We start from the raw sequence: 72,089 nt of genomic DNA on the forward strand, positions 1-72,089 counted from the left end.
CCTTGGCTGTGAAGTTCCTAAATTAGGATTGTGAGATGTTCTGCTTTTTATGAAGGCAAGAAGGAAATGGGTAAGTACCTTTTTGAAGGGCTTGCCCTTTGGTGCAGACTTGGTGTGTCTGGCTTGTGAGAAACACTGCAGGAGACCCAATTATTTAACATGCAAGCAACAGTTTGCCCAATGTTGTGTAACGCTTCTATGTGTACCTGTCCAGAATGCCTAACAAACTAAAGTACCCTGAGGGGAATGGCTGAGAAGGCTACTGTTAAGCAGGTATGCAGCTGATGAGAATGGCATGCTGCAACTCCATGCTTGTCAGCAGTTACATTTTGTTATTTTTTTCTAGACCAAAACCTTCCTGCCATCTATCACAAATTTTGTTTTTTGTAATGATTCTTCTGTGCTTGCTTCCCATCCTCACAAGTCTGCCAGCAGCTCTGATTAAAGGCCAGGGTCCGAAGTGCTGTGCAAGATTTGAACGCCAGCTCTGAGTGAGTGACCTGCTCTCCTCTCCATGGCTGGGGATTCATGGGGGAATGTTTCCAGATAAATGCCATCTCCGGCATACCCATGATTTAAGTCCCGTGCTTCTGAGATGCAGCCTTGGAACTATTCTTCACCTGCGCTTTGTAGAGGTGAATTCAAAACTATGCATTTGAGTCAACTGGTTTTATATAACCAAGGGTGATAGTTGGATCTTATCAAATCAGTTTTGAAACCAGCAGCGGGAGGAAAAAATTAAATGCCTCAGTCTACGCTCATATTGCTATGCGTGGAGAATAGCTGGAAATGCCCTTCACACTCTTGGCTGGCATTGTTCGCTTAACCTCACTTTCTATGTCTCATGCAATATGCAGTGATCCGGCATTTAGTTCCGTGGCTGTGAATTGAACTCTGTACAAATATTCTGGATGATCCGAGGAACAAATCTGTAGAGGTGGTCGAATTCATCCACAAAGAATGAGTGCTCTTTATCAGGGTCCGTTGCAATGGTTTCCAGCTCATCTTGGGCAGCCCAAGCAATTCCAATTGAATAAGCTATAACTCCTGCAGTGAGAAACATGCATAATGAGTGGATGCCTTATTTCAAAACAACACTGCACACACACTCATTTTTCTGGTAGTCCATAATATGCAAAAACTGCTCATTGCTGGTTGAAAAGTATCATGGGCTGATTTTCTTCCCCAGTGACTTTAGCTTATTACCATCAGCCTGCTTTCCAATGCTTAGCACAGCTCATACACCCCTACACCAAAACTTCTACCTTCGGAGGGAACCATATGAGAACTGATTCTTACATGGAATGATGGTAACTAAAACAACTACAGGAACTGCAAGAAAATGGAAGTGAAAAGAAGAATAATAACCATCTCACATCTTGTTTTAGTCATTTAAGTTGAGTAAATGCAAAGTATGAGCAAACATGTTTCATGAAGCATTCCAAGTCCCATCTAGAAATGGATTCTGCTTTAGGAGCTATACAATTCACAGCGAGGCAGAACAAGCACTTAGAAATCTCTGCTGTTCTGTACCTATTTATAGCACACACTTGCCATCACCCCCTGCCAACCCACTAGAGGCAATATGGGGGCTCGGAAACTGGGAAATTTGGAGCTGTATCCCGTTCAGGCACTTTTCCAGCAGCTGCTCCCACAGCTCACCTCCCTCCTGCAGCTGCTTCCACACAACCTCGTGTCTCCTCTGGAGGTTGAATCCCCCAGAACACATCTGGGGGGTGGGTGGACTGCAGTGGGGAGAACAAAGGGTAGGAGGAAGTTGGTTCATGCCATGTTTTCAATGTATTTTATCATGTTGTAAGCCGCCCCGAGGTTTCGGCAAGGGGCGGCATAGAAATGTTATAATAATAATAATAATGTCGAATTTAGCCCTAAATGTGCAAATGTGCGACAAAATGTTTCCCTTCACTGAGCTTAGTCTTCTCTTGGCAATACACCAGCCCTGCAAGCTGTGAGGTGACATTACCTAAAGAGATGTGTACTCAATTTGAATGCATGCTCAAGATTTATACAGCGATTTACCATTTTGATGAGCTGCTGTAGCCGCCCCTCGGACATCATCGTACGATCTGCCATCGGTAATCAGAATCATTAGCTTCCTCTTGTTGGGTTTGGACTTGCTGAAGAGCTGTTCAAAGGCATAGTTGATGGCTGCACCAGTGCTGGTTCCTCCGCTCCAATAGTTGATTCTCTTGATAGCATTCAAGACGTCCTGCTTGGTGTTGTGCTTGTCAAAGCCAAACTCCAGCCTCTGTTCATAGGTATACTGCACAGCTCCAATACGAGTGTCTGTATCAGAAATCTCAAATTCCTTGCTAATGTTGGCTACAAACTGGAGGATGGTGCGGAAGTTGCCGGTGCCAACACTGCTGGATCCATCAATGACAAACCCAATGTCTGCTGCATTTAGGCAGGTCTTGCTACATGCTAGGCGATCGGAGTCACAAACGCGCTTCACTAAAGGCTGCACTACTTTGTGTAAGCTAAACCAGCTGGGAACATTGATTGAATAGTATCCATTGGTCCTGCATACAGCCTGAAAGAGATGTGAACAACAGCAAAAAGGGGGTTGCAGGGCAGTTTATGAGGACATCACCATGTGATTAGCAATCCCTGGTTTTATCTTATCAAAATTCAGTTCATATGTTTGTAGCTGCCAATGAGCCATCCTGCATTAAAGGAGCAGAAAACAGGGTTGGGCAGTGCCTATCGCTTTAACATATAGGGAAACTTGAGTTTTCGAGTGTGGTTGTTCTCTCAGTAACATCAGCCTTGCTGCCACTACTCTGCATCTTACCTGTCCCACTGCAGCTTGATGAGCTGATAGTTTAATGTTAGACTAGTCTTCCCTAAACTGGTATTCTACAGATATTTTGGACTGCAACTCCCAGTATATCTGGCCATTGCTCATACTGGTTGGAGCTGATGGGAGGTGAATCCCAAAACAAAGATTGGGGAGGCCGATGATAAACCATGGTCTTTACATGCTTTACTAGACTAACCATCATATTACAAAACTGGGATTTGAATGGAATCTTTTGAATATATTAAAATTATTGCAAAGATTTCTGCTTTCCTTCCATGTAGCTGTTTCTGCTTTCTCAGATGCTCCTACCATAGGTCACTGTTGTGTATGAACTTGGACTTCTTCCCTTGTTCTACTTTTTCAACCTGGCAAGTGCACAGAGACTCACTGTGGCACTGCCCCATTCAGAATTCAATAAAACCAAGGCTATCAGTCAGTCAAACTCAGGCTGGAGCCTACCCAGCTTGGAGGTATTTAGGATCTTTGAAGCTCGTAAAAATGTGTTTCATGGCAGAGACACAGTGGAAAGTGCACAAAATTATCGGAACAAGTGTCCAGGGCAAAATAATGTTGTTTTCTGAAGGACAGTTACCAGTCCACATTGCTTCCTGAAATGAGGCTACTTTGCCAGGCTTCCAGGAATTCCGACCAACACCACTCAGTTGAAAAGGAATTCTGTAAGGGGCAACAACCAATATGATGTGCCTTAGGAGTGAAAGTTCCAGCTGAAATGCATCCAGAGCTTTCATGTGTGTTGGAGGCAACAGCACATGGTGTTCAGCAAACACCATGTAACACTATACACCTCGATTTAAGCTTTGAAGTAGTTTGATTGCTTGAGCTGTGCTATTTCCCCTTTTATGCTCTTTGGTGTTTTACTTCCAGTGAAGGACTCAGGGCCAAGCAAGGTATGTTTATGATGTTGACTGCCCTTCCTTAGTGAACTTTTCCCCCAAAATAGCAGGCATGGATGAGGGGACCAAGGTGTGCAAACAGGACCTTGACGCTTTGCTCCTGCTGCAGTTGCCACTGGATTCTCCTCCACCGACTGTTTGCCATAGCAGGAAAACATTGATGTCAGTAAAGAATACTGGAAGGCCACAATGTTCCCGGGGGCTGGGTTCATAAAACTGTATAGTGGTGAATCTCAGAACTGACTGTACTAGCAATATTGAAATTGACTGAGAGATCACCATACCTTGTAAACACAGGCAATGCCTGGAACAGGACAGCACTCATTTTGTGTATTTTGTCACACAGAGACGTTCCACTTCTCCACTGACTATTCCATACATGGAGAAAGGAGAGAGGCTCAGATGTGACCTTGCCACCATATAAAGACATCCACAGTTGCAACACCTATATCCCGCTTCTATTCTGATGTATTTGCCTCACCTTGTCCACAAAGTTTGCTTCAATTACATTCTGCTTCTCATTTTCATCGGGTCCCTCAATGGTGAGAAAGAAAATGTTGATGCCGGATTCTCTCGCAAGCCTGGAGGCCTCTTCCACCCTGTCGGTGGGCCACCCATCCACCATCACGACAGCAACATTCGGTGCACTGCCTCGGTTCCCGTTGGAATCCTCGAAGAAGATTTTGTTCACAAAGGACAGTGCTCGCCCTGTCAGAGAAGGGGGAAAGGGGGAAATTGTAACTCCAATTGGCCTTGTAAAAGGTGAAAACATTAAATGTTAAGACAATGGAAATATGCAATCCCATCAAAACCATGTGCCTCAAATGGTTTCCTCACACTCAAATATTCCTGACTGTGTATGAGGTTGCGTATTCAAGAGAGATTTTGTTATGGAAACTACTTGGCATGTGTATCTTTGCTCAGTTGGATGAATCTCTCTCTACTCGTTATATTACATGTTTGAGAATCTGAAAGGGTGAGGAAGCATTTTCTGTAACACCCAACTATTAATGTGGAACGCCTTCCCAAGAGATCCTCCTGGTGTTTTCCCTGCATGCATTCAGATGCTCAGCTAAGATCTTCCTCTTCCAGTAGGCATTTAACCTTTCATCCATTGCTTTGCTTAATACACTCATTACTGGCTCTTTAATATTTTAATATTTTTGTTCTAGTATTGTGGGTCAGGGTCGTAAACCATCCAGGAAGGCTTTCTCAGTTTGGTGGTATAAGCATTTAATAAAGAAAGGATTCAGGTATTTAGAATTTATCTCTTGTTTGAAACTCCATGCTGATCACTCATAGTCTCAACCACTATGACTAGTCTTATGATGTGAAATAGAAGCATGCACCCCCAAATCAGGGTGATTTTTCAGATATTAAGGAAGTAATCCAATATATATTTAGACAGGAAAAATCCCCACAATTTCCAGCATTCTGTAGACAGGATTGCACCCTAATTTCTGCTTTTCTTGAAAATAAATGCATTTTCCAGGATGGGAGTAGAAGAACCAAAATGAGTGAAGATGGCTTGTGGACTTGACTGAATCTGCCTAGAATCTTGTGTGTATTACCATGCCCTCTCATCTGGTTCTGCATCATGTAGGATACATACCAACATTGGATAATCCTCCTTTCTGGACTATTTTCTCAATGGCATTTTTCAGATTCTTCGAGTTTGTATGGGACTTCAAGTTAAATTCGACAAAAGGATCATCACTATATTTGTAGAAAAAGCAGTTTCTTACAAAATGCAGTATTAATGGCAGCATATCCAATAATGGCAATTTTTTGGCATGGGAAATTTACATGTACAATTTTCCAAACAGGCAACAATTGGAATAAATAATTATTGCATGCCACACAAAAATATGTGAATAAACACAACATCTGCTTGTGTTTTTTCCTATAGTTTTTACTTTTCACAGTTATACATTTGAACATTGCGTTTTTACAGGCATGGAACTCATTTGCAAAGTTTGTTTTCTCACCAGGAAATGCAGAGCTAATAATTAACTGATCATTCATTTCCTTCCTCCTAGAGGCTGCATATTATCCATGCTTCTTTGCTAATAATAGGGCAGCAAAGATTCTCTTTGATCCTTTCCCATAAGGACAGACCTGATATATACAGGTCTGTAGGGATCTCCACAGAGAGGCTTAGGTCTGGATCCTTCTCCGACTGGCCTTATGTGTGGATGCACCATAGCCTGCCTTCTTCTTTTCCCAAAAGGAGGCCGTGTGCTTGTTCCATATGCTCAGCTTGATGTGACAGGGATGGCCAGATGCATATTGGGAGTACCAATCTGCTTTCATCATGAGAAAGAGTTGGCACAAGTGGAATCTGCCACAGAACGTTGCATGTAGCGTGTTTCTGCACCGGATTCCAGTCAGCCACGCCTTCTTTGAGAAGCCTCCGTTCCACCTCCACCCTGGTTTGAATCCCCACCCCCACCCCATGGTCCGCAGTCCATGCTCAGTAAGCACTGTCAGTTCTCATTCGACTATTTTGCAGGGCCCCTCCACCCCCGCCTTTTTGCACCTCGGCAAACCATGCCTATTAATGCCTCCCTTTTCTGCGCTGAATAGGAGTTTTAGCTGCATAAGAATCTGTCCCAAATGAGTTAGTTGTGAGCACTGGCCATAGAGTTGTCCATAGAGGGATGCACTGACCCAGAGCTTTTGTGCACATTGTATCTGTAGACTGCCTTCCATGGTGCAAATCAAGACAACTCACCATCCTGTCAGCAAGGACTGAAATTTGAGCCTCATAATGCATGTGCGCCTGTGTTTCTTGCCTGTGATTTAGATGTAGCCAAGGTAACGTGTTGGGTCATCGACATATATTCTGCCCTGCTGGCACATTTTCCCCTAAGCTGCTGGTGCAGCAGGTGGCTTAGTAATTCTCCGGTGGTGTGAGAGTGCAGTCCCATGGGTTGCATCCTCAATGATCGTAAGCCCGCAAACCCGGAAGCTTATGGCCATCCTATGCAGGGTGGGAGTAAGCAGCAGAGGTGATCTTCACCTCCCCATCCCCTGCCCTTCATTGGTTGCTAGACGGGCTTTTGGCTGGAGTGCTTCAGAATGCGAGGGAGTCTGGAAAGGCCTCAAGAGAACACATATTCTGGCCTCTCCAGTTCCCTCCACTTGCTCCCAAATGCCAATTTCTTCATCTTTGAGTTGCGGTCCTTTCCATCACCACCTGTGAGGGGAAAGGGCCTCAAAACTCTGATTTGGGGTATCTGAAACGTCCTATTGCCCCTCAGTCAGATGCGCTCTACGGGTTGCAGGAATGCTGCATTTCCCCGAATTCCTGCTCTATTTTATGACCAGTGCTCTTTAGGTGGAGATCAGTTGTGGCATTGCTACATATGCAGATGTGGAGACAGGTGTTAGACAATCTGGTTGTTAGAAAACCAAACCTAGTTCTCACCCATACTGAACCATGCCCATGAGAGGCCCAGCCGTGCCAACATCGAGGGCCTGAGCTACATCCCTGAGGAACTGTTTCTGGATCTGAAAGCGGCGCTTGCCAATGCTCCAGCTCCCATCTATCAGGAAGGCTAAATCAACCTTGCAATCTGGGGAAAAAAGAATAGAAGATCTTTGGCCCTCTTTATCTTGAGTGCACAGTATATGTCTACTACACCTGACTAGTCCAGGCCTATCAGAGCATCCACTAGGCCATTCTCCCAAGGACATAGCCAGCTCCTTGCCACAGATATCTAACCTGGGAAGCAGAAGATCCTGCATTCTGCCTAATTTGATTCGGAGGAAGTGCAGGTAATACAAGTGAAACTGGGCTTCATAATCCAAGCTGATTCTTACTTCCATAGCCTGGATAAGCAACTTTGGACCCTTCCACTAATTGTACAGAAATTGTACAACTTTGATCATCTCAAAGTTGTACAGTCCTTTGAAAGAAAAGTGCAGCTCAGCTGATAACTGCTGGGGTCCACACGTGCATTGAGACCATTGTCCTACAGATGCTTACCTGGGAATAAGTCCAGTAGGCCTGATACTAAGTCACACGATTAATGCCTGCTCGTGATTTGATGACTATGAGTTTGAACCAGCCTTGCAGGGAGTGAAAGTCCACTTACTGGGTGCTCTTGGAGGGAGGCAGCTAAGGCAGAAATGCCCTCTGTCTCTACTAACATTTGGGGTGCAACACGTTCCATGGAATGTCAGGCTAACCCTCCTGTAGCATCACAGCTGGAAGAGCCTCAGTCTAGGAACAGTTTTTATCATATTAAGTGTCTTTTTCTTTCCAATGTACTTACTGTACATTGTCAGTGTATTCTCTATAAAAGGAGTGGGAATTTTTGGTGATCTGTGGATCAATTTCCTGGGTCAACCCACAGCAAAAGCCATATTTCTGCCACTCCACTATTCCCAGTGGTGCGCGCTCGCTCGCTCTCTCTCTCTCTCTCTCTCTCTCTCTCTCTCTCTCTCTCTCTATATATATATATATATATATATATATATAAACCCACAAAATTTAAAGGCAAACTACTTGGAAAATTAAAAGGGACACATTTAGCTTGAAAATAAACCACTTTTGGCACTAAGCAGTATGCCACCAAATTTCAGTGACTAAGACACCAGGATTTTGGCCACTACACCACCAAGTTTCAGCAGTGTGGGGGGCAAGAGGGGGTGCACTTCTGTGTTATATTAAGTGAATCATGCATTCTTACCTGTATAGGTTTGTAATGTCATTTATTATGTCCAGGAGAAAATAATCAAGCTGGAATTGTTATACTGCCAGACATGGAATTAAGTCAAACAATTATTATTTCTTTTGTGGTTTCCTGATTGGTCCCTTGAGTCAGGATATTTAAAAACTTGTTCATTGTCTCCCCAATCATCTTACTATTTTAACTCACAGAACTTTAGACAAATGCCCACAGTGAAAACCACTCCCCCCTTTTTAAAGAAGCAAACTTATTCTTAGTGACTTAAAAGTAGTCCCTTCCAGTATAAACAACCTATTCTTATTCCATTGCACGATGGTGAAAAAATACTCATTTACCTGAAAAGGATCAACATTTGGCTAAGCCTAAATCGCAATTAATGTTTTTTGTTCTCCACGGTGGTTTTCACATGATTTCTCTTCGAAGCTATTCCCACTGCGATATACGGTATATGGCAATAAAGGTATATTCAACTGAAGAAAGACCCAGCTTGTAAAGATTTCTCACCCCCTGCTCACTTCCCTCTCTCAAACTGATGGGCAGCCTTGTTTGCATATTGTGTTCTAGCTCACTGCCTCGAAGCAGGATTTGTAGGACGTACTTGGACTGTTTTCCCTCCCAGCATCTACAGGACGGGGTCCAGAAACATAACTGAATAAAAACCATGATTGTCCACTGGGGCAATTATTTGTGGCAAATTGAAAAACAACAACAACAAACAGGTGAGCATCAGATCAGGGATACCCCAAGATATTTTGCTGCTGGAGGGAAAGGACAAGATGTGCCTCATACTACTTCATAAGCCAGCTGGACTGGCAAAGGAAACTTTCTTCAGCTCTTGTGGTGGGATAGTGTCCATTACAGCAGGCCAAGACGGGTTGTTTCCTCCAGTGGAAGAGAAGAGTCGGGCGTTCAAGGGAACCCCATCTTTGAAGACTGCTGCCCTAAGAGGCATGTTTGGCGGGAATGTGAAAGGGAGCTTTCTTGCTTCTCCCTCGTTCTCTTTTAGTGTCCTTCCATTGGCAACCTTTTTATTCAAGCAGACCTTTGGCTCGTAGACAGATCTGTTGAACTGCATGTTTGTATCTTGTGATGGTAAGGTCTGTAACTCTGTTCTAATGGATTTGTTTCATTATTATTTTAATCAAGCTTTATTTGTGGTAGGAAACCACACTGAGTGTCATCTTTCTAGTTGGGTATATGTCAAATGAACAACACAATAGATAATCAGTCAGTAGGCTGCCTCCATGCCTCCCCCTCCCCCCATATCTACTACCTGAAATTATCACCTTGCTGAATCCCATGATATGGCTGGTTTTGCAGGAGATTATATTTCTCTCTTTTTTGGAGGACATTTCGTACACTGGTGCAAAGTTTCAAAGGTGGTTCATAAATGTTGACCAGTAGTAGTCACAATCCAAGATGATATTGATAGTACTTGTAGCAAGAAATGTGTATGCACACATGTACACACGCACAAGAACCAGAAGCTGTAGCTAATCCTGGTTTCCTGGTAAGTTTGTTTGGAAGACACATTTACTACTGCCACAATTTATATTTAGGTGTAGGTTTGAAATGTTGCAAGTTACCCCTGTAAGCAGTGAAGCAGTATTTTGATTCACCTACTTGGATTTCCCTGGGAAACTGGCTCCAAAGGTTTTGGGACCAAGTCTTCCTTGGAGCTGAAACCTGGAATGAGCGAGAATATAGCACTTACTAAATACAAAGGACACAAATTAATGCAAACATATATAAAAATTCCTACAAATTTTAAAAGTAAATCAATTATCTGTCTTTTAACTATGAATTAATTCAACAATTAAATGGCAAGAACCTTATATATGAACAAAACCCAATGCAAGTGTTTTTAATACTGAAGAAAGTAGAATGCCATAAAAGCAATGTCTGTTAGTCAGAAAGTCCAATTTTAAGAAGTTATTTATATTTCCTATTGCAGTAGTATATCAGAACCAAAGTAACCAATGCATTAATATTTTTATTCACTATTAATATTTTTTCTCTTCAATTAAGCAGCCCTCCTCAATTCATCACTTCTTTTTTCCAAACAGATTTTGCAATCCTATATTCACTTATCTGGAAGTAAGCCATGAACACAACAAGATGTGTTTTGGTCAGATATGTAGGAGATTGTATTGTCATAATACAATATGGCAAGACAAGATCTTCTAGCACCAATTACATACCACGAATAACTATCACAGATTTTATACTAATTGGTTATGAGCTTTATGACCTATAAAAGATGAACTGAAATCTTTACTGAAACTGCAAATTCATATACTGATCAAAGTTCACAGGCTACCTACTGATCGTGAGATGATTCCTTGTGATTAGGGAAATATGGGAAAAGGAAGATCTTGGCTCCATCATATTGCATTTCCAAATATCCCTGTAGAGCAGGGGGCGGGGTGGCTGCACTTGACTGCATGCCACATAATGCCACAAGGCTCTGCTCTGAACACTGGACTGTTTATGCTTCGCCTGGGGACCACCCCGGGCTTGTTCAGACAACATGGCTGGCGTATTCTGGGTGATGTAACCCCCAATGAGCTGCGGCACATGCTAGGTGCATGTGGCCACTTGTCTGAACATGCAACCCCAGTCAGGGGTCCATATGAAAAGCTGTAGCTGCAAACACCTAGTACATTCCACACCTTACCGTGAGTTAAATAAAGCAAGATGAACCATGTTATGCAAACGAGGTCACTGTATCTCTCATGTTAGAACAATAATTGCAATTTTAATCCTGAATATAATCCATGCTATATTCACCTTTTAAAAAATAATACTTATATAAGGCTGAGAATTAGATGATTTTTGAAAACTGATTTGGTATTGTTTTGAAACTTTATTTCTACAGTAGCTATAATGTAAATTGTTTTGTGAAAGCATCTTGCTTTAAAAAGGGGAAAACTTACACTGACTAATTAACTAAGGAATTAAGAATGGGAAGACCACCCAGCATGTAATGCTCAGAGCTAACTGAAAAGGCAGATTGAATAGTGAGTGAATCCTGTCCCACCAGGTTCCCAGGCCTGATTTAAGACTGCATTCTCAGTCATGGGAATATTAGCTCACTGTCTTGGTACTTTACTGCAGGCTAATTAAGCTTTTTCACCAATGGATTGTCACAGCTGTCCAGGCTCATTAAATCGCCATAAAGGCAATAGTTGTGTCAAACAAACTGTAAATAATTCTCCTTGAAGTGATCATCTGTATGCACTGAGCTTCATCACTGGACTAAGCTTTTTCTGCTTTGTGGTCCCTTGGAAAATATTTCTCCTTTTTCCCACCACCTGAGCTGGATATGTCCTGAAATCAATAATTTTGTCTACAAATCTGTTTTGAAGGTTTGTAGCATTTCCTTTCTATGAAGGCCAATCTCTTAACATCCTTGTAATGGTGCTGAAATCTAATTTGGAAATCTAGCCCTTTTGGCTGTTCTGACTGTCACCTGATTATTTGTGTGTTTCAGTCCTAAAACAGTTTAATTCCAGGTATTCCATGTTGTCTACCTTGTTTTATTTTATGTGTCTGGAATTATACTTGTGACAGTTCACTGACTCATAGGAGCCAAAGGGACACGGTGCTTTGTCACACATGGCCACCTTGTTGTCTACAAGCTTTAGACTTGTGGTTTCTACTTCATTTTACACTAGATTCTCTAATTTCTCTGAGTTCTACTAACTTGAGTCAGGTGCAAAACAGTGATTGAGAAAAACAGCTTAAGGAACAGGTTGCTTCTGAGCCTGTGCTTAGCTCAGGAATTTGTTTTCATTGTCAGAGTTGGAATTCACACAGAAATCTTATTTACATATCTATTCCTGTCCCCTGCATCACCAAATCCCTACAAGTTATCTTAATTTCAACCGCCTGATTTAGAAGTGAAATGGAACTATCATTAAACCACTTGGAGTTAGTAATACTTGCTGAACTTCCAGAAATCTCTCAGTAGACTCTGATTTTCTGCCCACATCTGTTCTACAAGATTCTTAGCACTGACAGGACTCTAATACTGGTTAGCGCACAAGTGGTTGAATAAAACACACTATATCTAGGAATTGAAGTGTTTGGCAAACTTTACTAAGTCAAAAATGAATAGTACCCCAGCTAAGCTAAGCAAATCAAGCTATGCTTCTAACAGAATGAAACCACCAGAAATACAAAAAAATATTGAATATGCTAACCGTTTTATACACAAGAAGTCTAGGCTAAACAGCAACGTATTTGGGCTCATCTGTCTGCTAGAAAACATTTCCCCTCTTTGTGAGCTATGTTTGTATCCAAATATCTCAGATGCATCCAGAGATGTTAATTATCACTGGATACAATCCCATGTTTCAGCTATTAGTTCACAACCTGTTTTTATATGAATCCTGACCAACTCAGCTTTCTAGAAAAGATCTCTACTTATGCTAAGAATGGATCTAAATATGAAAGCAAGCTGCCACTTCTAGTGTTGCTTAGCAGGGGGACTTTAGTCCAAAATGGAAGTTTCTTTTCCTAGTTCTCATTTTTTCCTAGAGGCTACAAATTGGTATATCATGCCAAGATCACAACATTTCCAGGCAATTCTTATGCTTATACTGCATGAGTTTCCTGCATGTGTAAATTTGGCTTCATAATATCTCCCTAAGGGGTTGGTCCTAGAAGGTTATTTACCTGTGTCAAAAAGGCTTGATCCAGGTTTCCACAAGTCTGTTTCCATAGCTTTCACACACAAGAAGCAAAAATAGTAATTAATTTAAATTGCAAAACTATCTGAAGTTAGCAGAACAGACGGTACCTTTCAAGAAGTGACCTGTTGTAGACTACATTACATGCATTAACTTGGTGATAAGACAAACAATATAACCAGCTCACATATAAGCAACTCTGTCTTAAGAAGAATGGAAGATGTATCCTATGCCAGACACAAACAATTCTCAAGACCTGTTGTAAACTTTTTGGGGGGGAGTTGGGTTAGCGGAGGTTCCCTACACATTGGGTGGGTTCACGTGATCCTTCCCATACATGACAGTCATAAGCAGCATAATTGCCCATGTCAGCGGGTTGTGACATCTGGACCTGGCGAGTGTGGCTGGGCTAGTTTCCAACCTGCCTTGAAATCCACAGAGCTGCAGCTGCACCACATGGCCACCCCTGCATTCCCTTGATCTGGAAAGATTTGGCCTTAGGGCTGTATCCTGGTTTCATTAAAAGAAGCTGCATTTGGAACTGAAGTATAAGCGCACAGGGTGAATTCAGGAATAAGGCACTGAGCAAAGTGATGACTGATGTCACTTATTTGCTTACATGTTTGAAAGATGACTAATGAAAAATTATGAGTTGCCTCACTGTAGTTAGCCAGGTCCTGATGCAAATTATGAATGGAAAGTGCATCAGATTGTAGGGGTCAGGGGAGGGGGACCAGTGAGGACACTATTTCAAGAAGTATGCAGGATGTTTGGAGCAAACTTTGCAGGTATATATTCTGAACTGTCTGCACACAAAAGAGGAATAAGCTGCAAATGTCATCATTTGTCTGTCATTTGAATGTCTGTCATTTCAGCAGATTAAATGTTGTACAATTAGGGGTTTGCCCTCTTGATAAACAGCATTGTTTCTCCATCTACCTCCGCATCATCTAATCCAGGATCCGCTGCTCCTCAGTGGCACCCTGCCCCAACCCCACTGAAAAACAGTTTTAAATAAACATCCTTGCAAGGCATTAGTTTTATTGAGTGCTAGGAAGCTAGAGTTGACCATTAGGCAGTGGTGTGGGTGGGTGTGTTTCTGTAGAGTTCATCAGCTCTGATTTAGCTATGTAGATTGGTGCCACACAGTCTCAAAAGAAGCAGCGTAACTCATTCTTTTTCTTCCAGATTGTAAATTGTCAGAAGATAGTGGATACTGGTGTCCTAGAGGTAGTGCTAATGCATTACACAAATAGAAACTGATGCTGTGAAACGTGACTAATACTTGCTAGGGCAATGGGAAAAATGGTGATCTGCCTGGTCACAGATACTGTGGGCCACATACCTTGATTGGCAGGGCTGATGGCAGGTTTCCGGAATGTAGCAACTGGCTCCTGACGCTGAAGACCTATGTGTTTTGTCAAAAGGGTTCACTTTAATACGTATGGGAGTAGTGCTAAGTTCACGATATATCTGAAACGATCTTTCTTTTAAAGCAGCTAAACTCAAGAGTTGCACTTGAACACAGAAAGAGGCAGAAAGGGTGGGTGGGGGGCGGAGAGCATGAAAAACTTGCTACTTAACTACAAAGAGAATTTGTATATTTCCAGTAAGGAGCAGGTCCTCTCCATCTCTTGCCTCAAAGATGCCAGGCCTGAATTCCATGTAGCTCAGTGCAATACATATACTGCATTTCTTTCTTACTGGCAACTGGGCAAACAGAGAAGAGACTGGCAATCCTGTGCCCCTGCCATCAAGAGCAGGAGGCCTTAGGGAAATGGGTGCTTATGGTGGAAATGCTCATCCCAGTTTTGTCTCTCGTAAACTGTTTTGCAGGTTTTGAACTGTTTGAGTAGAGCGGACTGTGGGACAAAATAACATAGATTTACACCATGGGGAGATAGTTATAACATAAACATGGTGATAGTTCTCTCTTACCACTTTCAGCTATATTGCTTAGCACCAGCTGAGGACAAAAACTGATTTTAGGAAAATCAGTTCTTTTTTTACAATGGAAGCTTTTTCTATTCCATTTTTTTTTCTTTTGAGTTCTAGCTCCAAAAAAGCAAGCTGAAGTCATTTATGATACCTCAAGATGGTTCAATTTCAGAACTCCAGTGCAAGATTTGTACTCCAGTGAGATTATGTTTGCAGTGAGATTGTGTTTGATTGTGTCAGTCAACTACAGTCTCTAGGCTTTGGTTCTCTCTCTCTCTTTCTCTCTTATATTGATTGTGACTTTCAGCTCAAGAAAAATACTTCAGGTTTAAGTAGTTTAAAGTTTTCAGCAACTGGAAGCTAATAACTTTGGGGAAAATTAGCAGATAACAAAAAATAGCAAAATCTGAATGCAAAATACAGTGCAATTTTACCAACTATATCTCTTTTCAGATTCCATGGATTTCAACAAGTATTGCAATTGCTTCTATAGAAAACACTGGGAATTAAGACAACTTTGGCTTAGTTGGGCTCAATACTTTTCATACATATTTCCCAGGATGTAAATAATAACTAACTTACTTCCAAGTAGCTGCTTAAAATCAGGTTATGGGTTTAAATTCAGCAATCTAATTTATTACAGTAAAAACAAAGCAGTCTTTACCTGTATTAGGTCGAGGGATATTTCTGTTACTTGCATAGCTGGAAGTCCCTCTAAATGCTTTAAAAACATTTAACTTATCAGTACATAATCCTGAATATAATTTTAATTAGAAATCATTTTAATTTGCATTTGTTTAAGTTAGGACATACCTTGATTTTGGGTTCTTCCTTGTACAGACTGAACTTGCCCTAAAATATGCATTCAAATGGAATATATTACTTGCAATTTTCAAATTTATTATTATTAAGCATTTCTTGAAAAGTAAGATTAATTGAATTACTGTTGAAATTCAAAGCACCTGTCCTAATACTTAGAATTTGCTTTTTTTAAAAAAAAGGTGTAGGCTTTTTAAAAATCAGCACTGCTTTTAAAGTTTAGAACACTGTAGTTATAACAGGGTTGCGCAGAGATTCAGGGCCTAGAAGCACACTACATATTTAAACTGGTTTAACAGTCATTGCTTCTTCCCAGGGAATACTGGAAATTGTACTTCTATGAGTTGAGCATCCTCAGAAAGGTTTCCAGGAGAAGGGGCAAAGCGCTGCAGCAACTCAATTTGTGTGTAAAGTGTCCACCACTGCAAGACACTTGTGCACTTTTCTGGTTTGTGCTCTTTGTTGCTTAGCATCACTTTCCCTGACTCTTGGAAATCTATACAGAGCAGAAGAGGAGCCTCAAAGCTGAAGAACACCAGTGCAAAAGTGTTATATTCAAGAAGCATCATGAATCCAACAAACGATTTGGAGTCAGAGATTAAGCAAGCAAGCGAATGAAACACAGACACAGTACAGCTGTCTTAAGCATATCATAACACATATTTTATGGCATCACTGCCCTTAACAACACATTGACAACTTTACATACTCCATGCTTGCTCTGCCCCGTGCAGCCTCTTGCAATATGGGAAGAATAATGGTGAACTTTATCTGCATACATTCAGGAAGAAAGTGAGTGAATTGTCTGTTGCGTTCATCAGGGCACTTCGCATAACAACCAACCCACTGTGGCTTACTGCCAGGGTAGGTTGTTATGTTTCTTGTTCAATACTTCTCGGCCTTCGCCCATCAAAGCACAGGCTTTTAAGATGCTTTTCGTGCCGGCATCAGTGGTTCAAGCTTGCACATGTTTTCCAGGGATGGGGAGGCTAAGCAACAAAAAGCCAAAGTAAATAAGGAGTGCATCTTCCCGTGTGTTTCAGGAGTTGGCTGGGATAATCCCTACTAGCAATACGTCCACTCCACTTTCCAGATGGGCAAGGATCCTGTCTTCTCCCCTCCCCTCCTCTCACTTCAGCTGCAACTCACTGCTTCACTTTAACTGAAAGTGCATTCAGCCCAAAGGCCCACACCAGGTGGAACAGGAGAGGAAGTTGGGGATTTGCATTATCACAGCCAGTGAGCGAGCCTCTCATTGTATGACACATTTAATTCATGAGGCAGATGCTCCTGTAGGCTCCCAGCCAGTGGGCAGAACAGGCCTGCCAGCCTCACTGCCTCTTCCAGCCAACACTGTGCCATTTGCATGGCAACCCCTCTTCGTCTCAATCTATCTTGATGGAATCCCTCTCGCAGGTTTGATTTACTGAGCTCCCCTGGCTGGGCTTTGCCCAGCTGTGTTGCAAGCAACTGGAGAGTAGAGCTGGATGAGGCAGGTGTGCGTAACCCTTTACCCTGTAAACTTGCTGCCCTGGTGGTCTGGATTTTTAATCAAGAATGTTTAAACTACAGTTCCTAGAAATCTTTAAATGATTTTGTGACTCTTACATCTAATCCTATGTATACCTGCTTGGAAGAAAGTTCCACAGAATTCAATGGGAATTGCTGTCCCTGAGCTATGGAGAGAATGGCAGTCTTACATGTATGGAAGAGCAATCTTATGTGCGTTTACTTAGAAGTAAGTCCTTCTGTATTCAATGGGCTTATTTTCAGCTAAGTGTGTATCAGACCTCCACTGTAAAATGATAGAAACTCAAAATAATGTTAACATAGTTATGTACTCAGTGGTAACAACTCTGACACCCCATTAAAAAAATTTTTTTTAGAGATCCAACATTTATAGAGCTCCAAAACAGCCTCTCTCAAATAACAAACATATGTAGTGCGAGACTACTGAAAGAGTGCTCATATACACATAAGAATTTCCAAAGTTTTATTTTTAACAATTTCCATGCCAACAGACAGTGCATATAAAGCCAGAGGAAGTTTGAAATAGGTTTTAATTCTGAAGGGGAACTGTAAAAAATGTTTTAATACTTACATTTACTTCCCACGTGTCCTAAAAGGAGCTGAAGGCTACATACAAGTTTTCCACATTGTTATCTTTTATACATCCTTTAGGTGGCACTATGCTATAGTGGAATAGCACAATTCTACAAGGAGGAAAATACTTTCCCCTTCAGAAATAATACTCCAGCTCTAAATAACTCCAGGATATTGTTCTTCAAAAACGGAAACAAAACTGGTGGATGCCAATGTCGTCCCACAAATAATCATGAGTCAGGATTTACAAGCACATAATACATGTCTTGTGTAGGAAACCTCTAAGAGTCCCTTCTCCTTATCAGTGCATGATTAATAGAGTGTGTGATGAGTAGAGAAGCAAATGGAGAAGCATTGTATTCATCCTGACTTTTTTTTTCCCTAAGGCAGATTTTTTTTCCCTAAGGAACCTAAGGCAGATTACATAGCTCCTTGGGGTTATCCCCACAACAGCCCTGTGAGGTAGGCTGGACTGCGAGTGAGTGAGTGGCCCAAAGTCACCCAGTGAGCTTCATGGCTGAGCTGGGACTAGACCAGACCAGTATACCATACATGCCTCTATATAATAGGGACAATTGAGATTAACTACTTCTTTCTCCGTGAAAAGGCACGATCTGTTTAAAGAGATTCCTACAGTAGTGATCCTAAGCATGTGTGTTAGCCTATGGATTGCAACAGGATTTGCTTTCAGATAAATATGCGTAGGACTGCAGCCTTGGTATACCGGTCTCTGTACTTACTTGATGCTACAGCCGCCACTGATGAGTAAGCAGGATGGACATTGCTGGAACCTAAGAGCAAACAAGAGAATCCCTTACTGTAACATATGTAAAAAAGATATGCACACAAATATTGCTGAGGGATTAGGAAGGGATCCTGTCTAAAACCTGCCTGAAGTTGGACAAATGGCCTGACTCCATGGGCTGGTTCACATGACACGACAACCTTCTGCAACTTAATGTTTGCCTGTGGGAGCTGTTGTCTTGTACCAGACACCTACAGGTGCCATCTTTGCATGACACTTGTGGGTACCCCACTTGTTACAGCTTGTGGTGTCATGCATGCCCAGCTGGCTTGGCTTGTTTAAGGGACAGACCTCCCACAAATAATCCGTGGGTGGTTTGGGGGTTAATTCATAGCTTGTTTTAGTCTGTTGTGTCATGTGAGTCAAGGCAACGCAGAGCAGCTTCCCCTGTTCCTAGCTTGACTTGCACCCTCTGGAGTCATAAAGTGGAGCCTACCTATCCATGGCTCTACCAGAAGGGTTGTGGGGTGTTGATGCACACATGGCTTTGCCTCCATAGGTGTCCCTAGTCAGGTGGTGCTCCAAGGGAGTGGAGGTGGCTTGGGAACAGTGGCTGGGGCAGGCCTGGCTCCCCCCTGGTGCTTTGGGTACCACTGCAGAGGAGGCTTGGTGGGGCATTCCTGAGATTGTGCTGGTGAAAGCTTTGCCTGATGGTTGCACTTGAAGCCTGTTCAAAGGGGCTTGGAGTGTCAGCAACACATAAAACAACCACAGCTGTAAAGCACAGGCCCTTCCTTGCAACTCACCTATGTCCTTGACCTTGTGGATTGCAGCCTGTGGCTTTGTAGCTGCAACGGTTGTCATTTTGATGGTGGTGGAAGTGGTGCTAGTCGGGGCTGGTGTTGCCTTTGGGGTTGTGCTGACAGACTCTGTAGTGAGGATCAAGGGCTTTGGTGTAGCTTGTGTAGCGTGTGATGGTGCTGCTGCAGTCACCTGAGATTCCTTCCGTACTGAACCACCTATATTTAGTATTTTAAAATAATGTATTAGTATAAAGGAACATGAGGTACATATTGAAAACTATGGTATGGGTCAGACTAATAGATGACTATACAAGCACCTTGGGGTACATGGCCAAACCCCCTCCCCTCCGCTTATATTCTTGGAAAGTAAAAATAAATAGTGGCCTAGAACTGATAAGCCATAGACTGATAGAATTGAAACAGTGATAGACATGCACAAGAAGCCTTGGCTGGAGCTGAGAAAAGCACCCACTCTTCCCAAAGGGCCAAGTCCTCTGCCTTCTCCACAATTATCTCCAAATGGAGTTTGGATTGGATCAGAGAGCACAAGGAAGATCCCTCCAGGGGGCTTCTAGGAGGCTCCATAAGGCCTGGGGTTCTATACTGAATGGAACTCTGACACCAGAACTTCCCTGGGTTCTGCAGTGGCTACAACCCCAAAGCTACTCTTGAGGGTTAATTTACCATCTGAAATGACATGGGATGGAGAGATTCAGTGGTGCTGCCCTGTGTAAGCAGAAGTGCTTCTCCTGTTGCACAAGACATCACTAGGTCCAAGCCAAGATAGCTTGGTCAAAACAAGACAGCTTTAGGATTCAGGTACTTCCAATTGAAAAGCATGTTTTATTTCATAATGGGAAAGCTCATTTAAACAGAAATTATATCTGGGACAATACTAAAATAATCACGTTAGTCATGGGACAAGAGGGAAATACCATTTACCTACCATAGATCTGCACAGTTTTAGCAGGACAGCCAGTTTAAAGAGAATTAGGATTCAAAGTCTAAGCATGAAATCTGCATCACTTCCAGTTCAGGCATAAAAATTGAGAATGTGGATGCCACAAGTTCAGTCACTGGCATCAACAATGTAAAAGAAGCAGGACATGGGAGCTTGTATGTGTAATGTGGCTTTCTCTCTCTCTTCTCTCAGCTGCAGCCCACTGAGCAATGGGAAAATCTGAGAACATTTTCCAGTTCTCCAGAGTAGATTTTAAAGAGGTGGCTGTGGGGAAAACATGCTCTGCTAATTTAATGGATGGAACTGCTTCCATCAGTGAAGCAACACCTTGGGCACAACCCACTGTTCTTGGGCTACCTCCACCTTGTTAGAAACATTATGGGATAAACACATCCCAAGGGACTTCATGCAGGGACTTTGATGGCTCAGAGAGGGTTTGAACAAGGGCCTTCTAGTGCAATACTCTAAACATAACACCACACTTTAGATCGGGGTGCAGAACCTCAGTCCTGTGGTGATGTCCCTCCAAGTTTTTCCACGTGGTCACACCTTCTTTCCCCTCAACCGCCAAAAGTTTGCTGGGTGCCTGGCTTGTGTGCAGTGTTTTCTCCATTCTAAATGGTGGAGACCCTTCATAAAGCTTATTTATGGGCAGTAACAGCACCAAGCTAAAATCTGCTAGTATTTGTGGCTCTGGACTTTTTGTCTTCAGTCCCACCCATCCCTGAAGTCAATCTCTGAGAGATTCCCCAGCGTGGAACGCAGCCATCAGGATGAAAGACATCTTTGCTAGATGGACTCATACATGTAGGGACACTCTCTCTATCCAAGGAGAGGCTGGATAGAAGCACTTCCTCCCTGGACATTTACTTAAGTCTTTTCAGGGCCACCTGAACACCTGGAATGTGGCTAGGGAAAGGTTTTAAGCCCAGTAATGTTTGAAGACACACATGTACACACACGTGCTAGCCTATTTTACAATGCCTCACCCATGACTGAGAGCATAACATGCCTGATCCAAGCATAAAGACAGTGCAGTGGCCAGGAAGATGGTGCATTGTGGATCAGCAATGGTACCATTATTGGTACTTCTTATGGCATGCAGGGGGCTGTTTCTGTGTATGGATCTCCGTTGCTGAATATTGCAGCTGGAAGAGGCCTGGAAGGCCATCAGGTCCAACCTCTGCTCAGTGCAGGATTCAAGTCTCCCACCCAGATTCTAACCCAACCTGACCCTGCTCAGCTTCCAAGATTAGACAAGCGCAGGAGGAAGCATTGCATGATACTTTGCTCAGCATTGTGGAAGGATACCACACAATGTACACTCTACAGCAAACAACCACACCCCATCACTTACCTTTAACAGGTGTGCTTTTGGAAGATGAATATTCAAGAGTTGATGGGTACTGCACACCTTTTTTGGGTTTGCCTTCTATGGAAATGCAACAGAAAAAAAGCCTAGTCAGAAAGTATCTGAGCTTTTCTATGTAAGGCATTTATCGTGCACTAACTTCCTTATTCACTGATGTATATGGGAGCTTTAGGTGTCCTGGTGATCCTCCAGTTTCACTTCTGTGTTCTCCCAGTTTTTTGGAACGGGAAAAAGGGGCATTAGTTCTGAAAATGCTCTCTGTACTTGTGTATTTGTGCTATTCTGCTATAGCTCATGGTCACCTAGAGGTTATGCAGTAGAAAAGCAGGAATGAAAAGCTTTTTTGTAGAGCTCAGATCAAAATTCTGTGGAAAAACTGAAAGTAGATACAGCAATAAACAGTTCCTTGTATAGACAACAGATTATCTTGCAAGAAAAGCATGGATGTATTTTAAGCCAATTAGAAATGAAGATTTAATATGGATTGAGAGTAAGGTGTTTAGCATATTGAAGTGTTCTTAAATCAGCCTTTAGATGATCTAAGCTTTGCACTTAACCAGTTCCTTGGCTTTCAACTATCCCCTGCTAGACCTATAACTCAGGCTATTCTGTGGCACATAAGAACCTGGTGGTTGGTACTTTTAAAAATTATTATTCATATTTGCAAATTTCCTTCTCCTTCCTTTAAGGAGAATCATCTTCTTGACATGGCACGCTCTTTCCTGAGGTTTTGTTGTAAGGATGATACTCCAAAACCTATTCCATTGCCCTAACCAAGGTTTAAGACCTAAACAGAATGCACAAATAGACAGACTCATATGAAACTGTAGCTCCCTGAGTTAAATGTGAATGCTACATTCTTTATGAAGTGGGGAATATTAATCTGACAGTCAAATTTAACTTCCATATGCCATTTGCTGTCAAGTCATCTCTGACTTATGGTGACCCTATAAATGAAAGTTCTCCAAAATGGCTTACCCATGGCAATCCTACCTTGCTCCTGTGAGTTCAAGACCGTGGCTTCCTTTATGGAGTCAAGCCATCACATATTTTGTCCATATGCCATAACACACATATATAGGATTTCTTTACTGTTATCATTGTAATTTATGAGTTTTAAAAATGAAATGGCAGTCAATAAAAATTATATCTATGTATAACCGTATATAGGGAATTCTGACAGTTATAATCTAGTGCAACCACAAACTTTTCATTGTGCCATACCATATGTTACTACTGTTGACTTTTTCTGCTTCTAATACATTTTAAATAAATATTTTTAGAATCTGTAAATTAGTCTTAACAACAGTGTTTATAAAAACCAGCACATTTTTCTTCTCATGGTAAGAAAATTTGGTATAAAATGTTAATTATATGCCCTATGCCTGCTTATCATCTCTGAGCTTGTGCATTTCGGATATGAACACCACATTCTATATCAGTAGATTCCAAGATCCAGTTTTCATATGCACTATTTCCAAGTAAGGAACCTCCAACTTGTACTTCAGATTCCCCTCTTCTGATGACAAAGTTTGCATTCTCTGCTGAACTTCATTTTGTCACTTTCATTCCAGTTCTCCATTCTGTCAAATGGAAGTTGCTACTTATTCATCCTGGTTTTGCATCATCTACAAATAATTTGAACTAAAGTTGTTGTTGTTGTTTAGGTGTAGTTGCATGATTACATTAATTGCATTTAAATAAAGATAGGTTAACAAGTGCAAATTAAAAGATCTGACTTTCACTGGAACACATATTTTCCACTTAAATTGATTTTTTACTTGCTCTATAATACCTTTTCATCTTAACAAGAGTGCACAGCCATCTTAATAATTTAAAATATACAGAAAAGGGCATTTTAGCACACATTTAAAAACCGATTAAAGAAACATGCCCCTGTTCTGTTCTATTTTAAAAGTAGGATTTTTGATTTCTTTAAAATAAGAGGAAGAAGAACTAAGCAGAAAACAATGATTTAATGATGACATAAATTAAAAGAGCAAAGAATGGCAATTCCAGAGTAAACACATCTAATGTGGAAGCTGCTGTGCTTTCCTTCACTGTATTGTTATAAAATGACACAACTCTGTAGAGCAGTGTATCATTTGAGCTATTAGGTTGTGTTATCACGTTGGAGATACTGGCCACAATCCAAGACAGAGTTCAGTTTATGTTAAGCTCCTTGATTTCAATAGTATTTGCAACTCTGAAATGGCTGATACAGTTGTAAAGCCCAGTGATCGGCCAAGGCTAAGCATGCTAATTCATTAAACAAAGGAGAAAGAAAGCATAGTAGATTGGATCTGCTTGCGTTGTTCTCCATGCAGTATCTAAAGCAATATCCTTGTGGTTTTCATTTCAGCAAGGAAAATGAAATGCATTAATTAGGATAAAGTGCGAAAACAGAAAGCTTAAAAAAGCGAACAAAACCAATTGGTAGTCTTGTTATATTTGGATCAAAAATCTGAATGCTTTCAATGTTGTATGAAAAAACTGAGCAGATTACAGATTGGATGTCTGTAGTTTCTGTAATTTCCCCAAAACTTCAAGAGACCCAGAACAAACTATGCTATTTTCTTAACCCGCTAGCAGGACGCCGTCATTGATTTGAATGGAGTCATTCATTTACACATAAGCAGGATCATTTCAATACTCTGAAAAGTGAGTACCAGCCAATTTGCATACCTCCTAGCGTGCTCATCATTTGCAGCTTGCCTGTTGTCCTTCATTCTCGCATGGTTGTACTTTTTTCCCTTACGGGTCTTTGTATGTTCAGCCAAGCTGGCACATCCCAACCCCCTTAATGGTGGGTTAAGTGGGGAAACATTTTTTTGTTCTCTATTCTGCAGTGCCACTATTGGCTTGTAGACAATGAGCTCACTTGTAATAGAGCAACTCTTGTGTTCAAACTTAACTTGCCTTCCTGTAAGATGTCATTCACAGATGACTTACTGCAATTTCTGTATTTGCAATTTCTTCTACTTTCAACTTCTTCTTGTATGATTGCCTAATTAAGACATTGGCAAATGTATATACAATGGTGAATTCATTAAAAACTAATGAAGCGATTGCAATCCAACAATCCAAGGGAAGGCAATTGTGCATCTGCTTTTTGAATGTGATTTGTTAATCAGAAGGCTCATTTGTTATTCTCCCTTAGTCCAGCTCAGTTTTGCTAAAGTTTGGAAATGCCCATTATTTTCCTCATTAAATTCTTTTCACATATAACAGAATGCAAAAGCCGGATTTTTGACATGCTTTTCTTATACTAGGCATAATTTGAAAGGGAAAAACCCCCTATTTTGGAGTCATATGCATTGTCTGATAATCTCTTAGAGCTTTGTAAAAGAAGAAAATGTGGCACTACCAAAAATGAACGGATTAGGCATTACCTGAAACAATGAAGGACTCCCTCCACCGTGGTAAAGACAATGATCGGATTCCATTAGTGAAACTACCCTTGTAACCAGATTGTCCGGCAACTTTTTGAACCAGGATTTTTCCTCCAGATCTGTCTATTGTACCACTGCAAAACATGTATTTATTATTTTGAAGTATCCATAGTCTCCCCAGAGATCTGAGCAGCCTTTGAATTGTGAGCCCAACCCACAATGATATAAACTTCTAGGATGATTACAGGGAATTGGATGCCTCATACATATAATCTCTTTCTAGGCCTACCTTATCTCAGCACAGGACTTATTCTAACTGAAGAGCAGGTGGCTTTCTGAAACAGGTTTCCCTCAATCTTCAGTCCACAGAACTGAGCTTTCTCTTGCTCATTAACCCCACAGTGTAGCACCAACTCAATTAACAAGGAATGTTATAATTCTGGGACTGAGGATAATGTTAGTGTTGGAATGTATTCAGTCTGAACTCTAGCTTTGTACCATATGCAGATGTTTAATATATAGCCTGTATAATAAAACGATCGTGCAGTTCTTTAACTGAGATGGGCAACTCCTTCCCCTGGCCCTGGCCGAAAGTAATGGCTGACAGAGGTGGGACCTACTACCATGAGTTCCATTCCCCCAGAAAGAGTATGCAGCAAGAACCCTGGTATCTGCATAATTTCTCCCAGTCCAGTATCCAGGGGTATCCTTTCCCCATGATGCTGCTGCTTCTTGTCTGAAAAGGTCTCCTTACTTCAAGAGCTGCCTGTCTCCACATCTCAGGATGTGGCCCAGAAGTGAAAGGAAAGGGCGCTCACATCACGGATGCTTCCTTGTCTCACTGCTTCCTCTTAAAATTTCAATCAGCTCTCATACTCATTTACTCATGAATACAAAGAGCAGTTCTTGGAAATATGAGAATGGTTGGCTTGCATATAGATAATTTCATCAGTGTCATGGCCATGAAACTTGTGGGGAAGATCTATACTTTCAGTAACTTATCAGGAACAAAATGCAACTCTCCACAAATTGCACGGCAGTTTAATAGAAAAAGTAGAAAGCGTTTGTTCAGGATCCCATGCCTACTTCCACAGTGCCCCATTCCCCAGTCCTGCCCTCCCCGCCTCTTGCACATAAGCTGCCTTTATTACATGCCTCGCTTTGCCCTGGAAGGCTATTACTGCAAGGAAGGTGCACTGTGCCAAGGGCTACTCCTTGGGCTAACTCTCAAGAGCAGCAGTGTTAAAGGAATTTGAAGATTATTAACCTTGGGTTGAAGCAAAAGAATTCTTTCCTCATTTCCTCTGAATTTTTAACATCTTTCCCTTTGGTTCTGCACCCTCTCTTAGATTAAAGGCCAAGCCTGCTGACCTGTGAATTGCAGCACCGCATATGCTGGAGAAAGACGCATAGATATCAGTGCCATAGACTCGGTATTTGACATCTTGACATCCTGAGGGACACATGGCAATGAATTCTGGATTTATGATCTTCGCAGCTTTGACGTCACACTCGATCTGAGGTACATCTGTGAACACAAAGTCTAGCATTACTTTTAATATTGATGTCCTTATAGGAGAGTAGCCATGCAATTAACACAAATGTGTTATGAGTTGGCTGCCTATGCCGATGCATTTGTGCCATTATTTTTAGTCCGAAGAAGTATGCAATGTTTAGGTACAGGAGACGCAAAACCCAGCATTCATTTTATGTGTTCCCTGTTTGTTCTCTGACAGCAAGAAGATGCCTACAGTGCATTTAATTCTATTCACTATTACTCCAGCCCATCAGTTTGCTGAAATTGCAGGAGAATCCACCAAATACTCTGAGAGGTCTTCACATGTGGCCCACATGTGGAGCATTCTGTATTCTTGGAAAGGCCATGGATCACTGGGCTGTTGTTTGCAGTACATGGGAAAATGAGCATCGGAGGTCACTCAGAGGTAAATCCCTGAATTGGGGAATGGATTCATCTCTTCTCTCCAGAATGTGTATAAACAAATGCAGTGAAAGTCCATTTCAGAAACGGCAGTTGGCAGTTGCTGAGCTTTCTTTTGACCTGTTGATAACCTACTGTTTATCAGGTATGCTGTTTGGGGTAATTGACTTTTAAATCAATGGAGAATGGACTATTGCTGATTGAATATCTCACACAGTAATGGGAAGTAGTATCCTGAGGGAGGAATTCGGGTGATGATCCCTGAGATGAGAATTGGGATGTTACAGGAAAGTCTTTATATTTGTACGCAGCATCTGCAAGTGTAGTTTCTATTGTCTGTTTTCTTAACAACATTTCTATAAATACAAAGCAGAATGTAAAGATACAGTTGACCTTCAATAGGGCCCAACATTCCCATTTTAGATCAATTGTGTGCATTGTTTTGTTCACTCACATAATTTTGGCTTTTTGTTTTTCTTGGTGGCTTCTTTAGTTGCAGATGTGCCAGCCAGCAACAAAGCTGAAACAAAGTAAGCAGGAAAATATGAAGAAGTTTGGAGTATGAAAAAGCAAACGGAGGGCAGCAGCATTCTGTATAAAATTGAGGAGGTGTGGACTTGTGAGTTTTCTGGCATTCTTGGTGCAATACCAGGCATGTTTATTCAGAAGTAATCACCACTAAGTTCAAATGGGCTTACTCTAAGGCAAGTGTGTAAAGGATTGCAGTCTCATGCTATCTGTAACTGTCAGTTTTCCTGCCTTTGTTTCTGCAAGATTTATATCCTAATTTTAGATTATATACCTTTGGCAATACAATGACACATCTGTCTCAACAGAATGCCATAACCTGCCTTGAATCTATGGGATAGGGCAGGTTATATACAAACAAATGCACCAAGAAATAAATATCATTCAGTTCACTGAATTACTTACCAAAGACTACTGGAAAAGTTGCTGCTGCTTTCATGATGAAAGAAATGAAGTCCTGGAATTTTAATGGGATTCACTGTAAAAATTAGAAATCCAATAGATTCACACTTACTTTTAAAAGATCACTTGCTAATGATATTGATAAAGTAGATTGTGTACGTACAGCTTTGGACACATTAGATATACTGTGGTGACTATAGCAGATGAAATACTAGCTCTCTGAATTACTTTCTCAGCCACTGAAATACCAGCTACATGTACCAGCTACATGTATCTTCAAACATTATGTTGTAAGCCGCCCCGAGGCTTCGGCGAATGGGCGGCATAAAACTGTTTTAATAAATAAATAAATAAATAAACATGCATGTTCATCTCAGATCAAGAGAGCCAGTGTGGTGCAGTGGTTAAGAGCATGGGACTGGGACTCGGACGACATGGGTTCTAGTCCCCGCTCAGCCATGGAGCCAACTGGGTGACTTTGGGCCAGTCACAGACTCTCAGCCCAACCTACCTCACAGGGTTGTTGTTGTGGGGATAAGATGGAGGAGGAGAATGGTGTAAGCTGCCTTGAGCCCTTTGTAGGAAAAAGGCAGGATATAAATCGATAAATAAATAAATAAATAAATAAATAAATAAATAAATAACATTACACACATCTTCATCTATTACTTCATCTTTTACTATTACTGTGCTACTTCATCTGTGTTACTACTATTACTGTGTTATTAACACAGGTGTTACTTGTTCAGCCTGTGCAGTACGGAAATTTCAGGGGCTGAGTTATAGATACAGATACAGATATGACATCTGAGTGAGTGTGACACAGTGCTTAGAGTGATGGCTGAGGATCTGCAAGCTCCAGGTTCTAGTTCCCACTCAGCCTTGACGCTCACTGGGTCAGTCACTCACTCTCAGCACAACCTATCTCACGGGGTGGTTGTTGTTGTGAGGATAAAACAGAGCTATGTAATCTGCGTTGGGTTCCTCATAAGGGGAAAAATGCTGGGATGTAAATGCAATGCAATCATCATCATCATGGCTTGTATTGTTTCTTGTCTTCTGGGATTTTAGGAGTAGATTCCACCATTATATATTTACAACAATCCTGTCAAGTAGCTTATATTGAGAGCTATTGGAATATAAAACAAAGGAGGCAGACCATCGGTCTATCTAGCACACGGAGGGTGTTTCCAAGTGAGATTTTTTCCATGCTCATCACCTGCTCATTTATAGAATTTTTATGGAGGATTCAGATGTTGCCTTTCTGCATTTCTATACCACCCATCTTTTTCCACAGCTTCCCTATTATTTCCTAAATTCTAAGCTGCCTAGGAAGACCTCAGCAATTATAGGCAGCCTATAAATACATGTATAAATAAATAAATAAATAAAATAACTGACTCATGCATGACAGTCTGATATCAACGCTGCCCGGTACAGATGGAAATCTCATGTCATTGCCCTTTATCTCAACCACAGTGTTTTTCCATGCAATCTGTTCTCAAAACCATCTGCAAGTCATTGGTACACGAAAGAACAAGTGTCAGACATATTTAAAGCCCAAGTTTGAAGGGTGAAAGGAACTTCTTGTCTGAACCAATGAGAGTTTAGGCTTCAAGAAAAGTTTGTTTCCAAAATAGGAGGTTGGAATAATCTTGAAGATGAACTGGAAAAAGGCCAGAACAGGAGAGCTGAAAATAATATCAGAAACAAGATGGAAATAGAGCCAAGTCAGCTGAGCAATTTAACACGGTTGCAAATATGAAAGAGACCCTGCTTTCTAATTCCTCAGCTTTGCTTGGCTCTGCTTCCAGGTTTGCCTTCTCTTTCTTCCCTCTTTTCCTATCAACTTTTCTCTCCAATGCTCCTGCTGTCCTTTCCTATTTTCAATAGTCTCCCTCTTTTGAAAATGCAATGTTTCTCCAAAATTAAAAAATGGCCAGGTTAAGTATGCTTGTTTTAGTTTGTTCTCATTAAAAAGCTGTAGCTGTTATTCATTTCAGATCTGATATGAGAAATTTCATGTCTAAGCCAGATGAAAAGATTTGGAAAAGACATGGATCGTATATCTATAATGTTTCACTTTGAGGGTGCAACAACATTTGTATAAAGCAGACATTTTGTTATTGTATTATAATGCACTAAGGGTTCCATCCTATACATGTTTAGGCAGAAAAATTCCCAGCATTCCCTATCCAGCCATGTGCCTTAAATTATACTCTATTTGCTTAGGACAGAGCTGCACAAATTTGGAGACTCAAATCAAGCCCTCCTTTATACAAATTTGGCCCTTCAGGGTCCCGTCCCCCCACCCCCCCCACCACCAATGGCTAAACCCCTTTTCTTGGGCACCATTAATTTTTTCTCTCTATTCTATAGGCTGAAATGCATCTCTACTTGATGACTCCAAACCTGTTCAAACATAGGGCAGTGGTCGCTTTGAACACTGTTCAGAGAACAAAAGCTGCAACACTGAAGTAACAAGATCAGTTATAAATGCAATTTCATAAAATAAAAACCCTACCCTTTATTTCAAAGAACAATGTTGGGAAAAGTTGGACATTTTAAGAAAAACAATTGCTTCAAGTTACCGAATGCCATCCTTTTAAATTATAGCATTATTGGCTGCCTGACCCTTATAAATGCCCTTTGATGGAACTGTAGGATGAAAAGAATTGTTTAATCACAGATCCTCATAAACAGTTTGGGCACGGCTAATCTTATGGTTTTAAATGGAAGTGCTAGTTTTCAGTATTTGATTTCCGCTTGTGGATTACATGTACGACCACAAATTCTTTATGAGCATTATGTGATTTTCCTGGGCAGTATAAGCAGTTTATTGTCACTAATCCTTTGCAGAAGTCAGCATGTACATTTTTTCCCTACAGGAAGGTTATGTGAACATTTCACCCCTCTTTTAACAGACTGGTGTTATAGTTGCTGCAGTAATAACATAACGAACAGTAGGAGACTATGACCATTTGACAAAATAGTTTGAGGAAGTGGCTTATGGGAAACACTATTAGCTTTGCATACAGGCTTTGAGTAAAATATAGCTCTGTGTGGGACACAGAGAATGCCTGAAATAGGAATTGGTGAACTGGATGTGAATTGGCTCACATTTTAACTAGAGCAGGCCAGCACAACTAGTGACCAGGTCAACCAAACACAGCTGACTGCCCATGCATTGCGGGCTGTCCGATGCTCGATAATTACTATTTTTGCAGGTTTTGGCAGGCTTCCAGACATGGTGAATGTGCCGCATTACATTCAATGGGTCACAAGCCATGTGATCCTGACTTAAATATTGTCATAAATATCAAGTTGCCACATATCCACAGACGTTTTGTTGCAGGCAGCAAAAATGAGGTTTATCAAAGAGCATACGGAAACTCAGCAAGGCTCATCTAGTCCAATATTCTGTTCATGCAGCGGCCAACTGGCTTCCTGTGGGAAACCCACAGCCAGGATGAGTGCAACAGCACCCTTCCGCCCAGGTTCCCCAGTCACCAATGTATACTGACATACAGATTGTGACAGTGGAAGTATCTAGCCATGGAAAACCTTATTCTCCATGACTTTGTCCAATCCCCAGTTAAAACTGTCCAAACCGATGGCTATCATGGCATCCCCTGGAAGTGGATTCCATAGTTTCACTATGTGATATGTGAAGAAGCGCTTCCTTTTGCTGTCTGGCATCTCCCAGCAATCAGATTCAGGTTCTAGTATGAGAGAGGGAGAAAAAGCTCTTTCTGTCCTCTTTCTCCACACCACTCATACTTGGATACCCGCCACCATGTCCTTCCCAGCTAAGCTAAACAATCCCAGATGTTGCAGTCCTTCCTCAAAGGGATGCGTTGCAGCCCCTTGAACATTTTAGTTTACTTTTTCTGCACTTTTTCCAATGCTACTATATTCCCTTTTAGGTGCAATGATCAGAACTGTACATGGTATTTCAAGTGCAGACACACAATAAATTTGTGTAAGGGGAGTATGATCACTGTTTTAATCTCAATTCCTTTTCTAATTATGCCTAAAATAGAGTTGGCCTTTTCCGCAGCAGGTGTACTCTGGGTTGATACTTTCACAGAACTATCCTTCACAATTCCTTTATGCCTCTCAACGTTTATGCCCACTCCCTACTCTCCAGTGACAGCACAGAAGCAGCTTGCAGCTGCTTTACTTAATTTCACTAGTACTACACATATCTGTTTTTTTCAGATATTTAAGAATAAGTGGAATATCTTATAACTGTCTTTTCATTTTTTGAATGAGCCAAGGTTTAGCATCTGCCCCCCACCCCAATTTTAGGAAGGACCAAAGTAGTTGTTCATGTTCAGTTTTTCATCTTTATTTTTTAATTTTTGTCTGCTAGAAACTGTCCCCTAATAATCAGTTAACTAAAATGTAAATGGATTAATTTAATTGTTAGACTAATTTTTTCCTAGTAAAACATATATAAATTGACATATAATTTCAGAGTTCTAAGAAATTCTTTTCCTCTTTCCACACATCTTTACCATGTTCATAATCTCAAGTCAAGGCAACAAAAGTAAACCTAGTTCAGACCTCATGGCCAGCCATTGTTCACCTACTGAACACCTTGTCCTCTCCCTTTGTGTGTTCTGATTCTTTTTCTTGCTTCCTAGTCTCTGATAACTACATTGTACATTATGTCCAAATCAGGCAAGCTATGGTTACTTAAGTCATGGTTAACCTCTAAACGAAAATTGGAAACTATCTCAAATGGTGGTTTCCAGTTCTGGTTTGCACTGCAAGGAAACTGCTTGATCGCAACTGTAATTTGCTGATTCAAACCTCATGGCAAACTATATTTATCATGAACTGGGAAGTGAAGGATGGAAGCTGAGTACATAAGGCAAGGAAAGAGGAAATGTGCAATCTGAGCTACAGCACCAAATGGCCAAAAATATTTTGGGAGTGATGGCTAAAGTGCAGTGACACCAGATCCTTAATGTGTAGAGTAATCCCAGCTTGTACTTCAGTTGGCGAACTGTATTCCACACTTAGTTTTTATTTTTATAGCCAGGTATATTTTATCATAAGGTGCATATAGTGTTTTTCTGGAAAACAAACTAAAAAACTTGCAGGAGAGCAATTGCCGAATCAGTCCCCCGTCTTGTTTTGCTCCTCATGAATCAAATAGACTTTCCATCTTTTGAAATTATTTTTAACACATGATGTGTTTATCCATCTATCCTTCACTTTACAACTCCCTGCTACCATCAGAAACATTTTGAAAAAGTCTGCACAGCTGTTCTAGGGAACTGGGAAACTTCCAGCCAATTCATAGACTCCACAGGCAGACTTCCTCACTGAAGCTGTGCCATTCAAAAAACCTGCCAAACCACTTTGTTTTGGAGTTCTGTTCTGAACAAAAGGACATGTGTCTATTTCCCAGTGTTAAAAAGTTAAATTCCCCTTCACTTGGGATGCTTCCAGATGGGCTACTCCATACTGCTGCCAGTTAGAAGGCACAGTGTTGCTATTTTGCCTTTTTTCCTTAATTGATTTTTTATGATAAGAAAAAAGATGGAAGACGTGATCGGAAGACATGGGAGACTTACCAGTAGATGACTATAAAGGGATTAATAAATGGAAGACATTGAGATAAGGAATTAAATGCAAACTGTTCCCAGTACCAGCCCAGGCATTAAGGGTGCCCACGGATGATGGGCTTGTTAGGCTTAATTTCTGTGAGAAATCTGTAGGGCCTCGGTGATGAAAGGAGATTTCTAACTACCAGGCAACCTGAGTTTTTTGCCTCATCTTTGAGATAACTAAGTACCATGCATATCATTGTTTACTTACTTTACAGTAAGGGATTCTCTTGATTGCTCTTAGGATCTAGCAATGTCCATCCTGCTTACGCATCAGCGGCAGCTGTAGCATCAAGTAGGTACAGAGACAGGTGCACCAAGGCTACAGTCTTAGGCATATTTGTCATGTCAGAAGAAATTCTATGACTAAAGGGACATCTGTAAGTTTTGATTTGATTCGTTTATGGATAAACTGCATTCGTATTTCATCACTATATTGACCTGAATCTAAGGTGAGTTGCCACAACTAGACCAGAGCCCTGGGGTTCAACCAATGACCACAGCATCCTGACATCTGTAAATTTTGTGAATGAGGCAGTGTCTGGAAGCAACTAAACCATTTTGAAAGTCTTTTCAGTCTTCTTATAGAGTGGAATAAAAATCACTGTGTAAATAAAAAATAAAACAATTTGAATGAAAAGCTCATATTGGCTAAATTGGCTCTCAAATGCTTTCTGTACTGAATTATCAAGCTTCTTCCAGTTACAGGTTGCAGGTTAAAAGGTATGTGTTGAAAGTTACAGACTATTTGGCAAGTTATTTCTACTGATTGGAGCTCTCTCTCTCTCTTTAGCTTTCCCATTACTTCAGAGTGGCCTCCTTACAAGAACAGAAGTGATTTAATCCTTCAAGGGCGCAAGCATGTGCAGGTTCCAAGAGAAAAGGGTCCCACAGCTCCCAGCGTTCCCAAGAGTACACCAGACAGCATGCAAAGGCTACAGCTGTTCATACACTTATCTGGGAGTAGGGTCCCTTGAACTCAATGGATCTTACATTTGAGTAGACATTCATAGGAGGGCACTCTTAGTGATCTACCTAATACAAATTTGATTAATTGATTGATTAGTTAATTAATTAAAATCTCTCTCTCTCTCTCTCTCTCTGTGACTGTGTGCGTACTATTACAGCTGAAGAGACTCCTTCTTTTAGCAGATGAAATAAGTTATTTGGGTCAAGATGTGACTTCCCGTCAACTGGCATCTCCAACAGCCTGATCCTACACATTTTCTTTAGATTCTGTATAGGACATGGAATAATTTGCTCAAGTTGTGATAAAGGCTAGATATCAGGAAAAGTTTCTTCACTGTCAGTGCAATACCACTGTGGAACCAGTTGCCTAGAGAGGTCATGGGCTGTCCCACACTAGAGACATTCAAGGTGAAACTTCCCCCTTATCTGAGTGGGATGGTGTAACATGGTATCTTGCAACAGCAGGGGGGTGGACCCAATGGCCTTCCTGGTCCCTTCCAACTTTACTGTTCTATGATTCTATGATTTTTCCAGTTACAGATTGCATTATAATAGCTAGGGTGATATCCCAGTTCTGCCAGAGTGAGCAGAGAAATCCTGATCTGTGGATTTGAGCAGCTCCTTGTCTTTCCTGGGAAGGTAGACAATTATTTAGACAGAGGATAGTGGGTCACTGCTTCTGAGGCATGTAGGAAGAGAGGACAAGCAGCAGGCTTAATCCTGGGTGTGGGCTTGGGTCTCTTTGCTGGCACAAGGGTGTAAGCCAACCTCCTACATTGGCTATGGGCCTGCACCTGATCTTAGTGCCGCAGTGTCGATGATCAGGCAAAATCTCCCCTGGCACCTTGGAGACTCCTTGGTTGATTTGGCATGTGTTTTGCAGGCTCTGGAAGCCAAGAAGTGGCTGGGATTGTTGATTTTGTTACAGCTTGTCCAGAGAAGGTGGCTTAGTGTGTCAAATTGCATAGCCTGTGAAACTGGAATGGCAAAAGAAAATACAACACCATTCGAGAAAGGTGTGAAGCTTTGCAATTGAATGTTGAGTTGCAAACTTTGAAAGTATGCAGCTGTTGAATGATTAGTTGGTCCATAAAAAGGTATAATTTGCCTACTGTAGAGGTCACATTCTTTGGGACCTGCATAGATATAAACACCCTAATTACTTCACTCTGCAGATCTTAGTCCTACACATGTGCTTCCAATGCAGAGCAACACAGTTTCCAGAGGTAGTTCCATCTGCAAACAAAAGCTGAGCCAATGCCTGGATATGAGACCACTCGGGAACTTTATATGCACAACCATGAGTTATTTAAAAGGAACCAAATGGGGACATATGTGCACAGCAAAGCTATATACTAGTGCATAAAGCTTCAATGGGTGCTAAATAAGGAAAAAGATGCCCATCACTACCCTTTCAGAAGCACCAGTGAGTAATGGGGAAGGACTAGGCCTGTATTTCCTGGCCACTCCTCAAAGGGCTCCATCTTCCCTCTCCAAGCCATATTCAAGAGGCAGGAGAAGTGAAACATCCACAGCCCAGTATTCCGAGCAAAATGGATTGTGAGGTGCAAAATGGCCAATTTTTGAAACACAGGATTCCTAACATTTTGTATCTCATTCATTTCAGCTTCCCAGTTTGTGTAAAAGTAGCCAAACTGGATTAAGTTGGGGTTTCCAGCTTTGGTGCCATTCAACACAGCTAGGTTGGGGAAGGTTAGCCTCTTGGATTTCATTCAAATATGTGTATATGTGTGTATACACATCCTGAACATCTGACACTGATTTGAAAGCTCCTGATCATAACACATAGCAAAATCTAAATGTCGGAAATGTGACATCTCCTTAGGACGATTAATTCCTCCTCCAGCCCCTTGAGGCATCCAGCTTCTCTCCTAACAACCTGTGGGATGTTTATATTTCATTCAGTCATCGCTCACACACCTCCACTTGTGTACACATCACAGAAACTTGCGTGCTTCTAATCCTGTTTGCCTGAGTAGTCAGGGGAAATTCAGATAATCTCAGGTGGGCTGTGGTGCATTGAAAATGCATTGTCCTGTGGACTTTAAGACTGTATGTATTTAGTTGGCAAAATCCTCCTTCGAGCTTGTGAACTATTTTCTGTTACTTTTTTGGGTGTATACAGCACCTGTCAAGTGTGAAAATAGCTCTGTAGGCCTTTGTGATAGCTTGTTCTGCTTCCCATTTTGCCAAGAGCTTTTGAGGCTGAAAGGACCATTTGCCTCAGGCCACACAATGGCTGTAGGTTTGCCAAAGACTGAAATCAGGGAGATGCCAGTATGTCTGTGACCACCGCTAAACACCTTGGGAAGTGAAGATGGGTCAGAGTGACAACTGCAATATACGGTTGCAATTCCCACCCACACCCATTCTGACAGATGGAAGGCCATGAGAGCAATCAAATGGAAAAGGGCCCAATGACATCATGGCAGAAGTAGGCCTTGAACCCAGAATTTCCACATGTGTGATAACTCCTTTCCGTGGGCAGGAAATGCAGGCTTTCAACCCAAAATGGCATTAGATTTCTCCATAGTAATGAAATAAAGAAAACATGCTATGTAAATATTGTATTGCATTTCTCACAACATAGGATCTGCTGAACAATGACAACTTTCTTCTAAAGGCACATATTTTTCTAGGAGGAAAGAATGCATTGCAAGGCTCTGGTTCCCCGGAAAACACCTCAGGCTTGAGGTACGAATTTTTCCTACTTGTCTGCACAGAGCTTGTCAGCCTTCTTTAGGGGTGAGCTTAAGAGCAGAATTACATGCATGACTGTTCGCACACGAGACCTGTTCCGTATGGCAGACCAACGGGGTTACTATTTCTGTGAGGAAAAATGATCGGTGGCTGCTTCACGTGTTTTGTGCTGAATTTGGATCTGTCAGTACAGCATAATCTTCCCAGTAACCAGGGTGAAGGGATGATTGTTGCCCATACTTGCTCCCTAGACTGACAGCTAGATGGATGAACACAAACGGCAGGAGACTCCAGTCTAGGATCTGCCTGGGGCTTTCTGGGCCCCAAGCCGCAGCTGGTGGCTGGAGGAGGGCTGTGGAGATGCTAGGAAACAGCACACTGCTCTTTCAGATCCAGCTCTGTCTTTCCGAATGCTGAGGGCCTCTGGGATGGTACCAGGGGTGGGGTGGGGGGTGGTTGCTGGCATGAGATAAAGGCAAGGAAGAGACCCTTTGTTTGTATCTCTCTCATGCCACTGCTCTGTGTTTTCCTCCCTTTTTTCTGAATGCAGCAAGTAATCTGAGCCTAGGTTGACAGAAAGGAGGGGGGGCTAGATAGCTCAGGGGTCCCCAGTGTTCCCCCCTTCTTAATAGAAGTACTTATGAAGTTCTTTTCCAGTAATTATGCATAGCTTCCACAAAAGCAAGATGATGTCTATATGCTACCCATTCAAGTATTGCAAGGTCCTCAATCAGTTGCGTTGCAGGAGGTATTTATCCTTCCAATGCTGTAACATCAGTATTTTAGTTGTTAAAAGGACCTGGAGAATCCATTTACTCTGATCTTTTATTAATTCCCATGAAGCAGGTAATATCAGTGAATATTGTTCCCAATTGATCTGCATAATAACCTTGTGAAGCAACCAACATATATGTTTACAATAAACATTTCTTATATTGCATTGACAGCAATCAGCTGAATTAGACAATCCTGTATTAAAGGGATATTGCATGTTCAACAGACATGAAACAAAAAGTTTTACTGAGCCAAGTGCATCTGAAGGCCCACAGAAGCAATAGGTGGAAGCCCACTTAGCAATCCACTGATTAGGCCAGGAGTTTCCAATTTTCTGGAGCCCAGGGACACATCTGAGAATTCAGGAAATGGCTGTGGGCACCACCACAGAGATCAGTGGAGAAAGCCCAATGGCAGCAAGTTTCTCAAATGATCAAATTTGTCCATGGAGCCCAGAAGGCTGGGCATCCCTGAGAAGCCCTCCTTAAATACTGGAAGACATGTTGCATGAAAGAGCTATGGTTCCATTGCAAGGCGAGAGGCTAGGTGGAGTAATCTTGGGTTAGATAAGGGACTATTTCAATTGAATTTAATTTAATTGACGGTAAAAGAAGTTGAATAATGAAAAGTACTGATTTCTTCCTCGCTGGGGGTCTTCAAGCATAGTCTGTTGGGGATGCTCTGTTGGTCCTAGTGGCTTATAAGGGTCCCTACAACTCACAGGGCTTCAAATTAAGTAATTACACTGCCTCATTCACAGAATTTTATGGGAGGACAGACAAGGATGCAATGTAATGTAATGTTCATGCTCACTAGGTTGTCCAATTCATTCTTGAAGCTTGGCTTGCCTTATTCACACCCCCAAATGCCAGCCTTTTTTCTAATCAGAAAAAAATGTGTATTTTTAAAACTGCATTGAAAAAGCACTCTCTATACCCTAAAGCATGAAAATGCAGGTGTCGGGAGCAGGGAGATGCACGTTTTCGGGAATGCACCTTTATGCAACTGTGCATGTTTAATGTGCATACTAATTCAAAAAGTTCCAACATTTCCTGTGAACTGTGCTCCTGAAATTGTTCAGAGTCCTCTTAACCTGACATCTAAATGTATATCATGAAGATACCAGGCAGATTGTCCTTGGAGGGACATTCCACAGACAATGGGGTCCCTGTTGAGAAAAGTCTGACCTTGGTAGCTGCCAACCGAACCATTGTGGGCAGTGGCACCTACAGAATCATTTTTATCATCATGATGTTGCATTTATATCCCACCATTCTTCCCCTAAGAAGGGGGCTTACAAGGTTCTCTCCCTCTCTGTTCTGTCTGCACAACTATAACCTTGTGAGAAAGGTTAAGGCTGAGAAGCAGTGACTGGCCCAAAGGCACGCGGTGGACTCCATGGCTTAGTGGGGACTAGAACCCGGATCTCCTGAGTGCTGGTCCAGCACACTTAATCACTACATCACACTGACCCGCAGAGAAGGGCCTTGGAAGATGACCTAAACAGTCCTCTGCCACAACAGTGACTTCAAATTCTCCCGGCTGCACAAGGAAGGGGCAACCCAGTTCAAATAATAGCAGGAGGTTCATAGATCTGTCATGTCAGAAGATGCCATCTGGTGTCAAAAAGAATCCACAGACGATCAAATGTTTTGTAAATTTAAATTAAAACATTTGCCTTGACTACTGAACAGTCTGTAGAATGGCTGTCTGGGGACATTTGACACATAAATGAGGGCATATCCATTTCTAGTGCTCATACTTAAACCAACGGGCATGGTTTTGTTTGGTCTATTTTACATCCCCCCCTTCAGACTTTTTGACAGCTTTCTAGCCTCCAGGAATAACATTCCCTTCCCTGCATTTGGCATTACTTCCAGCTGGCCAATGTTGTTATTGCATTCAGCTGAGTGAGATTATTTGGTTAATTTTTGTACAGCACAAATGAACACACAGGTGCTATAGGAAAAGTTATTGCTTCCTTCTGTGTGGAAGAACTAATGCTATCAAATACTGAATAGAATAAATTTATACAGGGTAAATAACCGAGCCTGGAAATAAATATCTCCTTTGGAACAGTGCTCCTCTAGGTTGCAGGTCTACTAGAAAGCACTGAAACTATGTCTTTGGGGAAAGTGCAGCAAATAAAATTTTGTCCACCTTCATGTTTGGAAAAAGGTCCTTTAGGAGTGTAAGGAAGTGATGCATACAAAATCTTTCTCAAACAGAGCATTGGGTCCAATCTATCTCTCCTGGTAGCATCCCTGAGAGCCATATATAGTTGTCACCATACTGGCAAATAAGTAAGTTGGCAGGGAGCTGGCCAAACCAAAACAAAAATCCCCATGGCTTCACAGCACTTTCCATAATGCCTAAAGAATGATGCTTCTCTTAGTCTAAGAACTGTGAGGCAGCAAAGTGTAAGGGAGCATCGACTGCTCAATATTTTGATTTTAGCAGAAAGATGATATGATAGATGGCAGTGTTTAAAAAAATAAATACATATTTTACATTACTAGCTTATCAGACTAATTAGATGCTAAATCACCCAAACCCATGGAATGCATAGTCTTAGGTTTGCCAGGAACAGTACATGAACACACTCTCCCAGCTATTGCTCCCACAAACACCACATTTTTTTCCAGAGGAATTTGTGTGGGAATAGTATGTATTGGCTTGCACTCATTATATTCAGCAATGTGCAAAATGTGCTCCAGAGAGGACAGTGCTATCATTGCAAATCTTGATAGGTAACCATATAAAGATTATGACCTTGTTCTATGAGGTTTCAAAAACGTGCAATATGATTTATTATACAGGATTATAAATTACATTGAATAAACATGAAATAAAAATAAGATTGAAGTTGAATGGTGATTCCACCAAAGATCTAGAGGACCAATTCTAATGTCTTATTATTAATTATTAATTTATTATTATTAATGTCACAGTCTTATTAGACTGTGGCTGCCTTGTGGGCTTGACATACTGAAAAGTGGACTATGGAGTTAATGAATTAAGAATACACAGATAAATCTTTGTGTAGGCTTCTGTGCCACTGACCATGATGTGCTGGCATCATTTCCCTCCTCATTCCTGTTCCTGAATCTAGGCCTTTGGGTAAGATCCTACATAGGTAAGATTTTAGGTGTATACTAGTATGCTGATGATAGTAAACTCTGCCTCTAATTTTAATCTGGTTGATTAAAATTCGATGTTTACTCAACATCTGGTGAGAGGGCTATTTGCTTATTGTTTATTCATAAGATTCATTAGCTAGTAGTTTTCACGGCAACATACAATACAAACAATGCGCTCCCCAGAGCGGTCTGCCTGGCGCCGTTGTTATTTGTTTTTCGGCGCCAGGCTAAGACCTTTTTATTTAAAACTTACTTTAATTGTTAAATTGTTTGTATTTATAGGATTTTAAATTTTTAGCCGAAAAGCACCGGGGGTTTTAAAATAATTTTTTATTGTTATATTGTTATTTATTTATGTATTTTGTTTCTGTTGTGAGCCGCCCTGAGGCTTTGTTGCGATGGGGGCAGCATAAAAATGTTTTAAATCATCAATCAATAAATAAAATCCATATGATTCCAGCTGGGGGTAAAACAGAAACAGCAAACAATTAAAAGGAGCACAGGCTAAAACAGGCATCACAAGAAATCTAAACTCCACAAAATCACAACAGGCATATACAAGGGAATAAAAAGAGGCATTTTTGCCTGGTGACAAAAGGACAACAACGTAGGCACCAGGCAGGCTTCTCTCAGGAGGGTATTTCAGAACTAGGTGGGTCACCACAGAAAAGGTCTGCTCCCATGGAAGGCCGGTGACTCTTGTGTCATGGAGCAGCTCAACCATTCCATCCTCCATTTTGAGCTTTAATGGTGCTGCACTCCATGTCCAGATAGGTTCACCATCATGGAGAGCTCCTGCAAAGCTCAAAATAAAAGCTACAATGGATGCAGTCCTCCTCTGACATAGGGGTCACCAGCTTCCACTCCCAAGTAGCCATTCGCCATAGCTTAGCAGGTGAAGGCACACGTTAAAATGTGACTTTGGCCAATCGAAACATTCTGATATGAACTCTGTGTTTAGGTAGGAACATAGGAGAAGAGGTACAAGTTAACCTGCTGAGTTCAGCCAATAAAGGCTGCAGGACCATTACCAGAAGCTTTCCCTTTTCCTAACTCTATGGTTCCTAACTCTATGGTTGTCTTCTTAACAGTATCACCCATGTGCACAGAAAGGCATTTTCTATGGCTGTTCCATGGTGTCAACTTTTAGGCTTCTTTAGATGTAAGTGAAGGCTCTGGAATGTGGCATTTGGAGACCTGTATGGCCCTTTTATCCATTTATTTTTTAAAAATACAATAGTTAGAAGCAGTGTATTTAGGGATACCTGTGAAACTGTACATTGTTCAAGAGTAGTGTCCCAGAATCCTCATGATTTTGCACCAGATTCTATGGTTGGCAGATGCTTTCTTGACCAAGCCCCACCAAATAGTGTTTGTGAAGGAGACATTCCAGGTGCCTTCTCCCCTATATGAATTTGTATATTTCTATTTTCCTGCATCCTAAAACCCCCAATTATAGATGACCACGTACACATGCAGCTTTTCCATCAGCTTAGAAGAGAAGGGCAGATGGACAGTGAATGTTCAGTGGATTCTGCTCAAGAAACACTAGGGTGACTATTTATGGATGGCCTCCCAAAATTGCATAAAATCTGTGTATGCTAATTTATATGTATGAATGCACATTATTTTTTAGAATGAGGCAAGTCTGATATTTTACTAGATAGGGTCCTTATTTGCTACAGAAGACTAGTGTATTTTTGCACTTCCATTTCTGCCACAGCAGTTTGTAATGGAACATATAGGAATATCTAGAAAGGCGAAGAGGAAACCACTAGGGAGAAAAATACTCATGTGAAGGACGCTCTGATGTCTGCAATCAAAGCAGAAGCTCAGCAAAATCCAGGATATTTCCTTCATGTAGAGAAACTCTTGGACTGGACAGCCCTTCCAGTACAGCAAGAATGGGAAACATGTGGTGCCCAAGATGTTGTTGGACTACCATAATCACTGGGCACTGGTCTTTTTGCCATGGCTGATGGGAGTTGGAACCCAATAACATCTAGAACACCTTGTGTTCCCCACCCCTGTAATGAAGAATATAAGAACTTCTCTAGAAGATGAATCGAGGTGGATGCATCTTGTCTTTAGTGCACATCATTCATATCAGTGGAAGATGACCTATGAATGAATGAAGAGTGAATGAAGAGATCCTGTAGCAAGTGGGGTAGCCTCTTAAGTATTGTTGCATTTGGGTTGGGAACTCAGGTTGTAATCCTTGGCATGAGGATCAAGGTTTGTTCCAGTTTACATGGTTAAATCTAAAGAGTGGCATGAATGGTGTGAGTAATGAATACTTGGTTTACACATAGACATCAGACCTGGCTACAAACTATAGAGGGCATTTTATACATAAGGATTAAACATACCCACCCTTTTTACTTTTAATAATCCTAAATATAATTGAACTGATTTCCAGGATAGTCATAAAGTGAGTCGCACTCCAATGGAGCAAAGCTTAGGAAACCAAGGTTCAATTTGGATGCCAGGAAATACTTCCTGACAGGACCCTGAGTGTACGGAATGGGCTTCCACGGGAGGTGGTTGAGGTCCCATTGGTGAGGGTGTTCAAGGATAGGCTAGACATGCCGGTTAAAGCCAGGGGTCAGACTAGATGGACCGGGAGGATCCTTCTGACTCACTCTGTTTCTATGTTTCTATGAGCCCCTGTATCATAGCCATATTTATATGGTAGGATAGATCCTACTTATCTGGATGTGAAAAACAGAGCAAAAGAGCAGTCTGAAAACATATCAGACCAGCCTTCACCATGGCATCCATGCTGGCTGGGGCATGATGAGTGTTGTAGTCCAACATATTTGGAAGACCTCTGGTTGGGGAAGGCTGTATTAGAATGCATATTAAAACATTGGCCACATGGGTTCACTTGAAAGACTATATCCTTATAGCTTGTCTTTCTGTGAAATAATGATGAAAATATAGCTTTGAACATATGTGCAACTCCTTTTTCAATAACCATAGCAAAGTTCTATACACTTGCAGTTAGAGTTGAGTATGAAAATACATTGGCAGATAAGAATTCATGCTGCAGCATATATAGTGTACTAAAGAGAAAACTTGTTGCCCAACTTTCCTTCCAAAAAGTGGGAGAAGACAATTGTCTCACCTGCTTCTTGAGAATTTTTGACAAAGTTCTTCCAAATACCTGGCACAAGAGTCTGAGCTGCAGCAGAAACTGGGTGCAATAAGTTACTACTCAGTCACTGGTCAGTATTTACCTCAGGGTTGGGATGGTGGTGGTTCCAAATCTAATTTGAACCTGCAGCAGTGAGGAAGCAGCTCAAGGAATCAAGTATATAGCACCTCACAAAGATGGCCTCAGATATTCTGCTGCCTGAGGTGAAGGACAAGAATGGGGTCCCTCTCATTGCATATGCATAGCACTGCTATCCTGGGACTGAAATCAGCCATTCCCACCCTGCATCCCAAGAGTAGCACACCATCGTTTCTCCTCTCCCTGCTCAGCATGGCAGACATCTATCCAAAACCATGAAGTACGATCAACGCATATCAAATTCCTTTGTGGGAGATGTGCCTGGCTCCCTGTAGATCCACCTCCCAATAACACTTATGTACAAGGGCCAGAGGTATTCATCCAGTTTGAGGCAATGCAATCCATCCCTTCCATGAACAAAGTAATTATTAATTACTACTAGTGCATTGCATTGCCCACCATTTCCCCTCTTGTGGGAAACCCAAGGCAGCTTCCACAGCTCCATTTTATCCTCACAACAACACCCCCTCCCCCAAGGTAGGTAGAGCTGAGAGTGAGTGATTGGCCCAAAGTGGCCCAGTGATTTTCCTGGCCAAGTGGGGACCAGACTCCAGATCTTTCGAGGCTCTTGTCCAACATGCTTAACCACTGGCTGTCACCTACACATTTACATGTATTGCATATATACATGTAAATGTACAATAAATGAGATTATATTTATATCCAATATTTCTACATCACAGAACTCCAGATGGTGTACCTGGGATTCCCAGATGTTCTCTCAGCAGACACTGGCCAGGCCTAGACTTGCTTAGTGTCAGCAGAATTGCTCAACATCTGGCTTGAGATTATGGCCTTGCTCCACAAGCAAGGCATTCCTATTAGTTGGGTGCTGCTTTTCAAAACTCTGCATAGGTGTTTTAAGGTGTTTGCCTTGCCTCATAATTCCCTGGGGATTGAAGAAATTCCAAGACTTTCTAGCAAATTTGTTGCTCTTCCAAAGAAAAAATCACACCTTCACTTGAAAGAGGGCCAGAACTATCTTTCAAACCCAGCCTTCCCTGACCTGGTGTGTCAAAATATGCTGGACTACAACTCCCATCAACCACGGTCTTTAAACTTGGCCTTTAAAAGGAAAGTTACCTTATGCCCTATGAGGTGACTTTGAATCTACCCTACAATGCAAAATAAATCAATCCAGTTTAGCCAGCTGGTAGCAAATTTTTCCAAGGTAAAACCTTTATTCAGGTGAAACTGGAAGGCAAGAATACAATAAAAATGAAGAAAACAAAAACTCAGCTACTTTAAATAGATCCTAACCCTAACCTGATCGAAGTCCTGGTTATTCAAGGAAGGCTGATGTTTTAGTGTACAACCAGATTTTATAAGCATTTGCACTTTGTAAAAATCCCATGCATGATGATATATTTATCTCATAATTTCCTGATGTCCCTCAGCTTCAGCCCATCTTCAGCTTCAGGTCTTATTTAATTATGTTGCTAGTGACGTTTCCTTTATTTTTTATTTTTTTTAAAGAACAAGAGGAGCAGATGTTTTTATTTTTTATTTTTTACTTTTTATTACCCAATTCTCACCCTCTGCCAAGCAATTTATCAGATCAGATTAAAAAGAAAGGAAAAACAAGTCTCTTCAAAATCTGGTAGCAATCTGCATGCAGAAAATAGCTCTACATTATGAAGTAGTTGTTTTTCACAATTTGCATAATAAGCCTTACCTATCTTCCCTTTCATCTTACTGTGGGCTGAGTCTTGAATGACCTTCTAGTTTGTTTAAATAAGAACTGCAGGAACTTATTCTATGTTCTAAATTCAAACACACCATTTTGTTTTATTTTTACCATGCTAAATGCAAGCTGTCTGATTAAGTTTGCTGTAAAATTCCACTTGAAAATCTTGTGACTGAATTCCTTTTGCTGCAGTTTGACATGCTAATGCATGATGGCATTTTAGTTGCTTTCTGATGTGCCACTTGGGGACTGTTTTAGTTTTCCAATTAATGCAGAAAGAAAGAAAGAAAGAAAGAAAGAAAGAAAGAAAGAAAGAAAGAAAGACAGACAGACAGACAGACAGACAGACAGACAGACAGACAGACTGACTGACTGACTGACTGACTGACTGACTGACTTTCCCCTAGGGACACCAACCCACTGCAAATCAGTAATTCTTTTATTGCTCCTAAAGTTCTTCAATAAGATCACCCAACTTTTCAGAAAGTTTTCTTTCTCCCCCTGAAATTTTGCTTGGAGCAATAAGTACATGTTGCTACTGGTCTGACACAAATCACATTGTAGAGACTTTTCAAGAATTCAGTCTCTCTGGGAGAAGGTGTGCTGCTGTGACAGGCTTGATTTTGCTAGTCAAAGTCTTCCTAGCATAGCTGCCATTCAACACAAAGGAGTATGGAGAGGGCGGGAGAACAAGGAAAGGTAGAGAGAGAGAGAAAGAGAGAGAGAGAGAGAGATTCCACTGCAGCTCATACCTAAACCACTCTCCCCACACATGCAAAGTTACATAATGTAACTGGTGAGACAACTGGATATATTTCCAAAACAGGAAAAATACATCAGTCACAATGGTGTTCTAATACTTGTATAATTCATATTTAGCAAGCCTTTTTATTAAGAGCAGAGAGAAAGAAGGGAAAATGAAACTCATACCTTAGAAGATGAATATACATTTTCAAGTACTACACACATTAAATTCCTACTGCCATGTGGATAGAAAAGAATTGGGACAGTCAAATAATATTTATTAAAGTTTTATGGACACTGTTCATATGTGTATGTGTTTTTATACTCTGGGCACATCAGTACTACATCAGTTAAATGGGAATTATAAAACAATTCCATTTTGTAGCCTTATGTCACTTGCTAACATGCAAAACCCTGAATTATTCAATAAATGCAATTATCTTTTTTCTCCCTTTGAACATTCAATCTATAAAAGAATTATAGGGAAACAATCATTATTACCTTGCTGGAGATGTGCAATTGTCTAAATTCCGTTTCTGCAATCAGTATGTCTGGGTCACTTTTTCCGATATTTTCTGCACCGCAAACTTCAAACAGTATTAGTCTAAAGAATCGGAAACAAGCAAGAAATGGAGTCCAGTGCACCTTTTCTCCTTCTCATCAAACATTCCCATCAACCTCCCAGGAGTTTGAAAGACACATTAAAATCTCTCTCTCTCTCTCTCTCTCTCTCTCTCTCTCTCTCTCTCTCTCTCTCTCTCTCTCTCTCTCTCTCTCTCTTCAACAACACAGAGCTCCTTACATTGATGTAGTTGCTGAATTAGGCAGTGCTCTTTTAAATTTCTTCTCCCTCCCACTTTTCCCCCTAGCGGGGATTTTTTTTTTAAATATTGTGGGAACTAAATTGGCATGTAACATTTTACCAGGAGTGTTAAAATGTAAGAAAAGCCAAGACTTGTTTGGATGCATTTTGGTTCTAATCAGTGTTGTGTGTGGATGCACATGTGTGTGCATTTATTTTCATGCTGCTGAAGCTGTTGCTTGAGAATTGATTTGATAGGAAAGGGATTAGAAATAGCAAATTGTGATTCTAACTACATATTGACTTGAATCTAATCATCATGATAAGGCAAAGAAAAGAAAGAAGATGCAAACAAGAGGTGCCAAAGAGGAGAATTGTTTCTCACCAGCAAAATAGTCTTTGTTCTTTGAACAGCTAATAGAACCAATTTTATGGTTATTTTCTATTTGTGTTGTATTCTGCTCACAGACGAAGCTCTTCATCTGCAGTCTTGGAGAGCAATTCGTGCAGTTCTTTCTGCACGTGGGCAGAGTGGGGTGTAGGGATGGAGGCAGAGCTCCAAGTCCCAGATCCAAGATCTGGGTCAGAGCACTGTTTCTGACCTCACAGCGGGGGATCCAAAAACTCTTATGGCCCTGGCAGCAAAAACTCAGAGTTTTCATACCTAAAAATAACGATTGAAAATGCAGCCATCAGGGTATGCATGATGAATCTAAAATAGATCACTTCTACAAGAGCTGAAACAAAACCTGAGAAATAAAAAATTTTAAAGAAAGGCTTGTCATGCTCTGAACGAAAAAAGTTTGGGGTGACTGATTAACCAATTCTAGCCCACTTATCAGGTTTGTTTTTGTCATGGTAAATTCACTAGGGCAAGACTGTAAGTTCTGTATCCAACTGAGTGGATACAGGATTGTATCCTTAGTTATTTCTAACTAACAAGTGGCTTGCAGCCCTTAGCTGACAGAAACAACTCTCTGTAATGAGAACTAGGCACAGCATGTGCTAGACATAGTGAGGGCCCACAACAAAATGTTTTTGAGCAGGCTGAGAAGAGAATGGCATTTGCCAAGTGTTTTAAGAATGCCAGTACCAGATCTTCCACATGTCTTTCCTTTGCCATACATGCATCCAGGTTAGATCCAGTCTGCTGTGAAGAATTGTCAAGTTGGAGGAGTTCTTCTCAGCAATCTGGCCATGTTACCTCCAGAGCTAGAATGTCTCCAACAGATAGTTATCCAGCCTCTGCTTGCAGCCTTCCAGCAAGGAAGAATATGCAATTATTCTAGGTAATGAAAGGTTCCTCTCATCAAAACATTTCCTCTAATGGTCAAAGGTCTTCCTTATGAAGGAGATGATTACTTTTTACTTTGGATTGCTTCGTTCCTCAGGGCTGTTATGAGGTTTTCTGTATGAGGCATTTATCTGAACTCCCGATTCCTCACTAACAGTACTTTGCAGCCTTTTCTGTGCATTTTTAGTAGTTTTTAAAATCAGGCAACATCCAGTATTTTGCAGAAAGGTGGACTGAAACACTAGTGTAGCTGCACAATTCCATGATGCCACAGTGCCACCTAGGGGTTATATACTAGAACATATAGAACAGGAAAGAAAGAACAACTCTGGAAGCGTGCATGTAGTGGATATGATCTTAATCCCGCAAAGAATCCATAAACAGAAGCTGGTGAAGTGACAGGTTAAAAGCCTCATCTAGAAAAGCCTTAGATTTCTTTTCATTGTAGGCTCAGATTTTAAAACAACACATCAAGAAATCGTTAAAAATGCACACAAATATCCCTACACAGTCCAATGAGATGGATGCAGTGCACAATACAAAGATGATGATGATGATGATGATGATGATGATGATGATGGGATTTTATGTGTCTTAACATATGCCGAGCGTCACTGAAGCTTGGTATGGGGGATTTCTTCTCACTGCTGCTCCATATAAGAAAACTGCACTTCCACTGGGCAGCCACACCTATAGAGTTTCTTGTTTGTATCAAATGTTGCTATTTCTGGGCAAAAGGAACTCTCTTCCACTGTTGCTCTGAGTTCCACAAGCTGACTCTTTCCTACTGCCATGCGTTCTGTTAGGACTTCCTAGCAGCTGGCATCAGAGACCAAGGCATGAGCTGGGCACCAGCACGAGAGACAAGTGGGGAAATTAAAAACCTAACTTAATAAAGGGATATTTTGTACATAATTTACTGTGGGTTTCTCAAAAGGCAAATGAGTGAGTTTTTAAAAGAGACTTGAGAAACAGTTCCTGTTACAAAGTTCCAAGGACTTCTTTTACCTCAGGCCAAATTCCGAAAACTTGCAACCAGGTCCAGCTTTGGTCCTGCCCATGTATGTTTATGCCTCCTGCTAAGGCTGGGCAGAAGACAAGCTGCATGTCTTCTCCCCACTCCGCTTTGCACTCCTGCCCTCCACTGGCGGCTTACCACAGTGGGAAAGAGCCTGTGGCTGGACTGGGCAGCATGGCTGCTTCTGAAAGCTGTAGATGGAAAGCTATATGAATGCCGTCTGGGCTGCGGCACAAAAACAAGGAGTCTTGTGGCACCGTAAAGGTTTACAGTGAGGAAACAACGCATTTCCTTGGGATTAGGAAACAGCTGCAAATGGGCCAAGTCAGGACAACTCTCTCTTCTCTGATTGCCAAACAGATGTTTGCAGAAGAAATTATCTAGGAGCCTATGGCAAATGTGATCAGAATCAACTGCTCCTGAGAAGGAAAAGTAAAAGAATAGATGGGATGACTAATATCAAAATGTATCTTTACTAATATAAAAAAAGAAACATCGAGGAAAGCTTTGAATAGCCTTCCCATCTGGACTACATTTCCCATCAGCCCCAGCTGGCTTGATAGGGGATCAAGGATGTTGGAAGCTGTACTGTCTAACACTGGGCAGTGCAGGCTGCTGTTTGATGAGGTGGTTTCCTTTGAAGATACCTGGAAGGAAAGTGCTAACTAGCATGGGGTATACAAGGAAGTTACTCGTAGTTGCAAAGTCATGTCCAACCCACCGCAACCCCATAGACAACATTCCTCCAGGCCTTCCTGTCCTCCACCATCCCCTCGAGTCCACTTAAGCTCACACCGACTGCTTCAGTGACTCCATCTAGCCGCCTCATCCTCTGCTGTCCCCTTCTTCTTTTGCCCTCAATTGATCCCAGCATTAGGGTCTTCTCCAGGGAGTCCTTCCTTCGCAACAGGTGGCCAAAGTATTTGAGTTTCAATTTCAGTATCTGGCCTTCTAAAGAGCAGTCAGGGTTGATCTTCTCTTGGACTGACCGGTTTGATTACCTTGCTGTCCAAGGGACTCGCAGGAGTCTCCTCCAGCACCACAATTCAAAGGCTTCAATTCTTTGGGCTCAGCCTTCCTTATGGTCCAGTTTTCACAGCCATACATTGCAACTGGGAATACAAGGAAGGGAGGGCTCCAAAAATGAATCAGGGTGGATGCACCCTCAGAGGATTTGAAGTTCTGGAACAAGGATTAAGGGCAGAGTCCTTATGGCCAGCCATAAGAAAAGGTGGAATCCCTGCTCCACAAGGGGGAATCCATTTTGGGCCTTGTCCGTTCAGCTGCCATGGTCGTTTCTGCATTGGCTGAGGCCCCAAAGATGGGAGACTGTCTTTGGGACAGGTGCTGAAAGGGTGTTGCAGGGGCAGGGAGGGAAAGAGCAAGGCACCCCCAACATCTACCTAATCTGGGCAATGCCTCAACCCGTCCTCCTCATGAGGAATGGGAAAACATTTAGACAGTCTTACATGTTTTTCAGGGCTCACTCCTGCAAGTTTGGAAAGTTATGGGCACCCATATAGGAGTGTTCCCTAAGCTGAAAGACTATGCTAATAGGCTTCAGTTTATTTCAGTGCAGAACACCAACAGGATATAAAGAGACCATCTAATTTAAGGATAGAAGATTGGAGCACTGGATATTGGAGAGTACACACTAGCCTGCTGGTTTATTTGCCATGTTTTGTGAGACTGCCTTTGCCTAGGTGGTGCTTTCCTTTGTACTGTATTTAGAACTCAAAATGCCCACAAATTCCACGTTATATCTTAACTACCATGAACAGCAGAAGTGCAGATTTAAATGGTGCCCATTAAGTTTGGAGTCAGGAAATGCCACAGGGCTGGGTTTGGGGTGGTGTGCATATGTGTGCGTGTGCGTGTGTGTGTGTGTGTGCATGCACATATGAGGAGGTTTGTGTTTATTATATGCCACAAGCATCTTGTTAAACTCTTTGGACCTTAAATGAGGGTGCCCGCTTCAGAGGCCAGGCTGAGTGCTGCCTGCAAAACTGAAGGTCTGGAAAAAAAGCCCCTTTTTAAGGATGGTTTTTTTTTCCAAAAAAAAAAAAAAAAAGAAAAATTGAACAGCTTTGCATTGCGGAATATTTCTTTAAGAATTTAAGACACAGTATTTATATATAGTTACCTAGATTTTATCCTCCCTAACATTATTTCTAAACACTTGTAATAATAATACTTTTATAGAAAGTATAGAAAGGCTCAAGATGTAAAATATATGGATATGAAGAAGCCATGGGGAAAATGGATATCATAGTAAGGGATAAAATGTGCATTCCTGAAAGTTTGGGTTTTCTGGGCTTAGTTAGATGCTGCAGCTTTCAATTAATGCAATTTTAATCTAAAACTAACACATGGAAGAAAACAGCGTAAGTTATCTTGCCACTGTCATCAGAGGGACTGACAGAATGTGGGTCATCCCACCTATATCCACCCCCCCTTTTTAAATTAACATTGTGGCTTGGGTCTATAGAACTCTTTGCCACTGTTTTAAATAAAGTTCTCAATTAGACTTTAGCACTAGGGAATGCTGTCTCAGCTATAAAACCTTTAAACTGTTGCCACTAGACTAAACCTACTCAACTAAAAGAAACTTATAGCCCAATTGTATGGCCTCCCAACTTCATCCTGGTAACTATAGGACTATAGAGTCTGAACATGGAGGATCTCCAATCCTCGTTTCCAAACCTCAAGTTCTGCCCTGCTCCAGATGTGGAAAGAATCAGACTGGATCCCTCTTGCAAGGTGGCAACAGGTCCTTGGAAGGGGGAAAGGGTGTTTTGAGGGCAGAAGGAGAGGAGGCTGGTGAGGTGGAGTTGGGCTGGATGGCTGGAAATGGCTCTTCAGATAAAACTCAGGGCATGAAGACATATTGGATGCAGGTAGGGTTCCAAGTTTGGGAATCAACAGTTATCTGCCACAGTGGCTATTGGGTTGCTTCTAGCCTGGTTCCCACTGTGTAGGCATGGGACAGACATGGCCATGAAAGACCACCTTTCCAAATGGACAAAAAGTAAGGTGTTCATGAAGAACATTTACACAAGTGAGTAAAATGTCACTCTTCAAATAATAAGCTAAAGGTCCTTAAAGGTTCTTAAACTGAGTCTTTCCCATGAAATAAAATCTCAACCTATTTTCTTTGGATCAGATTTCCCTAAGCTTCACCCCACAAACACAAACAGGCTTAGGAATTTGCCTCAGCTTTCTTTAAATAGGAACAAATACAATATGCCAGTCTTCCTCCACCTCCAGTTCTTCCTGCTTCTTCTGGCTTCAAATGTTTCAGGGACTATTTGTTGATGTTCCTCTGGTATGGCATTAAATACAAAACTGAAATATGTTGGGTTGCTCATAAAATTATCATGGTTTGGTATGCTAAATATAAAGCCATAGCTTCTTCAGACAGTTATCACAAATTAACTACATTTAATTTTAAACTTTTAAAATGTTTAAAATGATAATTTTATAAGCAAACCAAGTTATACAGTACACAGGAGGGGGGCTATTAAACTGAATCTAGACAAGGCTGAGATGCCATTAGTAGATGGCTCCTCTGATGAGATGGAGGGTGCTCAACACGATCTGAATGGGGTTGCAGTCCTTCTGAAGGAGCAAGTTTGTATCTTGGGGGTTCTCCTTGATCCGTCTTTGTCATCTGAACCTCAGGTGGCCCCAGTGGCACAGAGGATGTTCTGCCAGCTTCAGCCGGTGGCCCGACTATGCACCTATCAGGACAGAGACAGCCTGGTTCCAGTAATCTACATTCTCTAAATTAGATCACTACAGTGCACTCTACATGGGGCTGTCTTCAAAGACTGTTCAGAAACTTTAGCTTGTGGAAAAGGTCACAGCCAGATTGATAACAGGGACCAGAAGATTTGAACATCTAATAAAGGCCCAATTCTGGCCCTCTTGCAATGGCTGCCTAAATGCTTCTGAGCCCAATTCAATGCACGAGTTTTAACCTATAAAGCCCTACATGTCTTGGGATCACAATACCTGATGAAATGACTTGCCTGAGCTTTAGTAAAGGGTTCTTCTGACCATCTGAAGAACCATTTTCTAATCTAACAAGATCCTGCAGTCTGAGAGCCAGTGTGCTGTAGTGGTTAAGAGCATGGGACTGGGACTCAGATGATCTGGGTTCTAGTCCCCACTCAGCCATGGAGCCGACTGGGTGACTTTGGGCCAGTCACAGACTCTCAGCCCAGCCTACCTCACAGGGTTGTTGTTGTGGGGATAAGATGGAGGAGGAGATGTAAGCTGCCTTGAGCCCTTTGTAGGAAAAAGGCAGGATATAAATTGAATAATAAATAAAATAAATAAATAATCTGGAAGCTTCCTTTGGCCACAAACTTCAAGGCAACAAGGAGCAGGGCCTCCTCAGTGGTGTCTCCCTGTACTGGAATGAGTTCTCCACTGAGGCCTGCCAGGTGCTACATTGCCATCTTTCCAGCATCAGGTAAAATAACTCTCTGCTCCAGGCATTAAATGCCGTTCAATGGGTTGTGCCAGCTGTTTTAATTAGCTCTAGTTTTATTTACATTATTTTAGATGTTTAAATGATATTAAATTTTGAAACATTAGACCATTCTAGTAAAATTCTGTTTACTGGAATGCTATATTGTGTTTTCTTGTATCTGTATCTGCAGTTTGTTTTGTATGTATCACTTCCAAGCAATTTTTATAAACCACCCTGAGAGCTTTGACTATTGGGCATTATAGAAATTAAATAAATATATACACAGGGCATTTTTTGTCATAGAACGCATCGGAACAGTGTTCTGGCACCTTTTTTTAATGGATTTTAAGAAGTGATTTTTTGGCGTAGCAGATCAGCAGCAAACATCATTAACATAATGCCTGTAGGCTGCTATTATGTCTGCTATCTGCTATCTGATAGTGAGAGATAGCTGCTTGGGAGGCTGCTTGGCTTGGGATTGGTGTGTGTGCTTACTGCCGGGGGCGGGGGGGGGGGGGGACGTGGGTTCCTGCCCCTTTTTTTTTTTTTTTTACAAAAAAAGCACTGTATATACGTAAACATAATATTGGGAAGATAAAGGCTGTTCTATTTTCCCAAGGTGCGCTTTCCCCACCTGGAGCCATCTGGAAGTTTTGGAATACAGTATCTAACATTTGTGGCCTGCTGCTTGAAGCTGATGGAACCTTTGGAGTCCAAAGCAGATGGAGCACCAAACTACAGAAAGCTGCCCCAAAATGGGAAGGTGACTTCAGAGCTGTACCCAGTGCTACCTCCGGGGCTTCCCATTTCCATTTTTTCCCCTGAACCTTCCCCACAAAATACAACTCTGTTCCCTGCTCCACGGCTTCAAAATTTACAGAAATTGTGCATTTCTAGTGGCATGTGGGGCTTCTCTACTTGCATCAGTGATTGAGACGTACTTCTTAATCTATTGAGAACGTTTTTAGTTTGTTTTAATTCTAACTGTTAAACAATACCAGATTACATTTGATATTGCAGGTTGGGGCTGCAGTCCTGTATATCACTCTAAATCAGGATGTGGATTCCTCTCAAGGGTGTCAAATCAAATGCAAATAAAGTTCCTTATAAGAAAGCAAAGAAAGAAGCAACAAAAGGGGGAAATGGGAACCAAAACAGGCTCTGATGACTAAACTCTTGCCAGGATCCTTGGTGCACGCTTGTGTGTGTCTTTTGTGGGATTATTGGCACTATTGCTCCTTCTACAACTGCTCCCCGGTTCAAAAGCATTTTGCAATTCAGCTTGGGGTCAGGGCCGTCTTAACAGCATGATGGGCCCTGGGCAAAGCAGTGTACTGGGGCCCCTACGACAACTATAACTACTGTTAATTTTGGACGTTTTCCAATTTTCCAAGGGTTAACATACACAGATTAGTATGGGGCCCACGGGCAAGTGCCCATCAGGACCTGCCTGGGGTGTAGGAAGGGACAGAACCCTGGCTGAGATTTAACAACCACAAGCCCAAAAGGTCACTGGGGGACAAAGAGGCGAGCAGTGTGCCCTCTGACCAGCAGAGGGAGCAGAGACCCTCTGTCCAGGATTGTTCAAGAACGGCTTTGGAACAAACAAGATTTAGTAAGCCTAGGACAGCCTTTCCCAGCCCCTTCAAATGAGTTGGCATGCAATAGCCTTAGCAACTGGGTGGCTGAGCGAGCGGGCGAGCGAGAAAGCAAGCAAGCAAGCAAGCAAGCTCCCAGCACCACCAGCAAGCCATCCTGGCTGAGGGATGCTAGCAGTGGTGATCCAATGCACCTGGAGGGTGCCATCTGTCTTCAATTTAGTCTACCTTTTGGGAACTAATGCTAGTTTTCCAGATATGCAACTGTCACATCTTTAGGTTTGGGCTGGGTCAGCCAGTCACAGCTGGTCTCAGTGCATTTTTCTGTCCAAGTGTTTTATGTTTTATGATTCTACCTTCACAAGATCACATAAATGATGGGAGCCATCTGCTTTCAGCAGTTGTATGTAAGACTCTTCCACAACATTGAACTGAGTGGGAAAGCACACAGCTAAAGCAGAGGTTTTGTGGTTTACAGCTGAACCCAGGTGACTTTTATAATTTGTTTTGCTCATTGCTATAAACTGAGCCTATCATATAATTCCAATAACAGCTGTCTTTGTGCGGTGCCTCAAAACTTTTCCTACAGGGCTTCTGCTGAGATTTTGTGTGGCACTGGCCCGTCGGAGAGTGCAGGCAATGCCAGCAACAGCTACTTAGTGCCTGCTTCTGTGAAACTGAACAGATCTTCTCTGTGGCATGCTTATGTCTGGCTACTACTTTCAGTGCTCCAGGGATTAAACAAAATGCAGATTTTATTTTCTGGAGGGAACATGCTGGAATGGTAATAGAGCATTGGCACCTACGCAATTCCAAACAAACTCTGCAGCCAGAAATGCCAGAGTGATCAACTGGGGGATTAATTTATTTCTCTCTCCTGATTTCAAGATAGCTACAGCAATTCATAAGAAGCCTCTTATCTGGATCGGCCATTCCACCCGCCCACCCCGCAACACACAGTACAAAAACCCACACACTTCAACGGAGGATTCGGGCTGCCATAACTTTCCCAACCAATAAGGAGAAAAGATTTATTTTTCTGAAAGCGGTACTCTGTGCTATGGACGACCCACCTACGTTGTCAGTAATGGTTCTATGAGCACAGTTTTATAACATGGCTCTCATGGGGAAAATATTGTCCAAGTTGATCACGTAAAATGTATGAGAAATTCTGGCAATTCTGGCTCTTTCCTGCAAAGAGCACACACAGGCGAAGCGCTTACCTGAGGAACCAGCATGAGGCCAGCCTAATGAAAACTTCATACAATCAAACACAAAACTCAACAGGAAGTTCCTTCTCTGTCGATCTCATTAGAATTGCCAAGTGTACAGCTTGTTATAATTTGGGTGGTCCTTTAGAGCTTGCAATAGCTTCAGCTTTTTGTGAAGTGGCATGGCTCGAAGAATCTCTGACAAAAACGAGGGAAAAGGCTTTTGAAATTCACGAGGGATGTTTATCTTCATGTCAAGAGTTCCCAAAGATAGCCTGCCCTGTACCAATAGCAAATACATGCTCCACATGTGGGCTCTTATGTACCCAAACCAGCCCCATTCCTGTGCTGCCGAGGGAGGTATCAGCAGGTCTGGTGAAACCCAGCGTTTTTGCAAATGAACAGACAATCTTTAGGAAAAAACCTCTAGGGCTGAGCATATTCAAAGGTCAAGGAATGCTTGCTGACTGTTGGAGTAAGGTTAAAATTGGAAAGCTACAGGGGAGAGGGAATGGACACAAGCATCCCGGAAGAGTGCATGATCTGCTGGAATAGGAACACTCCACAGGGCCACATTTCACTGAGTGTCTCAAGGCTTAGGGATAGGCTTAGGGAACCGGAGGCCCAGGAACCAGAGTCTTCATTGGTCCCGAGGTAGCCCAAATCCTGAGAGCACTCGTGCCCCTTATGCATACAGTAATTCAATGAATTGCTTTCTCAAAGGCTGAAGCATAGGAAAGGACCCTCTGCTTTGCACAATCACCAAAACAGGTGGCTTTTGAATACTGAGGCTACAACCACAGCTGTGTGTGCTGTGCAAACCCAGTGAAGGTGGGTTGCTAGTGTGCTAATCAGACCAGCCACAGCCCTAAAAATGTTCATGATTCTGTGGGGAGTTAGGAACCAATCCCACTACCCACCCTCTTCAAGTTCACACAACAGGATAAGCTATCATGCCCTCACACCACAGGCTGAATATTCAAAATGGCCACCAACATGGACTAACCATGATGGGCTGTGGTGATTGTGTGAATGGACCAAGTATCTCTTGAAGGATGAAGAGGCTTCTACAGGATCTGTCCAGTAGTATATACCTCGGATACCCACTCCCTCTCATGAAAGGAAAGACACAGGAGAATGAGACTGAGAACTGAGGAGGACTGCAACCTGAGCAGGTAACAGAGGAGCTCTGCCTAAGCTTCTGCTGTTCATATTACAGGGGGTTCAGCATAAGGACCCCTTATCTGCATCTGTGTCTGGGTATTGAAGCATGACAGTCAATGCTACAGGCCATTTGATTCAGGGCTGGACTTCTATGAGCCACAATGAGCCACAGAGCTCAGATGGCAGATGGGAAGAAGAAACCTATTTTTTCTCTCCAGTCCTCTGCCAACAGGGAAGTCCAACATTTTCTTGTCTTGAGATCAGTCTCAAAGACCCTGCTCAGAAGCCAGCCAATAAGGTCAACTGAGATAACAGGTACAATAGACAGGGCCTTCTCAGTGGTGGCACCCAGTTTAAGGAACTCCCTGCCTGCTGGGGTAAGAATGGCTCCAACTGCAAATTTCAAAGTGACTTTGAGAAACTAATTAATGCCAACCCACTGTCTCTTGAATCTTTTAATCACAGTAAGACTAAAATTGAGGATTCTGAAAGGTTTAATATTATTATTATATATTATTTAAATAATTGTGCTGCAACCAGATACTGTGATTTTTATTTTAATTGTATTTTATAATATTATTGCTATGTAAACCACCTTAACAACCACTTTTTATTATTATATAATTCACTTTAAAATGGTGTAGAAATGTTTTATATAGATAACTAGAACTTCAAAAAACACCCTACATAGCTTGAGACCTCAGTACCTGATGGAATGCCTCTTCCAGCCTCAATCTATCTAGATCCCATGATCTGTATCTGAGGTCTTCCTCTGACTGCTGCCTTCAAAAAGGCCCAGAAAGATGCTGCAAGGAGGAGGGCCTTTTCAGTGGTGACCCCCAATTGTGGAATGGCTTCCATGCCAAAGCCTAACTGATTCCAAAATTGTCAACTTTCAGCATCAGGTTAAAACTGTGTTCTATTCCCAGACATTGAATGACATATTGATGGGCTATGTCCACTGGTTTAATTAAATCTAGCTTCAGTGAAAATATTTTAGGTGTTAAACTGTTATATATTTTTGTATATTGGAATTTTCAGCTGTTTTCAATTTGCAAACTGGAATTTTATGCTTTATTTGATTACATTTGTATTTTTATTGTTTCTTTTGTACTAAGTTAATTGCTTTGAACTTCCCAGAGAGCTTCAGTTATTGGGCAATATGAAGATAAATAAATAAAATTATGTCAGGCATATCCCAATAGGTTACACATATCCAGATATAACTGAGGAAATGGGAGAATGCCTTATCAGCTCAGACTGTTGGTATTAACTGCCATGCACACTATCTAGTACCTGCAGTTCAAAGCTAATAGTGTGGAAAAGTGGCACAGGAATAGCGAATGTCATCCATTCTAAATTCAAATCCCCATTAAGGCACTTAGAGGACTTGGAAGGTTACTTTGGAAATACCCGTTCCTTTGTTCTAAAGGGTTGAGCACAGGTCTCTCAATCTCGTTAGGGGGATAAAGCCTTCTAAATAGAGCTGTGTCCATTCTGCCCGGACAGGTGTCTGAGAAAGGTTTCACCAGGTATGTTCTATCTTACATAATTCAGATCAAGACAGAGGTGAACTAGGAAAGGAATCCCAGAATTAACATGGTGCAGGGCCAGCCCTGTCATCAGGTAGAGGGAGACTGCCAATGCATGGGAGCTGATTAAGGGTGTCATAAAAAGGCAGCCAATTGGTAACTGTTTAATATATTATCATTATATTTAACCATGTTTATATTTAACGATTTTAGTTTTGCAATATTAAGTTAGCGTACATTTGTTCCTGTTCCGTTAAATCCCAAGTTAAACCAGCCTCTCGGCTATTGCCACCCTCACTTCAACCCAAGAGAACATCTAAATAACACAAAGTCCTTCAAGTTGCTTCTGGGTAATTAGAAATCCCTCCCACTCCCTTAACCTCAGCTCCCCCCTACCCTTCTCATAAGGACAACAGCATTGCAAGCAGGCCATTAATAGAGAAGTGTTGTGTTGAGCTCTACCTGTTTCTTTGGTAGAGCCTGTGTGAAGTAGTGGCTAAGAGTGTGAGACTGGGGTTGCAAGAGCTCTGGCTTCCAGTTCCTCACTCAGCCATGCCACTAACTGGGTGACTTTGGGCCAATCGCTCACTCTCAGTCCAACCTACCACATAGGGTGGTTGTTGTTGTGAGGATAAGATGAGGGAAGAAGGAGAGATATGTAAGCATCCTGGAGTTCCTTGAAAGGAAAAAAAGGCAGCATATAAAAATAATAAATGAACATGCATTTGTAGTATTATTATTATTACATTTATGCCCTGCCTTTTTACCTCTTGCAAGGATCCTAAGGTTGTGTACATTGACTTCTTCTCTATTCTGTCTTCACAACCTTGTGAGGTGGGTTGTGCTGAGAGTGAACGCAGAGCAGGGACTAGAACCTGGTTCTCACTAGTTCCATTCCAACACACTGGCCAGTTCAGTTGGAAGATAAGTCAATGCTACAGCCATTGCTCTCCAATGCTAGACACTACAAATAGGGAGAAGATGGTGTGTGGAATCCATGGTGCTGGCCATCCAGGCATGCTCCCTTCCACAAACTGCTTTGTAATAGCAGGCACAGTCCCAACTCTCAATTGGACTGAGCCAATGGCAGGTGCAAATGCCAATGCCTCCTCAGCCGGTTCTGCCCTGCAGTGGCCCTTGAGCATGGTTAATTTGGGAGTCATCTTAGCTGCTCAGCTTGCAGTCTATCCCTCTCCATACACTTCAGATCCAAGAAACCAAACAACAGAATTCTTTTTTATTAGATATATGGCAGGGGGTTAACTCCAGAGGAACCACACAGCCAGACCACCTCCCAGGCCTGCAGTAAGAGAAGTTCCACCTGGGCCTCTACATTGCATTGGTACGGAGGAGAGACAACTCCAGGGGCTCTTGCCTGTTGGCTCTTGATGAAGGTTAGGCCTCAGCAGGTGTCTGACCATGTACTGATGCCAGGGTAATCTGGTGGTCTTTCAAACAGAGGATGGCCTCCTGTAAAAGACCACTTTAAACTGGTCCTAATACAAAGTGGATTATTCTGATCTTAGTGCTGAAGCAACAGAACTGCGGTATTCAGACTGTGTTCCCCAGATCCCCGGCATTCCATCCAGAACCATCCAGGGTTTAATTTATGATTACAGTGAAATGGGAAGATCTTCATTCCTGCGTTTTGTTTGAAAGAGAAGAAAATATGACAAGGCAAGTCTTCCTTCATTTAATTCAGAGCCTTCACACATATACCTTTAAAAGCAGATTGATTCGCTTTAAAGTCAAAATAGCTTTATTTGAGTGGATTTTAATTGCAAGGAATGATGATCACACAGGCTTAACACAGGAATAGAATGGAGGCAAAACCAGAAATATGCTTGCAACCATCAACTATAGAACCGTATTTTGACTTTCTTTGTGGCAAAAACCAAGCACATCCAAGCCATTAAAAAGAAGTATAATTTTTCATATTATTTGTTAGTGATATTATACTAACATTAGTATGTATTCAGTAAATTAGAATTATTTTGTTACTAAGTAATAAATGCGTCCTTGAATATATTTATAAACAGCTGCTGTTTACATAGTATGAAAGGTAGTACTGCAACTTTAACTGTTACATTTTGTTCAAATAAAATGTATTACGTGAACTGCACTTCCTAGTGGGTTCTGTGCTGATTTTTGACACAGAGAGAGGCTCCTTGGGTATCTCTGGTTTGAAGAGCACTGCAGTGGAAGGACACCTTGTTTTCTGCCCTTCCACAAGGCAGTTATGTGGACAAATTTGGAACTCCTGATAATGGTTCAGCTGGAGCCATTTGTTCTTTAGAAGTAGAGCAACATCCTGGCCATGCATGAGGTTTGAAACCAGAGGACTGCTGATTCAGCTGTCCTGGTATCTGGATAGGCCCAGCATGGATTAAATGTCACAGCAGACTCAGGAACCAGAGCAGGCCTCTACACTCAGACTACCCACCCACCTTAAAACCACTTTGAACCAATCACAATTACGTTGGGCTTTTGCTAACCAGGCGTGGGACAATTTGACTTTCTCAGCAAGATGCTTGAAAACAAATAATCCAATTAATGAAAGAAACAGAGTGTGAAAGCACTTGGAAGTATTTGGAACAGGGCAGATGAGTGGCCAGGGTTCCACCTCCCTGGTGGAAAGAATCCCTGAAGCAACGGCTGTTTGAGAGGCAGTCCTTGTTTCACTTAACAGTGCAGCTGGTGTTTTGACCTCCACAGTAGCCAAAGCCATGGCATTTCACTGGCAGCCTAAAAAAAAGGAAGGGCAGACATGGAGGCCACATAGCCAAGGCCAAGATTTAATTAAGCAAACTCCAGTAGTGACATTTCTTTGAATTTAACAATGTGAAACCAGCAGTTTGTTACATAACATTTTCTAAGCCAATGGTTATTAGCAAACAATCAACAAAGATCAGCTTTTAGGAAATGTAGCTTTTGTTCAAGATGGAAGAGAGGAAAGGGTATTGTGAGCCACTACTTGAATGTGCTACAGACTCAGTTCACATCCAGGGTTTGTGGTTTGTGTGTGTATCTGTAGGTGCACGCACACATGTGTGTTTAGTATTACTAATGTCAGTTCTGCCATTGTAATTTAACTGCAGCCTTTTCCAGGACTCAGATAGTCTCAGCTCCATTAAGGAAATACATGGGTTTGGAATAATTACCCTTAAAATGTTGCTCCATGCCTGACCTTTACAAAGATCTTGCGTAGGAAGCCTTGTGAATGACTATTATAGCCTCAGCTTAATCTTAATCTTACTGCCCAGAAATTAATTTGCCTCTGCAAGGAAAATTAATTTATTTTTCTTGCAGAAAAAAGCCTAAAGCTATTGATCTCTTTCTTTGAAATCTTCATGAGGTATCCTGACTTTTAGTTTTCATACAGTTCCCAATTAATCCATACTTTGAAGGTCACCAGTTATTTTTAATAACATGTCTTCCACCAAATTGTTGTCCCCAGAGCCAAATAAAAAGGGGTTATTCCCTCCTTTGAAAATATAGTCCCAAAAGTTAATAGGATTTCAGAGCAATCCTAGACATGTCTAGCCAGACATAAGCTTACCTAAGATCAGTGGGCCTTATTCCTAGTTGGGCCTATATAGGACTTCTATCTAAGGTCACAATCCTACAAAGCTGGAGTTGGAAGACTTCAGGCTTGTCAGATCCACTTTTTACTAGAACTCCAAGATCCACCAACCAAAGTCTGCAGGATGCCTCTGAGCACATTCATAATCTACCAATTAGTTTTCAGCAGCAGAAGAGAACTTATACAAATTGCCCCAAACTTTCTTCAGTTCGGCAGCCTAATTTAGGTGGAAAGGTGATATTTTTTGCTGCTATTGTTAATTGGAAGTCCTTGCTGACCTACCAGGTACGATGCAGTGCTCTTCTGGTAGATCCCAGTGTACCTTCTGCCCACCCCACTACCCAGGATCCAAGCAGGGTTTTCCTGTACAGTCTTACATAAGTGTGAACTTGTGGAACTAACTTCTGTAGACATGTAAAGGATTGTGCTATGAACCAGTGATTCAAGTGTTAGTGAGGTTTAGGTTATTCCTGAAGTGCTGAAGTGAATCAGGTATAGATCTAAGTATCCCCTAAAAGAGGGATAACTGGGTCCCATGTAAGAGTAATGTATCAATATAATAAATGATTTTTTACAAGAAAAGGATGGAGACTTTCATTTCCCAGTGCTCAACATGCTGCATAGATGGCCAAGGAAGAAGAAATGCATCTTGAAAAAAAAAAGACAAAAGGGGTGTTGGTTTTCATAAATAGGCATATTCTAATTTTATTTTTATAGACACAATTTAGAAATAATTATTATAATTTAAATAGAAATACAGCACCGTCATGTTAGAGATTGTGACGAGATGTGCTGTATGCTCACTTTGCTGGCTAGATGTTGCTGCTGAGCCATTTCAAGTCCACTGCTCTCCTTTCTTATGGTTCTTTGTCAGTAGCCAACTTCAAGTAGAGGACTGTCCTCTGTGAAAAGGGGACATGGTCACCTTCATTCTTCAGCCTCAGGTCAATTGCTATGAAGGCCCTCTTCTATTGCAACAATGCTTTGTTCACTTGGAGCTGAAAGGCTAATTGAAACTGGGGTAGACGTGGGAAAGAATTATATGGAAAGATGTTCTCTGAGGGCCAAACTAATATTAATTTTATAGAGTCTTCACTGTGCCTCTTCTCTCAAGTCCAGATAGCCAGGGGAAGGGCTTTGGATAGCTAGGGCTTCTCCTGAGGCCACAAGGGTGACTGGTGGGCCAGAGTCCCAGACTATGAAGAGATTTATAGTGAGTAAAGACCTGAAGCATACTGGCAGCCAGTGCAGTTGGGAAAAATGGCTGAATGTGATTGTGACATCTTATATCCATAAAGGCGTGGATAACAGCCCTTTGCATTAGTTGAAGCTTATGAATGATCTTCAAGGGAGCCTCCATAGAATGCATTACAACATCTAGAGGTTAAGAAACCATTATTAAATGTTTTCTAAGAAGGCAAGAGCCTGCATAGGCTAACAAAACTAATTATTTAGACAGCAATCCACTTGGCAAAACCATGCACAACTGGGGCAAAAGTAGTCCCCAGATTCTGAACTTGTTTTGGTGTTGAACCTCATCAAACACAGGGAAACCAAAGACTGAGAGCTCTTACTAGCATTAGGTGTATGTGGATTCAGCCTGAATCTGTTAACCCTTTTCCACTGACTGCACATTACTGACACTGTGTGAGTAACAGTTGTAATCTTACTGTTTGTAACATTACTGACACTGTTTGTACAGAGTAACAAGACTCGGATGACTGGTAATTGCAGTACAGAGCTGGGTATCATCAGTGTAATGCTGACCATGGGCCTTGCTCCAGAACTCAGCCAGCCGTCTCCAACCTGTTGCTGCCGTCTGCGTCCAGTTGACATGGAACTGCACCCTGCCACATCTGAAGGGCCCCTCACTGGGGAAGAAGGTAAACAAAATTGCTGCAGGTAGCCCCAATCTAATTTTCAGGGAGCTGTGGTACTTTTCCTCATGACCACCCTCTGCCTCTGAATGACCAGCAAGGATTTTAGAGCAAGACCTAGCTGAATACAGGAATCTGTCATGAACAGGCAGCTGATGAAAAGTTCAACTGGTTGAAAATGCTGATTACAAACAGCACCTACAGATTCCTTGAAGAATCTCAAGGACCAAATTCCATTTTAGAGAAGTTCTTCAGGGCCACCTTCCAGTGGGTTCAAATGCAAAAGGGGCAGGCCAAGAAACCGAAAGCACTAGCACACGATACCTTAAAGCTGCCCAGTAGTGTTTGGCTGTAATTCATGTGCATAGCACCACAACACACCTATGCACTTTCCTTGTGTGCTTTTCACTGCTTAGCATCCTTTTCCATGACTTTTATAAGTTTACACACAGTAGTAGATCCTCCACATCAAACAGTTCCAACAACGGAAGGAGAAATGAGTATGTTTAATCGGGTTTTCTGGTTCTAGAGGAGCCTGGACTACTCTAATTTTCACATTTTTCATAACCAATACGTTCATGCATCTCAAATAATCCACTGACAAATGCCCCTTCCTTCTCATCCATATGGGAACTAACAATGCTACCAGGAGAAGCTTCGACAAAATAACATTAGACTTTGAAGCTGTAGGGAGAAAACTCATAAACACTGGGGCCCAGATAGTCTTCTTCCCAATCCTACCAGTACGTGGAAGAGGAACTGATAGGGAAATGAAAATCCTTCAAGGGAGTGACAGACTATGATGGTGGTGCTGTAAAGAGAGATTTGGATTCTGGGACCACAAGCTAAGGTTTCTGGAAGAAGGGCTATTGGCAAATGATGGGCTGTACCTCACAAAGAACAGAGTGTGTGTTTGGCCACTACATGAAAAAGTTCATCAAGAGGGCTTTGAACTGAAACTTTCCAGGAATGGAGATGTACAGAATGGCACACCATCACTTTACAAAGACTTCTGTATTTCAACAGAGAAAAAACCACAAGCAGGTTTTTTGAGGTTTTGAGTTGTTGAGCAGGGCCCAACATCAGTCTTCCAAAAAACATAGGAGGAAAACCAGGACACAACTAGAATTAACTTCATTGTCTCTTCACCAGTGCCCAGTGTATGGGGGAAAAACAGCACAAACTTGAGCTCGTAGTATATGAGGGCAATCTTATAAGAATAACTGAAACTTGATGAGATGACTCACATGACTGGAACTCTACATCTGATGAATACAAACTCTTCAAGAAAAATAGAAAGGGTAAATAGGGAGATGGAGATATACTATATGTAAGAGACACTTATATCTGCACAGAAATACAAGAAGAGGAACTTAGTAGCCCCATTGAAGGGGCTTAATTTAAAGGGAGCAAAAATAGTAAAAACATAGTTATTGGTGTCTATTACCAACCACCCATTCAAAAAGAGGACAAGGATGCAATATTTGAAAAGCAGCTTGCCAGAATTTCCAAGAAGAATGATGTAGTCATCATGGGGGACATCAATTTCCCTGATATATGCTGGGAGACAACTTCTGTCAAACTTGGCCTCTCCAAGAGATCCCTGACATGTGTTGCTGACAACATGCTCCAGCAGAAGGTAGAGGAAGGAACTAGAGGATCTGCTATCCTTGATTTAATTCTAACAGGGATGATCTACAAAGAAGCAGCCATGGGAACTCTGGAGAAAAGTGGCCATGCAATACTTGAATTCTCAATTATAAAGGAGGCAAAGGTGAACTGCAGCCAAACACGGGCACTGGACTTCAAGAAAGCCAACTTTAACAAACTCAGAAAAATGATAAGCTATTTGTAGGTGTCATGGCAACTCACTTTTAAGGGGAAAAGAGTCAAAGAAGGGTGGGAGATCTTGCAAGAAGATTCTCCAAGCACAACTACAGACAATTCCAACTAGAAAATAAGTGTAGAAGACAACAGAGGAAGTCCATGTTAAGTGACACAAAGTTAAGTGACAACCGGAAAGAAAAAAAGAGCATGTACAGGAGGTGGAAACAGGGCCAGGCCACAAAGGAAGAGTTTGGAGCAAATTATTAAAAAATTAGTCTGCTAGCACCTTGAAGAAAATGCGGTGATTAATAAAAGCCAACATGGATTTATTAAAAATAAATCCTGTCAGACTAATTTAATCTCATTTTTTTACTGGTTAACCTCCCAAATGAACAGAGGGAACACTGCATATAACCTACCTAGACTTTAGCAAAGCTTTTGACTTAGCACCCCACAACTTTCTGATAAGAAAATTAGCAAAAAGTGGACTAGATAGAAAAACTATTAGGTGGTTCCAAAATTGGCTGCTAACTGAAAATAAATTATACATTCTGAAAAAAAAAAGACAAAATTCTTGAATGGGAAAAACAATGAATTCTTTGTTGCTAGCTTTTGTTTTTGGGAGATACACTACTGCTCACACTCAGATGCAGGAAACTCCTGTACTTCTAAAATTATGAGGCTGCGTTCACTTCATAGGAAGGAAGAAGCCCTTCCCGCATGCAGAAGGGTTCACACACCCAGACTGCAGGTGTGGTAACCATCGCTATGACTTCATTCATTGACTAAAAATGCAAAGAGCTGGGTGCACACTAGTTTCTAACAATATGAATTAGGCAGAACAGTAGCTGCACATTTTGCCTCTTATCTTGGCTCCTACAACGGTTAGAGGTTTCGTTTATTTCAGAAAGTCAGGGATCTGGGTATTAGGACTCATTCCCAGGTAATCAATTGCCCCTCCTGGCCCATGTCCATGAGCCTAGATAGAATTTATATCTCTCATCATTATGACTGGGATTGCAGAACCTACTAAGTCACTGTGAGATTCAAAAGTTTTGATGTGGGTAATTTTGGGAAAATCCTTATTAGGAACATAAGAAGGTCCCTGCCGGATGTGACCCAAGGCCTTGCTAGTGCAGCATCCTGTTTCCAACCATGGCCAACCAGCTGCCTTTGAGAAGCCCATGAAGAAGACAGGTGGACGACAGCAAGATTTCATCAGCCTCTGCCTGATGCCACCCTCTTCCCAGTTGTTCTACCCAGCAGACACTTGAGTTCTGCTCCCTAATCACCACCAAACAAGTCTTGCAGTAAAGCCAGGGTTGTCCGTCTTCCAGTCCGTGGGCCCACATCTTTTCAACTGGAGTCACGTTCTGGCCTTCTGCGGTTGCCCAGACGGCCACATCCCTTCTCCCCAGCCACGGACTACTGGGTGGTTTCCAGGCTTTTGCACATTATTTCCCATTCTAATGGCTGAAATGCGTTTCCTAAGGCTTTGTTACTGGCAGTAAGAACTTTAAGCTATGCTGATATTTTTTTTGGTATTTTGACCCTGTCCTTTTTTGCTTTTGGCCATTCCCTCTTTTGCCCTCTGTCCTGCTCACTACCAGTTTGCAAGAACTTCTCCAAAATGGAATTAGGCCCCCCAGATTGTAAGACATTTGGTCTGAAGCCCTTCATCAGACAAACACAACACATTTCAGCTTGCTTTTACTGCCAGCACTGTAGGTCAGCTAGTCTTCCACCCACCACGTCCGAAAGTATATGCACTGTAATTTTACATCTGGCTTAATGTCAAGTGCATTCACAAGTAGAGTAATACATTTCTGCTGGCCTTTCTTGAAATGAAGTAAATCTTTGTGTGCTTTGTAATAATTTCTGTTGCTTGCTGAAATAGACATGGCATGATGCCACTCTCCGGCAGAGATGTTAATTGGCTTTATAATGTTGTGACAAGGTTGTCCACTCAGCTGGACTTCATGTTAAGTAGGGAAGTAGGGAACACTCTGCTGGCCTATTCTGAGTTAAACTTCTTAAAAGTGCACATCCGCAACAGTGACTTCAAAGACAGGGTGTAGGGTGTGCTCTAGGGGAAGAGGCAGGTGCTGCCAAGATACAAGTGATGGAACCTCAGTCTCCTTCCCCTCCGCTATGAAGCACCTCAGCCAGATAGCCAAATTCAGGCATCTAGTTGAGTTGCCATGGCAGAAAAGCAAGGAGGTGACCTTTCCCCCTTTGCTTCTCCTGCTGTCCATAGGATTCCAGTCATGCTCCAAGTTTTGAGAGTGATGGGTATCCCAGTGGGATTGGGAACTGGAGTCATGAAAGAAAAACACCTCCCCTTTTGTCAATGTACAGTTCTTACTCCTCAATAAAACAGTTGATGTCAGTTCCTTCTTTCAGATGGTTTCCTTATTTGTCTTTTGAAAAATGAAACACTAAAGACTAGCTGAACAATGACTTTTGATTAACTGCACCAGGAGCTGCCCATATAGGAGTGCCTTCCTTGTAGTTAATTGATATTTAACTGGAATATTGCCAGCAGCTCAACACTTCAATACAGGAAATTTATCCAAAATGAATTTGATAAGAAAGGAAGTGGAAAGGAGGGATCAGCAAGGTTAAATCTCCTCAAAATATTTGGAAGTTACTCAAAATCACAATAATATAAACTCAGTTAGAATGTATTTCCCTAGTAAGGAAAGGTAGCACCAATTCTAAGAGGTCACTTGCTTAGTTAAAACGCAGTGTCAAGGAAACAATTGGAGAAAAGGCAGTTTCTTTCAGACTAGGAAAGTCTTGTCCAAAGGAGAACAAAAAGGAGTCCCTTTCTACCAAGCTACACTGAAAAGCTATAACTCAGACAGGGCTGTCATCAAGGGTAAGCATGGTTGGGAACCCACCAAAGGCTCATACATTAATAGGGGTCTACTGGCAAACAAACAAACAAACAATAAGCCACACACACACACAAATCAGGAATTGTTCTTCCTCTTCATCACTTTGACTTTCTAGTTTACCTTTGTCTCATCCTGGCTTAGACAACAATGCCTCATTGAACTCTTGTTGTTGAACTGTGGATTGCTGTTGAAACGTTGGCTTATTGTGTTGTCTGAACCCAGTTGCACTAACAAGCCATGGCTTGTTAACCACAAACAACCTATGAAAAGAACTCATGGTTTATTGTTGGGCTGTTCGCCATGCTTTATTAATACAGCTGGATTCAGACAACATGATAATGCACATCTCAACAATAACACATGGTTCAATGGCAACTCACACTCAAGCCATATTCAAGCCTTATCTGAAGTCAGTTATTGGGGATTGAGAATACCTCACCCAGGGACATGCCGAAACCTGAAGCTGGCATTGATCTGAGAGATTACAGTTCAGCAGTGCATAAGGGAGTTTGGAGCAAGGGATGAAGCCTGGGGAGAGAAGGTTCCTCATACTTGTGCTAGATTGACAGGTGGACAGCTAAGAGTATTGTCTGTGGTAGAAAGCTTGCATAAGGTATTGTATATTGGAGATCAGTGAAGAAACAGCAGTATGGCCAATTGTATTCTCCAGTCAAGATCTTCCCCTGTTGGCATCCATTTCCAAGTAAAGGAAAAATTCAGCTGTTGGCACTGCTGGTTCAGTTTGCTTCTGAAATCATCACAGTCAGTTCCATGCAGGAAGAAACATGCTATCTATTAGCTTTTCATTAGTTATGGTAATTAAGTTCCTCCTCTGCAAATTCTCCATTTTCTCTTAAAAATGAATATGCCTTCAGTTCCTCAGTAGCCATGAAAGAAATCAATAGTTCTCTTTCTTATTACTTATAAAGTTTATTTGTTTTAAAATTGAAATTAGAGATGATAATCTCAAAACAAATATACTGAGGAAGGAAAGGAAGGTGGACTTTTTTTTGTAACCATCCCAAGGAACACAAATAGAAAAATGTAGTTTTTGCAAAAACGCATTATGCTTCCCTCCTTCCCTCCTCTTCTGTTGGAAAGCATTACATTCCACAGGCTTTCAAAACATTGGTGACTTTCCTCCCATCTTTTAATGGTCAAATGTACAGATACTATTCCTTGGACACGTGTGTGCTCACAAAAGGCATTTTGGAACACAGGCCTTTATCATATGTCTGCACTCATTGATATGAAGCTGGTTTCAGGGCAGTATTTAGTATGAGAAAGTTAATAAGGAAAGTTGAAAAGCCTACAGCAGGCCTGCAGCTCCTGCCAAATCATGAAAACTGACATGTAGACACTCCTGTCTATTAATACCATGCAGTGGTCTACACTTTCTAGAGTCCAGGTCAAGGGATCAAAGTGCCAACACGTTTCCATTAGCACCAATGCTGCCAGTGGCCATCTGCCAGCCTGCAACAGAATTCCTGCTTTTCTTTAAACTTAGCAGCAATCCTCATAATAGCTGTGGAGAAATCAGTTTTTCCTGCCAGAAAAATATCCTTTCCTGTTGTAGTTTTGGGAATAGCTTTATAATAGATTTGTTCCTGGTAGAGATGAAATCTGTTTCAGTTGGTTGCTGTTATGTCAACACTGCCTCCCAGACTTTTAAATTCTTCTCGAGGCCCTGGCTATGGGAACTGCCCTGATGAGGGGCTTGCCCT

General features: G+C 41.7%; 1 protein-coding gene across 1 annotated transcript; it reads right to left on the bottom strand.

Annotated features, from left to right (window-relative positions):
• Positions 1-868: 868 nt before the first annotated feature.
• Positions 869-27,791, bottom strand: VIT (vitrin). Its single transcript, XM_044450772.1, has 16 exons — positions 27,656-27,791; positions 26,634-26,790; positions 25,263-25,396; positions 21,856-21,930; positions 19,541-19,753; positions 18,730-18,780; positions 15,881-15,919; positions 15,732-15,788; positions 14,475-14,537; positions 13,116-13,163; positions 10,059-10,121; positions 7,169-7,316; positions 5,351-5,454; positions 4,220-4,446; positions 2,041-2,554; positions 869-1,047 (listed from the first exon to the last, which is right to left on the bottom strand). Exons 1-16 carry the CDS (start codon positions 27,789-27,791, stop codon positions 869-871), a joined length of 2,208 nt encoding a protein of 735 aa, XP_044306707.1.
• Positions 27,792-72,089: the final 44,298 nt, after the last annotated feature.

Source organism: Varanus komodoensis, unplaced genomic scaffold (assembly GCF_004798865.1).
Source record: "Varanus komodoensis strain SLA01 unplaced genomic scaffold, ASM479886v1 scaffold1, whole genome shotgun sequence".
In the NCBI taxonomy this organism is placed as follows: domain Eukaryota; kingdom Metazoa; phylum Chordata; class Lepidosauria; order Squamata; family Varanidae; genus Varanus; species Varanus komodoensis.

What these genes read in the sequence shown, in the direction of transcription:
- VIT (XM_044450772.1), bottom strand. Translation starts at nt 27,791, where the DNA reads ATGCTGCTGCCCTCCGTTTGCTTTTTCATACTCCAAACTTCTTCATAT. An exon ending in ATCAAGCCTTTTTGACACAG is followed by an intron (nt 10,122 to 13,115) that starts GTAAATAACCTT and finishes CGCTCATTCCAG; the next exon opens with GTTTCAGCTCCAAGGAAGAC. An exon ending in AAGCAAACTTTGTGGACAAG is followed by an intron (nt 2,555 to 4,219) that starts GTGAGGCAAATA and finishes CATCTCTTTCAG; the next exon opens with GCTGTATGCAGGACCAATGG.